The sequence below is a fragment of the Ixodes scapularis genome, unplaced genomic scaffold (assembly GCF_016920785.2).
Source record: "Ixodes scapularis isolate PalLabHiFi unplaced genomic scaffold, ASM1692078v2 PGA_scaffold22__2_contigs__length_789307, whole genome shotgun sequence".
In the NCBI taxonomy this organism is placed as follows: domain Eukaryota; kingdom Metazoa; phylum Arthropoda; class Arachnida; order Ixodida; family Ixodidae; genus Ixodes; species Ixodes scapularis.
This window is the reverse complement of record NW_024609849.1, coordinates 1-62,291: the sequence shown is the minus strand read 5'-3', so window position 1 is coordinate 62,291 and position 62,291 is coordinate 1. Positions and strand designations below refer to the sequence as shown.

The 62,291-nt window shown below is 50.1% G+C and overlaps 24 protein-coding genes and 5 non-coding genes across 29 annotated transcripts; 10 read left to right on the top strand and 19 right to left on the bottom strand.

Moving 5' to 3' along the window:
* The first annotated feature begins 6,379 nt into the window (after nucleotides 1-6,379).
* On the top strand, nucleotides 6,380-7,482 carry LOC121836259 (histone H2A-like). The gene has a single exon (XM_042291108.1). The coding sequence runs from the start codon at nucleotides 6,713-6,715 to the stop codon at nucleotides 7,085-7,087; it is 375 nt and encodes a 124-aa protein (XP_042147042.1). The 5' UTR covers nucleotides 6,380-6,712; the 3' UTR covers nucleotides 7,088-7,482.
* Nucleotides 7,483-7,770: 288 nt separating this feature from the next.
* On the bottom strand, nucleotides 7,771-8,666 carry LOC120837199 (histone H3). The gene has a single exon (XM_042291103.1). The coding sequence runs from the start codon at nucleotides 8,462-8,464 to the stop codon at nucleotides 7,916-7,918; it is 549 nt and encodes a 182-aa protein (XP_042147037.1). The 5' UTR covers nucleotides 8,465-8,666; the 3' UTR covers nucleotides 7,771-7,915.
* A 79-nt stretch (nucleotides 8,667-8,745) lies between these two features.
* Nucleotides 8,746-9,681, top strand: LOC120837250 (histone H1-III-like). Its single transcript, XM_040206495.3, has one exon. The coding sequence runs from the start codon at nucleotides 9,004-9,006 to the stop codon at nucleotides 9,622-9,624; it is 621 nt and encodes a 206-aa protein (XP_040062429.2). The 5' UTR covers nucleotides 8,746-9,003; the 3' UTR covers nucleotides 9,625-9,681.
* Nucleotides 9,682-11,409: 1,728 nt separating this feature from the next.
* Nucleotides 11,410-11,528, bottom strand: LOC121836291. The gene has a single exon (XR_006077859.1). It is a non-coding gene; the product is annotated as a 5S ribosomal RNA (ribosomal RNA).
* Nucleotides 11,529-11,697: 169 nt separating this feature from the next.
* LOC121836263 (histone H4) lies at nucleotides 11,698-12,145 on the bottom strand. Its single transcript, XM_042291113.1, has one exon. It carries the CDS (start codon nucleotides 12,100-12,102, stop codon nucleotides 11,791-11,793), a length of 312 nt encoding a protein of 103 aa, XP_042147047.1. The 5' UTR covers nucleotides 12,103-12,145; the 3' UTR covers nucleotides 11,698-11,790.
* A 2,216-nt stretch (nucleotides 12,146-14,361) lies between these two features.
* Nucleotides 14,362-14,877, bottom strand: LOC121836257 (histone H2B). The gene has a single exon (XM_042291106.1). It carries the CDS (start codon nucleotides 14,792-14,794, stop codon nucleotides 14,420-14,422), a length of 375 nt encoding a protein of 124 aa, XP_042147040.1. The 5' UTR covers nucleotides 14,795-14,877; the 3' UTR covers nucleotides 14,362-14,419.
* Nucleotides 14,878-15,243: 366 nt separating this feature from the next.
* Nucleotides 15,244-15,729, top strand: LOC120839037 (histone H2A-like). Its single transcript, XM_042291109.1, has one exon. The coding sequence runs from the start codon at nucleotides 15,244-15,246 to the stop codon at nucleotides 15,616-15,618; it is 375 nt and encodes a 124-aa protein (XP_042147043.1). The 3' UTR covers nucleotides 15,619-15,729.
* A 717-nt stretch (nucleotides 15,730-16,446) lies between these two features.
* LOC120839039 (histone H3) lies at nucleotides 16,447-17,299 on the bottom strand. The gene has a single exon (XM_042291101.1). The coding sequence runs from the start codon at nucleotides 16,993-16,995 to the stop codon at nucleotides 16,447-16,449; it is 549 nt and encodes a 182-aa protein (XP_042147035.1). The 5' UTR covers nucleotides 16,996-17,299.
* A 22-nt stretch (nucleotides 17,300-17,321) lies between these two features.
* On the top strand, nucleotides 17,322-18,212 carry LOC121836252 (histone H1-III-like). Its single transcript, XM_042291099.1, has one exon. It carries the CDS (start codon nucleotides 17,535-17,537, stop codon nucleotides 18,153-18,155), a length of 621 nt encoding a protein of 206 aa, XP_042147033.1. The 5' UTR covers nucleotides 17,322-17,534; the 3' UTR covers nucleotides 18,156-18,212.
* Nucleotides 18,213-22,642: 4,430 nt separating this feature from the next.
* Nucleotides 22,643-22,761, bottom strand: LOC120839061. The gene has a single exon (XR_005715237.1). It is a non-coding gene; the product is annotated as a 5S ribosomal RNA (ribosomal RNA).
* A 169-nt stretch (nucleotides 22,762-22,930) lies between these two features.
* On the bottom strand, nucleotides 22,931-23,378 carry LOC120839043 (histone H4). The gene has a single exon (XM_040209248.3). It carries the CDS (start codon nucleotides 23,333-23,335, stop codon nucleotides 23,024-23,026), a length of 312 nt encoding a protein of 103 aa, XP_040065182.2. The 5' UTR covers nucleotides 23,336-23,378; the 3' UTR covers nucleotides 22,931-23,023.
* Nucleotides 23,379-25,594: 2,216 nt separating this feature from the next.
* On the bottom strand, nucleotides 25,595-26,100 carry LOC121836249 (histone H2B). The gene has a single exon (XM_042291095.1). The coding sequence runs from the start codon at nucleotides 26,025-26,027 to the stop codon at nucleotides 25,653-25,655; it is 375 nt and encodes a 124-aa protein (XP_042147029.1). The 5' UTR covers nucleotides 26,028-26,100; the 3' UTR covers nucleotides 25,595-25,652.
* A 376-nt stretch (nucleotides 26,101-26,476) lies between these two features.
* LOC120847541 (histone H2A-like) lies at nucleotides 26,477-26,962 on the top strand. Its single transcript, XM_042291096.1, has one exon. The coding sequence runs from the start codon at nucleotides 26,477-26,479 to the stop codon at nucleotides 26,849-26,851; it is 375 nt and encodes a 124-aa protein (XP_042147030.1). The 3' UTR covers nucleotides 26,852-26,962.
* Nucleotides 26,963-27,679: 717 nt separating this feature from the next.
* On the bottom strand, nucleotides 27,680-28,430 carry LOC121836248 (histone H3-like). Its single transcript, XM_042291094.1, has one exon. The coding sequence runs from the start codon at nucleotides 28,226-28,228 to the stop codon at nucleotides 27,680-27,682; it is 549 nt and encodes a 182-aa protein (XP_042147028.1). The 5' UTR covers nucleotides 28,229-28,430.
* A 79-nt stretch (nucleotides 28,431-28,509) lies between these two features.
* LOC120847797 (histone H1-III-like) lies at nucleotides 28,510-29,445 on the top strand. Its single transcript, XM_040219678.2, has one exon. It carries the CDS (start codon nucleotides 28,768-28,770, stop codon nucleotides 29,386-29,388), a length of 621 nt encoding a protein of 206 aa, XP_040075612.2. The 5' UTR covers nucleotides 28,510-28,767; the 3' UTR covers nucleotides 29,389-29,445.
* A 1,342-nt stretch (nucleotides 29,446-30,787) lies between these two features.
* LOC120848546 lies at nucleotides 30,788-30,906 on the bottom strand. The gene has a single exon (XR_006077857.1). It is a non-coding gene; the product is annotated as a 5S ribosomal RNA (ribosomal RNA).
* A 169-nt stretch (nucleotides 30,907-31,075) lies between these two features.
* Nucleotides 31,076-31,523, bottom strand: LOC121836250 (histone H4). The gene has a single exon (XM_042291097.1). It carries the CDS (start codon nucleotides 31,478-31,480, stop codon nucleotides 31,169-31,171), a length of 312 nt encoding a protein of 103 aa, XP_042147031.1. The 5' UTR covers nucleotides 31,481-31,523; the 3' UTR covers nucleotides 31,076-31,168.
* Nucleotides 31,524-33,739: 2,216 nt separating this feature from the next.
* LOC121836245 (histone H2B) lies at nucleotides 33,740-34,249 on the bottom strand. Its single transcript, XM_042291091.1, has one exon. The coding sequence runs from the start codon at nucleotides 34,170-34,172 to the stop codon at nucleotides 33,798-33,800; it is 375 nt and encodes a 124-aa protein (XP_042147025.1). The 5' UTR covers nucleotides 34,173-34,249; the 3' UTR covers nucleotides 33,740-33,797.
* An 8,510-nt stretch (nucleotides 34,250-42,759) lies between these two features.
* Nucleotides 42,760-43,245, top strand: LOC120839050 (histone H2A-like). The gene has a single exon (XM_040209256.3). The coding sequence runs from the start codon at nucleotides 42,760-42,762 to the stop codon at nucleotides 43,132-43,134; it is 375 nt and encodes a 124-aa protein (XP_040065190.2). The 3' UTR covers nucleotides 43,135-43,245.
* A 717-nt stretch (nucleotides 43,246-43,962) lies between these two features.
* LOC120839044 (histone H3-like) lies at nucleotides 43,963-44,713 on the bottom strand. Its single transcript, XM_042291089.1, has one exon. The coding sequence runs from the start codon at nucleotides 44,509-44,511 to the stop codon at nucleotides 43,963-43,965; it is 549 nt and encodes a 182-aa protein (XP_042147023.1). The 5' UTR covers nucleotides 44,512-44,713.
* A 79-nt stretch (nucleotides 44,714-44,792) lies between these two features.
* LOC121836244 (histone H1-III-like) lies at nucleotides 44,793-45,728 on the top strand. The gene has a single exon (XM_042291088.1). The coding sequence runs from the start codon at nucleotides 45,051-45,053 to the stop codon at nucleotides 45,669-45,671; it is 621 nt and encodes a 206-aa protein (XP_042147022.1). The 5' UTR covers nucleotides 44,793-45,050; the 3' UTR covers nucleotides 45,672-45,728.
* Nucleotides 45,729-47,456: 1,728 nt separating this feature from the next.
* On the bottom strand, nucleotides 47,457-47,575 carry LOC121836288. Its single transcript, XR_006077854.1, has one exon. It is a non-coding gene; the product is annotated as a 5S ribosomal RNA (ribosomal RNA).
* Nucleotides 47,576-47,744: 169 nt separating this feature from the next.
* On the bottom strand, nucleotides 47,745-48,192 carry LOC121836247 (histone H4). Its single transcript, XM_042291093.1, has one exon. It carries the CDS (start codon nucleotides 48,147-48,149, stop codon nucleotides 47,838-47,840), a length of 312 nt encoding a protein of 103 aa, XP_042147027.1. The 5' UTR covers nucleotides 48,150-48,192; the 3' UTR covers nucleotides 47,745-47,837.
* A 2,216-nt stretch (nucleotides 48,193-50,408) lies between these two features.
* On the bottom strand, nucleotides 50,409-50,914 carry LOC121836246 (histone H2B). The gene has a single exon (XM_042291092.1). It carries the CDS (start codon nucleotides 50,839-50,841, stop codon nucleotides 50,467-50,469), a length of 375 nt encoding a protein of 124 aa, XP_042147026.1. The 5' UTR covers nucleotides 50,842-50,914; the 3' UTR covers nucleotides 50,409-50,466.
* A 41-nt stretch (nucleotides 50,915-50,955) lies between these two features.
* On the top strand, nucleotides 50,956-52,287 carry LOC120847766 (histone H2A-like). Its single transcript, XM_040219639.3, has one exon. The coding sequence runs from the start codon at nucleotides 51,291-51,293 to the stop codon at nucleotides 51,663-51,665; it is 375 nt and encodes a 124-aa protein (XP_040075573.2). The 5' UTR covers nucleotides 50,956-51,290; the 3' UTR covers nucleotides 51,666-52,287.
* Nucleotides 52,288-52,331: 44 nt separating this feature from the next.
* LOC120847691 (histone H3) lies at nucleotides 52,332-53,336 on the bottom strand. The gene has a single exon (XM_042291090.1). The coding sequence runs from the start codon at nucleotides 53,043-53,045 to the stop codon at nucleotides 52,497-52,499; it is 549 nt and encodes a 182-aa protein (XP_042147024.1). The 5' UTR covers nucleotides 53,046-53,336; the 3' UTR covers nucleotides 52,332-52,496.
* A 27-nt stretch (nucleotides 53,337-53,363) lies between these two features.
* Nucleotides 53,364-54,262, top strand: LOC120847751 (histone H1-III-like). The gene has a single exon (XM_040219616.2). It carries the CDS (start codon nucleotides 53,585-53,587, stop codon nucleotides 54,203-54,205), a length of 621 nt encoding a protein of 206 aa, XP_040075550.2. The 5' UTR covers nucleotides 53,364-53,584; the 3' UTR covers nucleotides 54,206-54,262.
* A 2,885-nt stretch (nucleotides 54,263-57,147) lies between these two features.
* On the bottom strand, nucleotides 57,148-57,266 carry LOC120848519. The gene has a single exon (XR_005717710.2). It is a non-coding gene; the product is annotated as a 5S ribosomal RNA (ribosomal RNA).
* Nucleotides 57,267-60,100: 2,834 nt separating this feature from the next.
* LOC120846768 (histone H2B) lies at nucleotides 60,101-60,580 on the bottom strand. The gene has a single exon (XM_040218640.2). It carries the CDS (start codon nucleotides 60,531-60,533, stop codon nucleotides 60,159-60,161), a length of 375 nt encoding a protein of 124 aa, XP_040074574.2. The 5' UTR covers nucleotides 60,534-60,580; the 3' UTR covers nucleotides 60,101-60,158.
* Between the last annotated feature and the right edge of the window lie 1,711 nt (nucleotides 60,581-62,291).

Sequence of the window (62,291 nt, the reverse complement as noted above, 5' to 3'; positions counted from 1 at the left end):
GGGAGAACCAAGGCGAATAAAGTAAAGAGAAGAAAAACGCGAGAGAGGAGCTGTCAATCAGCTCGGCAGCAAGGAGGAGAGATTACGGGAGAGGAGGACGCGACGCCCTGCAGGCCCTGCCTGGATAGCGATCGCGTCCCCCTCCACCACGCGACCGGCGGAGAAACCGAGTTTCCCCGAAGGAGGGAAAGGAGGAGCGTTTTCGGCGGGCGGGCAGCAGCGCCAGGCCAGGCCTTCCTAGTGGGGTGAGCTTTCCCCGAAGCTCTGCGGCTGTCGTCTGCTACAGATCCTTTGTCTCTTGCGCGACCGTTGCAGCCTAGATCTCGCCGGCCAGCCCCGTCTCGACGAGGAATCCTGCGAGCGCTGTTAGGGCACTTTGCGCCGCCTTACCTTGCGGTCTGATTAGAGTTTCAAAGCTGTTCGTGCTACATCCAAGAGTGATGTAGCGACGAAACAATCGCTCACGTTCCTCGCCGAAGTCCGGGCACTCGCGGAGGAGATGATCGGCGTCCGCGACGGCAGCCGCGCATCTCGGGCAGCCTCGGTCGCCGTCGGCTCGCCACCTCGCTCTGTAGTCGGGGGTGAAGGCGCTGCTCGTGCGCAGCCTGTGGATCACCGCCGCTTCGCCTCGCCGCATGTTCCTCGGGGGCCTCGGGGGCAGGGGCCCGTGCTCGAGCTCGGGGTGGCGGGCTGCCACCACTCTTCTGACCAACAGGCGTGCATCGGAGAAGGCCGGGACCTCGGAGATCGGGTATGCAGGATCCTCCTGCGCTTCGGCGGCAAGGCGATCTGCTCTTTCATTACCTGCTATTCCACAGTGTGCAGGAACCCATTGGAAGGCCAGCGTCCATCCCCGGCGCTGCAGCTCGATGGCTTTTTGGGCCACCACCTTGGCCAGTGCTGGGGCCCTGTCCAGGTTCTTCAGGAGTCCGAGAGCAGCCTTGGAGTCACAGAGTATCACCAGGCGGTCTGGCTGCCCCTCGGTGTCCACGATGGACAGTGCCAGGATCAGCGCCGCCAGCTCAGCTGTCGTGGAGGTCGCCTGGAAAGAGAGCCTCTCGGCGGCCGTGCGGCCGGTGTCCTCCGACACGGCCGCGGCGCTGGCCGAGTGGCTCGCCGGATTTACAGACCCGTCCGTGAATGTCTTCGCCCAGCCCAGGAAGTGCTCGTGGATATGATGCTCCGCGTGCTGCCTCGCCGTCGTCTCAGCCATGTGCCTCTTTGGTGCATCGAGACCTGCGTTCAGTTCGACTCGCAGCGGGGGCTCCTCGCTCGGTGGTGGTGGTGTAGGGTTGTTCCCCGGGCCGCCCGCGATCCGAAAAAGTTCCCTCGCGTGCGCGGCGAGTTGGGACCGTGTGCGTTGTAAAATACGCTGGGGCAGCCCGGTTGTGCCCCTCGACTCACCGATCCGGATGAGGTGCCGCATCGCTCGTTCGGCCGCTGCAAGTCTTACCTTGGTGACGCCTGCATCGTTCAGTGTGTGGCGCGAGGAGGCCGTGCGGGGGACTCCGAGGCAGACGCGAAGTGCAGTGCGTTGCATCCGTTCGAGCAGTTCCCACTGGTTCTCTGTGAGTGTTAGTAGCGGCAGTGCGTACAGTGCGCGAGAAAGAATCAATCCCTTGTAGAGGGTCAACAGCATACCCTGTGAGGTTCCGCGGCGAGTACCTGCAAGCATTTGGATTATACGCGCGTGGCGTCGGCACTTACGGATTACCTCTGCAACCGCAGGAGCCCATGTGGCTTTCCTGTCCAGTTGCACCCCCAGGTAAGCTGCTTGCTTCTTGATTGGAATTTCTGTGCCGCCTGCTTTGATTGACATTGAGAAGCGATATGTGTAGTGGGGGGCATTGCACAGAACGACGGACTTGCTCGGGGAGAGGGACAGGCCGAGCAGGGAAAGATAGTGCTCAATGTTGGTGACCCCTCTCTGCAAAGCTTTCCGCACGGCCCCTCGGTGCCATCCCCGAGCAGTTGCCCAAAGTGCAATGTCGTCTGCGTAAACCGCTATTTGCAAGCGTTTGACTCCCTTTTGGCCAATGTTTATGATTTGCGGGAGGGCCGACATAGCCACATTAAATAGCAAGGGGGAAAGCACGCCCCCCTGGGGGACGCCACACCTGATCTTCCTGGGAGTGCTGAGTCCCTTGGCTGCTCGTACCTGCGCCTCTCTGCCGCTGAGATATGCCCTCACGTAACGGAGCGGTCGGCCCTCGATTCCTGACAGCCTGAGCATGTCCAGAATTGCTGAGTGTTTGACGGCGTCGAATGCTTTAGACACATCGAGAAGGACGACTCCCGTCGTCCATCTCTTTGCCTTGCTTTCCTCGAGCGTGGTCACCAGATCCGCGATGGCGTCTGCGGTGCAGTGATGCCGTCGGAATCCACACGTGCTTTCCGGGTATCCGCCCACCGACTCGAGATGGTATTCGAGTCGGCTTTTCACCATTCGTTCGAGTAGTTTCCCCATGCACGACGTGAGCGCGATGGGTCGGAACGAGCTGGGATCTTTTCTGGGCTTACCCGGCTTGGGGATCGGGACGACGACTGCCGAACGCCATTCGGAAGGGATGTTGGCGTCTCGCCACGCTCGATTGAACAATTCTAGCAGCGCTGGGTAGCTCGCTTTGTCGAGGTTTCTCAGCGCTGCAGCGGTGACGCCGTCTGCTCCGGGGGCCGACTTTTTACGTGGGAGCGATGCCAGGGCGCGTTCCAACTCGTGTAGCTGGAAGTCTCCGAGCCCCTCTGTCATCTGGGGCTTCGCGTGCCACTTCCAGTCTCGCCATCCGGGCGGTGCATCTCGGGCGGCAGGCGCGGGTGGGGGAGAGAGCAGTGCGTCCGCTAGAAGTTCTCGGACGTCTGCATCGGAAATGTTAAGCGCGAGTGCCATACCTGCAATAGGATCTCGCGGTCCCGGTCGGTTGCAGAGGGTCTTGGCCATTTTCCACGCCTTGGTGGCCCCGCGGGGGCCGTCGAAGGACTCACACTTCTGCTTCCACTGCTCCCTGGCGAGCCTCTTACCGTGTCGCTTGAAGAGTGCATCCTGGCGTCGGTAGCGGAGTGTGTCCTCGTGACGGCCCGTCCGCAGGGCCACCCTCTGTGCCTGGCGTCTTTGTGCTCGGAGTTGGAGCCAGCGAAAGTCAGGATTAGGACGCTCAACGGGGATACTCACTGACGTGGTGGCCTCTTTGAGTGCGGCGCCGATGGCCTGGCTGTCAAGGGGCCAGCCCATCGCCTCGTACTGGCGGAGGAAGGCACGATACCTGTCCCAGTGGACCACCTTGCACGTTCGATTGGGTGGCCGTGGGGCAGGTCCCGATGTTATGGGAACGTGGTCGCTCCCCCAGCTGTCTTGCTCGAGCACCGTGGTCAGTGGGAATCGCGCCGAGCAGAACGTTAAATCGAGTACGCTCCGCTCGACGCCTCGTCCGATGAATGTGGGCTGCCCTGTTCCGCTGTACTCCAAGTCGGTTTGGGCGAGGGCCTCCTGCAAACGCTTGCCGCGCGCGGTCGTTTTCCTGTCCCCCCACAGCTCGTTATGCGAGTTAAAGTCTCCGCCGAGAATGATTATGCCCTGCTCTCGCGCGTGAATTTGTTTTACAACCTCTCCACCCCACGCCGCGTTGGGGTGAACGTAGCAAGAAAAGATAGAAAATGTCTGGTTATTTTTCTTTACCCGAATACCTACAAGTTCCGAAGTGTCCGAGCAGTAATCGGCGCTCTCGATCCGGCAGTGGGTCGCGTCTTTGTGGACGAGCACGGCCGCCCAGGGTTGTTTTTCCCGGCCGGGGCAGCAGTAGGTGGTGTAGCTGGGAATGGTTAGTTTGCTCACGTCCATTTTTGGCTCCTGCAGCAGCACCACCTCGTACGGCCTTGCCAAGAGTTCTGCCCTCAGGTGGGTGAGGCGGTTGCCGAGCCCGTTCGCGTTCCACTGGAGGATCGAGGGACAACCTTTTACAGCATTAGGCTTACTTGTTTTCCTAGTGCTTGTAGGCATTCTCAGTTCCTTGCCGCGAACGTTGCATCCCCGCGGTGATGCTGTGTATTAGGGTCCCCTCCGGGATCATGGCTGTAGCCTGCCGATTCTTGAGGAAAAGCGGGATTAGTGTTTGGAGCAGATCCTCCAGGGTGTGGATCATGTCGCGCATTTCCTGCGCGGTGGGGGGCGTGGCCGTCTCGTCCCGCCGAGGGGAATCCCCGGCGCTGTCTCCTGGGGAGGCTGCGGGGAAGGGGGGTGAGGGGGGCACCTGTTCTTGCTGGGGGAGAGGCCTTTCCCTCTCGCCACCGGGTCGGTCGTCCGCGCGGGGAGAGGAGGATCCTCGCAGGTGCCGTGCGTCAGCTGGGCGCCGGTCATTGACCCCTCGCCGCTGCTGTTGGCTGTCTGGACGGTAGGACCTGCGATAGACCTCCTCCCGCCGCTGCGGCTTACCGACTTCGGGGATTTTGGCGCTGGGTTCCGTGTTAGTGGAGGCCTCTCTTGTCTTTACCTGTGGGGGCTGTGGGACGACTGGGGGGATTAGTTCGCGAGTCCGACTCACCGCGTTTGGCCGACTGCGCGCTTCCAGCGTTGGGAAAGTGTCTCCCCAGACTGAGCTCGCTGGGAGCACGCTGGTCTGCCACGCGGGAGTCTGGCTGGCTCCGCTGTGCATCCAGGGGGGCGGGGCGGCGGTCTGCTCCTGCGCGCGCTGCGTGCTGCGCTCGCTTGCCTTTTTCTTGTGGAGTTCGGCGGCGACACGTTTGGCCTCCTTCCAGCTGCAGCCGGTGTCGCGGACCGCCTCGGCCTCGCGCTTGTGTTGTTGGTACACGCTGCATCCCTTGTCGAATGCAGCGTGTCTGCACTTGCAGTTGGGGCAAATGGGGGTGAGTTTTGTCGCGCACTTACCCCGAGGGTGCCTGCCCCTGCATGTAGGGCAGGCAGTGGGCAGCGTGCACGCGGACTGCACGTGGCCGAAGCGTCCGCATCCCCAGCACTGCGTTGGTCGGACGTGTCGTGCCTCCACGACAAACTCGATGTCATAGATCAGGACCGTGGCTGGTAGGGGTCCGCCGAAGAAGAGCTCCGCGTACCGCCCTCCGCTGAACCGTCTGATGTGGTCCACGGGCACCTCGCTTTCGAGGCCTCGGGTCAGCTGTTCTGTTGCGTCATTGGGGCAAAGTCCGCGGATTACGCCGATACTCACCGCTCTGGCCGGCGCGAGGGTGGCATGGAGAGGGAGGCTCGCCAGCTTGTCGGTGCCTAGGAGGCGGTGGGTCATTGCCGCGCTCGTTGTTTCGACCGCCATCACGTTTCGCCTGAGATTGAAACGTGTGGCGGCCGCCTTGCCGCCCGTGACCTGTCGAAGGCCCTGTGCCAAGGAGACTCTGTTCTCGAGGGTTAGCTTACCTGTTCCCGTTGGGCGGAGCAGGACTGTGGACCCCTTTGCGGGGAGTTCGTCTAAGGAGGGAATTGGTTGGTTACCCTTGCCTTTGTTTGTCTTACGTGAGGCCCCGGATGTTGGGGGGCTTGTCACTGTGGGGGGGGTTGTCGCTCGGGGAGGGGTTGCTGCACCGTCCTTTCTTTTTTGTTGCAGTTCCTCGATGAGGGTGTTGCAGTCCTTGCTGCCTGCTTCCAGAAGTGCTGCGAACTGGTTGGAGGTGTTTACAGTCACCTGGAGTTGGTCGTCATCCTCCTCGGAGGTGTTGTCAGGTGTGGAGTCACTGGGGCTCGATGTTGTGTCCCCGCTTGCTTCGGAGGGGCTGTCGCTGTTCTCGCAGTCGTGGAACAGGTCCACGACTTCGTCCGGGAGCCGATCTGCATTTGGGTGTACTAAACCGGCACTTTTTAGTACACCTAGGATGGCGTCCGGTCGGGGGACGCCATCCTTCGGGGGCTCGTCGCGCTCCACGTGGGCGCCGTCCTCGTGGCTCTCGGGTGCCACGCGGAGGCTAGCCTCCGCGCGGGATCCGGTCCCCACGAGGTTTTCCGCGTTGTCCACGTGGCTCGCGCCGGCTGGCGGTAAGGAATGGTTACCGTCTGTGTTTGGTTTGGGCTTCATGGCCCTGCTCCGCAGCAGGTACCCCGAGGGGTCCTCTGTGTCCTTTGAGTGGTCCGTGGTCAGTTGGTCCGGGGGCATGCCTGCGTCGGTGCCCTCCCAAGGGAGGGCGGGGGGGAAACTACAAACTGTTTAAATAAAGGTCCCTCCGCCTCTTTAAGGCAGAAGGATCTTTAACACTAACTAGCTCTACTCTATCTTAATTCTTCTTCACATTACGAAGTTAGGGTTAAAGCTAAGACTAAATTCAAAATGGCGCTTAAATTGGAGCTAACAAATCACACGTCTACTTTATTTGCCAACTCTTCTAAAAGTACCTCCAGTTTTCTTTGCTCTTTTTATAGGTTTTCACAGCATTCTGAAAAATGTGCTCCGATTGGCCAGCATTCTAGAGCGCGGGAAACAGTGCGCTGTGATTGGAGTACGCCCAAAATAAAGCTTCGCGATTGGTTGCTGCGCGAACCAATGAGCAAGCAGTTGAAACTACAATTTTTTGGGAGAGGGTTTTGGGAGAGGAGTGCTATGAAGCAGAGGCAGTGCAAGGCGAAAACGCGCTCCTGCAGCGCCCCCCAAGCGGAGAGGACTGGCACTTGCTTTGATTTTCTGCTTCTCGATGCGCTGACTCCCTCACTCACTCAGTGTTCGTTGGTTTGTTCGGTTGTCCACTTCTCACCTCCACCAAGATGTCTGGGCGCGGAAAAGGAGGCAAGGCAAAGGGCAAGAGCAAGACCCGTTCCAGCCGCGCGGGGCTCCAGTTTCCCGTGGGAAGGATCCACCGACTACTGCGAAAGGGCAACTACGCGGAGCGAGTAGGTGCCGGTGCCCCCGTCTACTTGGCGGCCGTACTCGAGTACCTGGCTGCCGAAGTGCTCGAGCTGGCAGGAAACGCGGCCAGAGACAACAAGAAAACTAGGATCATCCCTCGACACCTGCAGCTGGCCATTCGCAACGACGAAGAGCTCAACAAGCTGCTGTCCGGCGTTACCATCGCGCAAGGAGGTGTCCTGCCCAACATCCAGGCCGTCCTCCTTCCCAAGAAGACCGAGAAGAAGGCGTAAACCATCCCGCGGCATCCGCTACAGAAAAACGGTCCTTTTCAGGACCACTCATGACTTGAGTACAGGATACTCATTTCCGTGCGCTAGTCTTCCGTGTCTCTAAACGCTCGGGTATGTGCATTTCAATTTCCTTTTTGTGCAATGCCGACAGTGTTTCTCTTTCATCACCTACAGGCCTTGAATGCCACTCTTAGGCATTCTCCCATGCATAATATTTACGCTGCGTTTAATGCCAAATTCTTTCACGTGTGCGAATTGCCCGAACAAGACTTGCTGTCGGGCGCAAAGGCCAGCATTGCTTGTTATTTGAACTCGTAAAACCACCGCTGCACTGCCTCGCTTTGAGAGGATTTGAAGCTGTTTCTACGAGAGTCAACAATCGGAGCAGCATTTCCCCGAAACCGGCAGAGGGCAATAAATGTTGTGGACATCCCTCAAAAACAGATAATTACTCCACGGGTTTTTGTTGGTCGAATCTATAATCGTGATATTCGCTGATTGCTAGAAAATGAACCCTGTAATGTCTCGGGAAAGGTTTTTTTCTTCTTTATTTATTTCATTCAACAACACTTTAGAAAACAAGGAACACATGAAGGAATCGTTGGAAGCAACTGCGAACGGAGCACTTGGCACAATGCAAACTAGTTCAAAATGGGAGAATAAATAGAAAGTACTCACAGCTTTTGAACTCCTGCACTTGGAACAAGTCAGCATCGGAGATTGAGACACGGGAGGACGTCGCTTTACACATGTCCGAAAAGCATGTCTGATGTGGCCCTGAAGAGGGCCGTTTTTGTGGCGTTGCCTGCCGCTTCCAAAGAAGCGACATTAAGCGCGTTCACCGCGGATGCGACGAGCCAGCTGGATGTCCTTAGGCATGATGGTTACCCGCTTGGCGTGGATGGCACAGAGGTTGGTGTCTTCGAAGAGACCGACCAAGTAGGCCTCGCTGGCCTCCTGCAGGGCCATTACAGCCGAGCTCTGGAAGCGGAGGTCCGTCTTGAAATCTTGCGCGATCTCCCGCACTAGCCTCTGGAAGGGCAGCTTGCGGATGAGCAGCTCAGTCGACTTCTGGTAACGACGAATCTCACGCAGCGCGACCGTGCCCGGCCTGTAGCGATGCGGCTTCTTGACTCCACCGGTTGCAGGAGCACTCTTCCGGGCGGCCTTCGTAGCCAGCTGCTTGCGCGGTGCTTTTCCTCCCGTGCTCTTGCGGGCGGTCTGCTTCGTACGGGCCATTCCGAAACGTTGGGACAATAAAACGAGAGAGCTAGCAAACAGCAACACACCTCGACTCCTGACGACCAACTGCCTCAGCGCGAGTGGCGAAACTTCCTTCCCGACAAGGCCTCTCGGCCAATCAGAGAGCTTGTTCATTCTGGATGCTGTTTTGGGCAAGTTTCTTGCGAGGGACAGCGCACGTGGCTCGCTAGGACAATATTTCACGATTGAAGTGATCTAAACTTGTGGGGATAATGTGGAACCAACGTTAGAGCACAGAATCGAGCAAAAATTAGACTCCCAACCTTGTTATTTTAGAAACGGCACGGTTATAAACATTCGTTACCTTCTCCAGTGGGCCGCGCTTGCCTCTCGTCCAATCAGCGCGCTTGTTCATTCTTGGATGCTGTTTTGGGCGACTTTCTTGCGAGGGCCTATGCGCTTGGCTCCGTAAAATAATTTTTCTCGATCGAAGTAACTCAGACTTGTGAGGATAATGTGGAACCTATATTAGAGCACAGAATCGAGCAAAAATTAGACTCCAAACTTTGTTATTTTAGAAACGGCATGGTTACAAACATTCGTCACCTTCGAAGGGCTTCTCCCGGAGGTTCGCGCTCGCCTCTCTCGGCCAATGAGCGCTTGTTCTAGACGGTTTTTTTTCAGTCTCTCTCTGCTTACGATTAGAGTGGGTCATGTCCGAAGAAGTGTCCGCTCCTGCTGGGGTCGCGGCCCCCGCTGCCCTTAAGAGCCCCAAAAAGGCTTCCACGAAAGTGTCCAAGGGAAAGGCAAAGGCCGTGCCAACGCATCCCAAGGTGTCCGCAATGGTGACAGCATCCATCAGTGCGCTTAAGGAACGTGGTGGTTCATCTCTACAAGCCATCAAGAAATACATGTCTGCCAACTACAAGGTGGACGTCGAGAAGCTGTCTCCTTTCATCCGCAAGTATCTCAAGTCTGCCGTGGCTGCGGGAGCATTGGTGCAGACCAAGGGCAAGGGAGCTACCGGATCGTTCAAGCTGTCAGCCAAGTCCGACAAGCCCTCACCTGCTGCTAGGAAGCCCAAAAAGGAGGCTGGTGCTGCAAAGAAGCGCCCAGCCTCGGCAACTGCCGGTGCGGCCAGGAAGAAGAAGCCCGGGACTGCCAAGAAGTCGCCCGCAAAGAGGGCCAAGTCGGCCGAGCCCAAGTCGGCCAAGCCGAAAAAGCCAAAGGCAGAGAAGAAGGCTGCAGCACCCAAGAGCCCCAAGAAACCCAAGGCAGCAAAAAAGACCCCTGCCAAGAAGCCGGCTGCAAAGAAGGCTTCCTCCAAGAAATAGGTCTTCTCCTGGATATCCAGAGCGAAAAACAAAACGGCCCTCATCAGGGCCATAATTCGTTTGCATATCGGGGGATATGCACTTGCGTGGCATGCAGCTCCCGTGTCTCTCGCCACCTCTCTGTTCCAGCCTCGGTAAGCTGATTCCTGCTCTTTTTCAATGTGCACGAGGCATACTTGGTGTTATATTATTGTTTGTTCCCCTGTTAGCAGCATTTTATCTTTGTGTGTGGTACTCGTGAAGTCGTGGAGGCCCGCTTCACGCTCGAGCCGCGATTCGATCGCCTAAGATCAGGCGAAAATAAAAAAAAAACTACTCGCTTTAGAACAGTCTTTTTTTCTGTCCTCTTAGCGCACACCTTTTTTTTGCGGCACACGAAATTAAGAATCTGTATCTACGTTTATTATTACCTCTTTTAAACTTAAATCGACCAGCCGCCCTGACCGCTTGAAAACTAGTTTTGCCTTCCAAGTAAGAGGTTAGATCGAAATATGAAGAAAAATAACTCCGTTTAAATTCAAATAATTTTTACACCTATTAGAGAAGTTCATTAGCTTTCGGAAAATATATACTTCGCTATGCGTAAAAATATTTTTCGTTGCGTTAGAGAGTGAAACAGGTCAAGCTGTAGAGTCCGGCGCGCGCTCGAGCCGCGATTCGATCGTCCAAGATCAGGCAAAAATTAAATATAAAAAGAACTACTCGCTTCAGAAGAGTCTCTTTTTCTGTGCTCTTAGCGCACACGTTTTTTGAGCGGCACACAAAATTAAGAATCTGCATCTGCGTTTATTATTACCTTTGTTAAACTTAGATCGACCATCCACCCAGAGCGCCCGAAAACTTGTTTTGCCTTCCAAGTAAGTGGTCAGATCGAAATATGAAGAAGAATAACTCCGTTTAAATTCAAATAATTTTTACACCTATTAGAGAAGTTCATTAGCTTTCGGAAAATATATACTTCGCTATGTGTAAAAATATTTTTCGTTGCGTTAGAGAGTGAAACAGGTCAAGCTGTAGAGTCCGGCGCGCGCTCGAGCCGCGATTCGATCGTCCAAGATCAGGCAAAAATTAAATATAAAAAGAACTACTCGCTTCAGAAGAGTCTCTTTTTCTGTGCTCTTAGCGCACACGTTTTTTGAGCGGCACACAAAATTAAGAATCTGCATCTGCGTTTATTATTACCTTTGTTAAACTTAAATCGACCATCCACCCAGAGCGCCCGAAAACTTGTTTTGCCTTCCAAGTAAGTGGTCAGATCGAAATATGAAGAAGAATAACTCCGTTTAAATTCAAATAATTTTTACACCTATTAGAGAAGTTCATTAGCTTTCGGAAAATATATACTTCGCTATGCGTAAAAATATTTTTCGTTGCGTTAGAGAGTGAAACAGGTCAAGCTGTAGAGTCCGGCGCGCGCTCGAGCCGCGATTCGATCGTCCAAGATCAGGCAAAAATTAAATATAAAAAGAACTACTCGCTTCAGAAGAGTCTCTTTTTCTGTGCTCTTAGCGCACACGTTTTTTTAGCGGCACACAAAATTAAGAATCTGCATCTGCGTTTATTATTACCTTTGTTAAACTTAAATCGACCATCCACCCAGAGCGCCCGAAAACTTGTTTTGCCTTCCAAGTAAGTGGTTAGATCGAAATATGAAGAAGAATAACTCCGTTTAAATTCAAATAATTTTTACACCTATTAGAGAAGTTCATTAGCTTTCAGAAAATATAAGAACTGGTACAAAAGGACACAACCCTCCAAGAGAGCAGAAAAAAAAAAAAAGAAAAATGCCATCAGCACTCCGTGTTCCCAGGTGGTCACCCTCCCAAGTACTGACGGAGCCCGATGCTGCTTAGCTTCGGTGATCGGACGAGAACCGGCGTATTCAGCATGGTATGGCCGATGGCAGGTACTAGGGCAACGAATGTTCGACTGCTGCCTGAGAAGATTGGTACACTCGGCTGTGGCGCACAAAATGGTAGAGACCCGCGGCAAAACAACACTCATGACAAAAGAGGAATCACTCACCCAAAGCAGTGCTTGTTTTCAGGATTACAGAGAGACACGGGAGGGAGGCGTTGGAATGAAAACCCGTTTCCAAGATAGACCGGTACTGGTTTGGCCCTGAAAAGGGCCGTTTTCGATGTGTGTCCGACGGCGAGACGGCTGTTAACCACCGAAACCATAGAGGGTACGGCCTTGCCTCTTGAGCGCGTACACCACATCCATGGCCGTCACGGTCTTCCTCTTGGCGTGCTCGGTGTAGGTGACGGCATCGCGAATGACGTTCTCCAGGAAGACCTTGAGGACGCCGCGGGTCTCTTCATAGATGAGGCCGGAAATGCGCTTGACACCACCGCGGCGGGCTAGGCGACGGATTGCAGGCTTGGTGATCCCCTGGATGTTATCGCGAAGAACCTTGCGATGGCGCTTGGCACCACCCTTGCCCAGGCCCTTGCCGCCCTTGCCTCTTCCAGACATGTTTGCTGCAAAAACAGGGACGGAAAACACGACCGCACCGTTCGCCTACTTCAACAAAGACTGGCGGCAATGCTCTACGGGTCCGACCAAGTGAACCCACGACGGCCTCCTCCTCTCCCGCCGACGAATGGGAGCAGTCCTGCAGCTTCGTATTGTGGCCGACAGGTGGCTGCGCACTGGAAGCAAGCGTGTGTTGATGAAATGCATGGCTTTAGCAAAGGCATTCATACACCTCGCCCATTTTGAGTCTTCATAGTTGTATGTGCAAAACATTGTTTTTTCTAGGTTCCAGGAGATATATATTTTAGCGGGATTAAGATTCGCTTTCGCTAAGTCAATGGGAGAAACATGTCAACTCAGGAGTGCCGAGCTTCGCACCGATGCAGCTAGTCAAGGGCCCGTTTTCACATGCGAATAAAAAAGAGTTTTATAAACGTTCGAGCAATCTATTCATCGGAACTTGTACAAGACACACTCTTCTCACGGCACACAAAAATTAAAGTTTCTTATCACTGGCGTTTTTAAGCGCGCAGTGCAATTCACCGCCATGGTGAGCCGGGTCGACAGCAAGTTGGGTCACCCAAGAACACAGTTTGATCAAAATATTGACTTATATAAAAGGGTCCGGTTTTAAGTGCTTATTACACGGGACGAAAAGTCTTTTTGGCTGGCAGAAAATTTGATACTGAAAAACGTTTTACCAAGCCTTCGGTCTGTTAAGAAGCCAAACCTGCCACCCGAAAGCGGCCAGTTCGTGCCGCTGCCGCGAATCGCGCAAATGAAGTAAAGTAATAAAACAATTTCGTCTAAATTCAAATGCTTTTTACACCTACCGAAGAATTTCATTAGCTTTCAGAAAATAGACACTTCGGTAAGCGTAAAGATATTTTTCGTTGCGTTAGAGAGCGAAACAGGCGAAGCCGTAGGGCCGGCTTCGCGCTCGGGCCGGAATTCGATTGTCCAAGATCAGGCAAAAATTAAAAATAAAAAAAAAACTACTCGCTTTAGAAGAGTCTCTTTTTCTGTGCTCTTAGCGCACACCTTTTTTTAGCGGCACACGAAATTAAGAATCTGTAGCTACGTTTTTTATTACCTTTTTTAAGCTTAAATCGACCAGCCGCCCTTAGCGCCCGAAAACTAGTTTCGGCTTCCAAGTAAGCGGTTAGATCGAAATATGAAGAAGAATAACTCCGTTTCAATTCAAATGCTTTTTACACCTATTGAAGAAGTTTATTAGCTTTCAAAAAATATATACTTCGATATGCGTAAAAATATTTTTCGTTGCGTTAGAGAGTGAAACAGGTGAAGCTGTAGAGTCCGGCGCGCGCTCGAGCCGCGATTCGATCGTCTAAGATCAGGCAAAAATTAGAAATAAAAAGAACTACTCGCTTTAGAAAAGTCTCTTTTTCTGTGCTTTTAGCGCACACTTTTCTCTAGCGGCACACAAAATTAACAGTCTTTATCTACCTTGTTTTAAACTTAAATCGACCAGCCACCCAGAGCGCCCGAAAACTAGATTTGGCTTCCAAGTAAGTGGTTAGATCAATATATGAACAAAAATAACTCTGTTTAAAATCAAACGCTTTCTATACCTATTGGAGAAGTTCATTAGCTTTCGGAAAATATATATTTCGATATGCGTAAAGATATTTTTCGTTGCGTTAGAGAGGGAAACATGTGAAGCTGTAGAGTCCGGCGCGCGCTCGTGCCGCGATTCGATCGTCTAAGATCAGGCAAAAATAAAAATAAAAGTACTCGCCTTAAAAGAGTTTCTCTTTTTTGTGCTGTTAGTACACACTTTTCTTTCGCGGCACACGAGATTAAAAGCCTGTATCTACGTTTATCATTGCATTTTTTAAACTTAAAATAAGAACACTCGAATTTAAAAGCAAGTTATTTGATACAACCGTGGCTCTAAAAAGAAAAACGCTGCAACTCGAAAACAAAACACTTTGGAGTATGGGCTCCCAACGGCTAAAAACCACGCGAATATATCCTTTACATACGCGAGCGATGTGCAATATTTAGGAAGGTCACTCGTGCCCTCAAAAGCAATGAAATACAATGTTTTTTTTTTCACCGAAACAAAATAAACGACATCCGACTGTGGCTACAAGAAGCCAAGTTCGACTGCACAACAAGAAAAAAGACATACTCTTTGCAAACATGCGCGATGCAGAAGCACTGGGTACTCACATATTTCTTGAAAAGAGAGACACGGGAGTTGGAAGTCATCGAGAGACGGCCGTTTTGCAGGGATGAGTATGGCCCTCAAAAGGGCCGTTTGTACATACAGCAGGGAGATAGCTCCTGGGTGTTACTTGGAACTGGTGTACTTGGTGACAGCCTTGGTGCCCTCGGACACCGCATGCTTTGCCAGTTCACCCGGCAGCAGGAGCCTCACAGCTGTCTGGATCTCCCGACTCGTGATGGTCGAGCGCTTGTTGTAGTGAGCCAGCCGAGACGACTCTGCTGCGATGCGCTCGAAGATGTCGTTCACGAAGCTGTTCATGATCGACATGGCCTTGCTGGACACTCCGGTGTCGGGATGGACCTGTTTGAGCACCTTGTAGATGTAGATGCTGAAGCTCTCCTTCCTCTTGCGCCTCTTCTTCTTCTTGTCGGTGGCACGCACATTTTTCTGTGCCTTGCCCGCCTTCTTCACTGCTTTTCCGCTCGGTTGGGGGGGCATCCTCGCGCGACTTGTCTTCGGGAGAAGATCGACGTTGTTACTCGCAAAAAGATGGCGAAACAACAACTGGGGCAACCTGAAATTTTCAGTTTTCTTTGCTCTTTTTATAGGTTTTCACAGCATTCTGAAAAATGTGCTCCGATTGGCCAGCATTCTAGAGCGCGGGAAACAGTGCGCTGTGATTGGAGTACGCCCAAAATAAAGCTTCGCGATTGGTTGCTGCGCGAACCAATGAGCAAGCAGTTGAAACTACAATTTTTTGGGAGAGGGTTTTGGGAGAGGAGTGCTATGAAGCAGAGGCAGTGCAAGGCGAAAACGCGCTCCTGCAGCGCCCCCCAAGCGGAGAGGACTGGCACTTGCTTTGATTTTCTGCTTCTCGATGCGCTGACTCCCTCACTCACTCAGTGTTCGTTGGTTTGTTCGGTTGTCCACTTCTCACCTCCACCAAGATGTCTGGGCGCGGAAAAGGAGGCAAGGCAAAGGGCAAGAGCAAGACCCGTTCCAGCCGCGCGGGGCTCCAGTTTCCCGTGGGAAGGATCCACCGACTACTGCGAAAGGGCAACTACGCGGAGCGAGTAGGTGCCGGTGCCCCCGTCTACTTGGCGGCCGTACTCGAGTACCTGGCTGCCGAAGTGCTCGAGCTGGCAGGAAACGCGGCCAGAGACAACAAGAAAACTAGGATCATCCCTCGACACCTGCAGCTGGCCATTCGCAACGACGAAGAGCTCAACAAGCTGCTGTCCGGCGTTACCATCGCGCAAGGAGGTGTCCTGCCCAACATCCAGGCCGTCCTCCTTCCCAAGAAGACCGAGAAGAAGGCGTAAACCATCCCGCGGCATCCGCTACAGAAAAACGGTCCTTTTCAGGACCACTCATGACTTGAGTACAGGATACTCATTTCCGTGCGCTAGTCTTCCGTGTCTCTAAACGCTCGGGTATGTGCATTTCAATTTCCTTTTTGTGCAATGCCGACAGTGTTTCTCTTTCATCACCTACAGGCCTTGAATGCCACTCTTAGGCATTCTCCCATGCATAATATTTACGCTGCGTTTAATGCCAAATTCTTTCACGTGTGCGAATTGCCCGAACAAGACTTGCTGTCGGGCGCAAAGGCCAGCATTGCTTGTTATTTGAACTCGTAAAACCACCGCTGCACTGCCTCGCTTTGAGAGGATTTGAAGCTGTTTCTACGAGAGTCAACAATCGGAGCAGCATTTCCCCGAAACCGGCAGAGGGCAATAAATGTTGTGGACATCCCTCAAAAACAGATAATTACTCCACGGGTTTTTGTTGGTCGAATCTATAATCGTGATATTCGCTGATTGCTAGAAAATGAACCCTGTAATGTCTCGGGAAAGGTTTTTTTCTTCTTTATTTATTTCATTCAACAACACTTTAGAAAACAAGGAACACATGAAGGAATCGTTGGAAGCAACTGCGAACGGAGCACTTGGCACAATGCAAACTAGTTCAAAATGGGAGAATAAATAGAAAGTACTCACAGCTTTTGAACTCCTGCACTTGGAACAAGTCAGCATCGGAGATTGAGACACGGGAGGACGTCGCTTTACACATGTCCGAAAAGCATGTCTGATGTGGCCCTGAAGAGGGCCGTTTTTGTGGCGTTGCCTGCCGCTTCCAAAGAAGCGACATTAAGCGCGTTCACCGCGGATGCGACGAGCCAGCTGGATGTCCTTAGGCATGATGGTTACCCGCTTGGCGTGGATGGCACAGAGGTTGGTGTCTTCGAAGAGACCGACCAAGTAGGCCTCGCTGGCCTCCTGCAGGGCCATTACAGCCGAGCTCTGGAAGCGGAGGTCCGTCTTGAAATCTTGCGCGATCTCCCGCACTAGCCTCTGGAAGGGCAGCTTGCGGATGAGCAGCTCAGTCGACTTCTGGTAACGACGAATCTCACGCAGCGCGACCGTGCCCGGCCTGTAGCGATGCGGCTTCTTGACTCCACCGGTTGCAGGAGCACTCTTCCGGGCGGCCTTCGTAGCCAGCTGCTTGCGCGGTGCTTTTCCTCCCGTGCTCTTGCGGGCGGTCTGCTTCGTACGGGCCATTCCGAAACGTTGGGACAATAAAACGAGAGAGCTAGCAAACAGCAACACACCTCGACTCCTGACGACCAACTGCCTCAGCGCGAGTGGCGAAACTTCCTTCCCGACAAGGCCTCTCGGCCAATCAGAGAGCTTGTTCATTCTGGATGCTGTTTTGGGCAAGTTTCTTGCGAGGGACAGCGCACGTGGCTCGCTAGGACAATATTTCACGATTGAAGTGATCTAAACTTGTGGGGATAATGTGGAACCAACGTTAGAGCACAGAATCGAGCAAAAATTAGACTCCCAACCTTGTTATTTTAGAAACGGCACGGTTATAAACATTCGTTACCTTCTCCAGTGGGCCGCGCTCGCCTCTCGTCCAATCAGCGCGCTTGTTCATTCTTGGATGCTGTTTTGGGCGACTTTCTTGCGAGGGCCTATGCGCTTGGCTCCGTAAAATAATTTTTCTCGATCGAAGTAACTCAGACTTGTGAGGATAATGTGGAACCTATATTAGAGCACAGAATCGAGCAAAAATTAGACTCCAAACTTTGTTATTTTAGAAACGGCATGGTTACAAACATTCGTCACCTTCGAAGGGCTTCTCCCGGAGGTTCGCGCTCGCCTCTCTCGGCCAATGAGCGCTTGTTCTAGACGGTTTTTTTTCAGTCTCTCTCTGCTTACGATTAGAGTGGGTCATGTCCGAAGAAGTGTCCGCTCCTGCTGGGGTCGCGGCCCCCGCTGCCCTTAAGAGCCCCAAAAAGGCTTCCACGAAAGTGTCCAAGGGAAAGGCAAAGGCCGTGCCAACGCATCCCAAGGTGTCCGCAATGGTGACAGCATCCATCAGTGCGCTTAAGGAACGTGGTGGTTCATCTCTACAAGCCATCAAGAAATACATGTCTGCCAACTACAAGGTGGACGTCGAGAAGCTGTCTCCTTTCATCCGCAAGTATCTCAAGTCTGCCGTGGCTGCGGGAGCATTGGTGCAGACCAAGGGCAAGGGAGCTACCGGATCGTTCAAGCTGTCAGCCAAGTCCGACAAGCCCTCACCTGCTGCTAGGAAGCCCAAAAAGGAGGCTGGTGCTGCAAAGAAGCGCCCAGCCTCGGCAACTGCCGGTGCGGCCAGGAAGAAGAAGCCCGGGACTGCCAAGAAGTCGCCCGCAAAGAGGGCCAAGTCGGCCAAGCCCAAGTCGGCCAAGCCGAAAAAGCCAAAGGCAGAGAAGAAGGCTGCAGCACCCAAGAGCCCCAAGAAACCCAAGGCAGCAAAAAAGACCCCTGCCAAGAAGCCGGCTGCAAAGAAGGCTTCCTCCAAGAAATAGGTCTTCTCCTGGATATCCAGAGCGAAAAACAAAACGGCCCTCATCAGGGCCATAATTCGTTTGCATATCGGGGGATATGCACTTGCGTGGCATGCAGCTCCCGTGTCTCTCGCCACCTCTCTGTTCCAGCCTCGGTAACCTGATTCCTGCTCTTTTTCAATGTGCACGAGGCATACTTGGTGTTATATTATTGTTTGTTCCCCTGTTAGCAGCATTTTATCTTTGTGTGTGGTACTCGTGAAGTCGTGGAGGCCCGCTTCACGCTCGAGCCGCGATTCGATCGCCTAAGATCAGGCGAAAATAAAAAAAAAACTACTCGCTTTAGAACAGTCTTTTTTTCTGTCCTCTTAGCGCACACCTTTTTTTTGCGGCACACGAAATTAAGAATCTGTATCTACGTTTATTATTACCTCTTTTAAACTTAAATCGACCAGCCGCCCTGACCGCTTGAAAACTAGTTTTGCCTTCCAAGTAAGAGGTTAGATCGAAATATGAAGAAAAATAACTCCGTTTAAATTCAAATAATTTTTACACCTATTAGAGAAGTTCATTAGCTTTCGGAAAATATATACTTCGCTATGCGTAAAAATATTTTTCGTTGCGTTAGAGAGTGAAACAGGTCAAGCTGTAGAGTCCGGCGCGCGCTCGAGCCGCGATTCGATCGTCCAAGATCAGGCAAAAATTAAATATAAAAAGAACTACTCGCTTCAGAAGAGTCTCTTTTTCTGTGCTCTTAGCGCACACGTTTTTTGAGCGGCACACAAAATTAAGAATCTGCATCTGCGTTTATTATTACCTTTGTTAAACTTAAATCGACCATCCACCCAGAGCGCCCGAAAACTTGTTTTGCCTTCCAAGTAAGTGGTCAGATCGAAATATGAAGAAGAATAACTCCGTTTAAATTCAAATAATTTTTACACCTATTAGAGAAGTTCATTAGCTTTCGGAAAATATATACTTCGCTATGCGTAAAAATATTTTTCGTTGCGTTAGAGAGTGAAACAGGTCAAGCTGTAGAGTCCGGCGCGCGCTCGAGCCGCGATTCGATCGTCCAAGATCAGGCAAAAATTAAATATAAAAAGAACTACTCGCTTCAGAAGAGTCTCTTTTTCTGTGCTCTTAGCGCACACGTTTTTTGAGCGGCACACAAAATTAAGAATCTGCATCTGCGTTTATTATTACCTTTGTTAAACTTAAATCGACCATCCACCCAGAGCGCCCGAAAACTTGTTTTGCCTTCCAAGTAAGTGGTTAGATCGAAATATGAAGAAGAATAACTCCGTTTAAATTCAAATAATTTTTACACCTATTAGAGAAGTTCATTAGCTTTCGGAAAATATATACTTCGCTATGCGTAAAAATATTTTTCGTTGCGTTAGAGAGTGAAACAGGTCAAGCTGTAGAGTCCGGCGCGCGCTCGAGCCGCGATTCGATCGTCCAAGATCAGGCAAAAATTAAATATAAAAAGAACTACTCGCTTCAGAAGAGTCTCTTTTTCTGTGCTCTTAGCGCACACGTTTTTTGAGCGGCACACAAAATTAAGAATCTGCATCTGCGTTTATTATTACCTTTGTTAAACTTAAATCGACCATCCACCCAGAGCGCCCGAAAACTTGTTTTGCCTTCCAAGTAAGTGGTCAGATCGAAATATGAAGAAGAATAACTCCGTTTAAATTCAAATAATTTTTACACCTATTAGAGAAGTTCATTAGCTTTCGGAAAATATATACTTCGCTATGCGTAAAAATATTTTTCGTTGCGTTAGAGAGTGAAACAGGTGAAGCTGTAGAGTCCGGCGCGCGCTCGAGCCGCGATTCGATCGTCCAAGATCAGGCAAAAATTAAATATAAAAAGAACTACTCGCTTCAGAAGAGTCTCTTTTTCTGTGCTCTTAGCGCACACGTTTTTTGAGCGGCACACAAAATTAAGAATCTGCATCTGCGTTTATTATTACCTTTGTTAAACTTAAATCGACCATCCACCCAGAGCGCCCGAAAACTTGTTTTGCCTTCCAAGTAAGTGGTCAGATCGAAATATGAAGAAGAATAACTCCGTTTAAATTCAAATAATTTTTACACCTATTAGAGAAGTTCATTAGCTTTCGGAAAATATATACTTCGCTATGCGTAAAAATATTTTTCGTTGCGTTAGAGAGTGAAACAGGTCAAGCTGTAGAGTCCGGCGCGCGCTCGAGCCGCGATTCGATCGTCCAAGATCAGGCAAAAATTAAATATAAAAAGAACTACTCGCTTCAGAAGAGTCTCTTTTTCTGTGCTCTTAGCGCACACGTTTTTTGAGCGGCACACAAAATTAAGAATCTGCATCTGCGTTTATTATTACCTTTGTTAAACTTAAATCGACCATCCACCCAGAGCGCCCGAAAACTTGTTTTGCCTTCCAAGTAAGTGGTCAGATCGAAATATGAAGAAGAATAACTCCGTTTAAATTCAAATAATTTTTACACCTATTAGAGAAGTTCATTAGCTTTCGGAAAATATATACTTCGCTATGCGTAAAAATATTTTTCGTTGCGTTAGAGAGTGAAACAGGTGAAGCTGTAGAGTCCGGCGCGCGCTCGAGCCGCGATTCGATCGTCCAAGATCAGGCAAAAATTAAATATAAAAAGAACTACTCGCTTCAGAAGAGTCTCTTTTTCTGTGCTCTTAGCGCACACGTTTTTTGAGCGGCACACAAAATTAAGAATCTGCATCTGCGTTTATTATTACCTTTGTTAAACTTAAATCGACCATCCACCCAGAGCGCCCGAAAACTTGTTTTGCCTTCCAAGTAAGTGGTCAGATCGAAATATGAAGAAGAATAACTCCGTTTAAATTCAAATAATTTTTACACCTATTAGAGAAGTTCATTAGCTTTCGGAAAATATATACTTCGCTATGCGTAAAAATATTTTTCGTTGCGTTAGAGAGTGAAACAGGTCAAGCTGTAGAGTCCGGCGCGCGCTCGAGCCGCGATTCGATCGTCCAAGATCAGGCAAAAATTAAATATAAAAAGAACTACTCGCTTCAGAAGAGTCTCTTTTTCTGTGCTCTTAGCGCACACGTTTTTTGAGCGGCACACAAAATTAAGAATCTGCATCTGCGTTTATTATTACCTTTGTTAAACTTAGATCGACCATCCACCCAGAGCGCCCGAAAACTTGTTTTGCCTTCCAAGTAAGTGGTTAGATCGAAATATGAAGAAGAATAACTCCGTTTAAATTCAAATAATTTTTACACCTATTAGAGAAGTTCATTAGCTTTCGGAAAATATATACTTCGCTATGCGTAAAAATATTTTTCGTTGCGTTAGAGAGTGAAACAGGTCAAGCTGTAGAGTCCGGCGCGCGCTCGAGCCGCGATTCGATCGTCCAAGATCAGGCAAAAATTAAATATAAAAAGAACTACTCGCTTCAGAAGAGTCTCTTTTTCTGTGCTCTTAGCGCACACGTTTTTTGAGCGGCACACAAAATTAAGAATCTGCATCTGCGTTTATTATTACCTTTGTTAAACTTAAATCGACCATCCACCCAGAGCGCCCGAAAACTTGTTTTGCCTTCCAAGTAAGTGGTTAGATCGAAATATGAAGAAGAATAACTCCGTTTAAATTCAAATAATTTTTACACCTATTAGAGAAGTTCATTAGCTTTCGGAAAATATATACTTCGCTATGCGTAAAAATATTTTTCGTTGCGTTAGAGAGTGAAACAGGTCAAGCTGTAGAGTCCGGCGCGCGCTCGAGCCGCGATTCGATCGTCCAAGATCAGGCAAAAATTAAATATAAAAAGAACTACTCGCTTCAGAAGAGTCTCTTTTTCTGTGCTCTTAGCGCACACGTTTTTTGAGCGGCACACAAAATTAAGAATCTGCATCTGCGTTTATTATTACCTTTGTTAAACTTAAATCGACCATCCACCCAGAGCGCCCGAAAACTTGTTTTGCCTTCCAAGTAAGTGGTCAGATCGAAATATGAAGAAGAATAACTCCGTTTAAATTCAAATAATTTTTACACCTATTAGAGAAGTTCATTAGCTTTCGGAAAATATATACTTCGCTATGCGTAAAAATACTTTTCGTTGCGTTAGAGAGTGAAACAGGTCAAGCTGTAGAGTCCGGCGCGCGCTCGAGCCGCGATTCGATCGTCCAAGATCAGGCAAAAATTAAATATAAAAAGAACTACTCGCTTCAGAAGAGTCTCTTTTTCTGTGCTCTTAGCGCACACGTTTTTTTAGCGGCACACAAAATTAAGAATCTGCATCTGCGTTTATTATTACCTTTGTTAAACTTAAATCGACCATCCACCCAGAGCGCCCGAAAACTTGTTTTGCCTTCCAAGTAAGTGGTTAGATCGAAATATGAAGAAGAATAACTCCGTTTAAATTCAAATAATTTTTACACCTATTAGAGAAGTTCATTAGCTTTCAGAAAATATAAGAACTGGTACAAAAGGACACAACCCTCCAAGAGAGCAGAAAAAAAAAAAAAGAAAAATGCCATCAGCACTCCGTGTTCCCAGGTGGTCACCCTCCCAAGTACTGACGGAGCCCGATGCTGCTTAGCTTCGGTGATCGGACGAGAACCGGCGTATTCAGCATGGTATGGCCGATGGCAGGTACTAGGGCAACGAATGTTCGACTGCTGCCTGAGAAGATTGGTACACTCGGCTGTGGCGCACAAAATGGTAGAGACCCGCGGCAAAACAACACTCATGACAAAAGAGGAATCACTCACCCAAAGCAGTGCTTGTTTTCAGGATTACAGAGAGACACGGGAGGGAGGCGTTGGAATGAAAACCCGTTTCCAAGATAGACCGGTACTGGTTTGGCCCTGAAAAGGGCCGTTTTCGATGTGTGTCCGACGGCGAGACGGCTGTTAACCACCGAAACCATAGAGGGTACGGCCTTGCCTCTTGAGCGCGTACACCACATCCATGGCCGTCACGGTCTTCCTCTTGGCGTGCTCGGTGTAGGTGACGGCATCGCGAATGACGTTCTCCAGGAAGACCTTGAGGACGCCGCGGGTCTCTTCATAGATGAGGCCGGAAATGCGCTTGACACCACCGCGGCGGGCTAGGCGACGGATTGCAGGCTTGGTGATCCCCTGGATGTTATCGCGAAGAACCTTGCGATGGCGCTTGGCACCACCCTTGCCCAGGCCCTTGCCGCCCTTGCCTCTTCCAGACATGTTTGCTGCAAAAACAGGGACGGAAAACACGACCGCACCGTTCGCCTACTTCAACAAAGACTGGCGGCAATGCTCTACGGGTCCGACCAAGTGAACCCACGACGGCCTCCTCCTCTCCCGCCGACGAATGGGAGCAGTCCTGCAGCTTCGTATTGTGGCCGACAGGTGGCTGCGCACTGGAAGCAAGCGTGTGTTGATGAAATGCATGGCTTTAGCAAAGGCATTCATACACCTCGCCCATTTTGAGTCTTCATAGTTGTATGTGCAAAACATTGTTTTTTCTAGGTTCCAGGAGATATATATTTTAGCGGGATTAAGATTCGCTTTCGCTAAGTCAATGGGAGAAACATGTCAACTCAGGAGTGCCGAGCTTCGCACCGATGCAGCTAGTCAAGGGCCCGTTTTCACATGCGAATAAAAAAGAGTTTTATAAACGTTCGAGCAATCTATTCATCGGAACTTGTACAAGACACACTCTTCTCACGGCACACAAAAATTAAAGTTTCTTATCACTGGCGTTTTTAAGCGCGCAGTGCAATTCACCGCCATGGTGAGCCGGGTCGACAGCAAGTTGGGTCACCCAAGAACACAGTTTGATCAAAATATTGACTTATATAAAAGGGTCCGGTTTTAAGTGCTTATTACACGGGACGAAAAGTCTTTTTGGCTGGCAGAAAATTTGATACTGAAAAACGTTTTACCAAGCCTTCGGTCTGTTAAGAAGCCAAACCTGCCACCCGAAAGCGGCCAGTTCGTGCCGCTGCCGCGAATCGCGCAAATGAAGTAAAGTAATAAAACAATTTCGTCTAAATTCAAATGCTTTTTACACCTACCGAAGAATTTCATTAGCTTTCAGAAAATAGACACTTCGGTAAGCGTAAAGATATTTTTCGTTGCGTTAGAGAGCGAAACAGGCGAAGCCGTAGGGCCGGCTTCGCGCTCGGGCCGGAATTCGATCGTCCAAGATCAGGCAAAAATTAAAAATAAAAAAAAAACTACTCGCTTTAGAAGAGTCTCTTTTTCTGTGCTCTTAGCGCACACCTTTTTTTAGCGGCACACGAAATTAAGAATCTGTAGCTACGTTTTTTATTACCTTTTTTAAGCTTAAATCGACCAGCCGCCCTTAGCGCCCGAAAACTAGTTTCGGCTTCCAAGTAAGCAGTTAGATCGAAATATGAAGAAGAATAACTCCGTTTCAATTCAAATGCTTTTTACACCTATTGAAGAAGTTTATTAGCTTTCAAAAAATATATACTTCGATATGCGTAAAAATATTTTTCGTTGCGTTAGAGAGTGAAACAGGTGAAGCTGTAGAGTCCGGCGCGCGCTCGAGCCGCGATTCGATCGTCTAAGATCAGGCAAAAATTAGAAATAAAAAGAACTACTCGCTTTAGAAAAGTCTCTTTTTCTGTGCTTTTAGCGCACACTTTTCTCTAGCGGCACACAAAATTAACAGTCTTTATCTACCTTGTTTTAAACTTAAATCGACCAGCCACCCAGAGCGCCCGAAAACTAGATTTGGCTTCCAAGTAAGTGGTTAGATCAATATATGAACAAAAATAACTCTGTTTAAAATCAAACGCTTTCTATACCTATTGGAGAAGTTCATTAGCTTTCGGAAAATATATATTTCGATATGCGTAAAGATATTTTTCGTTGCGTTAGAGAGGGAAACATGTGAAGCTGTAGAGTCCGGCGCGCGCTCGTGCCGCGATTCGATCGTCTAAGATCAGGCAAAAATAAAAATAAAAGTACTCGCCTTAAAAGAGTTTCTCTTTTTTGTGCTGTTAGTACACACTTTTCTTTCGCGGCACACGAGATTAAAAGCCTGTATCTACGTTTATCATTGCATTTTTTAAACTTAAAATAAGAACACTCGAATTTAAAAGCAAGTTATTTGATACAACCGTGGCTCTAAAAAGAAAAACGCTGCAACTCGAAAACAAAACACTTTGGAGTATGGGCTCCCAACGGCTAAAAACCACGCGAATATATCCTTTACATACGCGAGCGATGTGCAATATTTAGGAAGGTCACTCGTGCCCTCAAAAGCAATGAAATACAATGTTTTTTTTTTCACCGAAACAAAATAAACGACATCCGACTGTGGCTACAAGAAGCCAAGTTCGACTGCACAACAAGAAAAAAGACATACTCTTTGCAAACATGCGCGATGCAGAAGCACTGGGTACTCACATATTTCTTGAAAAGAGAGACACGGGAGTTGGAAGTCATCGAGAGACGGCCGTTTTGCAGGGATGAGTATGGCCCTCAAAAGGGCCGTTTGTACATACAGCAGGGAGATAGCTCCTGGGTGTTACTTGGAACTGGTGTACTTGGTGACAGCCTTGGTGCCCTCGGACACCGCATGCTTTGCCAGTTCACCCGGCAGCAGGAGCCTCACAGCTGTCTGGATCTCCCGACTCGTGATGGTCGAGCGCTTGTTGTAGTGAGCCAGCCGAGACGACTCTGCTGCGATGCGCTCGAAGATGTCGTTCACGAAGCTGTTCATGATCGACATGGCCTTGCTGGACACTCCGGTGTCGGGATGGACCTGTTTGAGCACCTTGTAGATGTAGATGCTGAAGCTCTCCTTCCTCTTGCGCCTCTTCTTCTTCTTGTCGGTGGCACGCACATTTTTCTGTGCCTTGCCCGCCTTCTTCACTGCTTTTCCGCTCGGTTGGGGGGGCATCCTCGCGCGACTTGTCTTCGGGAGAAGATCGACGTTGTTACTCGCAAAAAGATGGCGAAACAACAACTGGGGCAACCTGAAATTTTCAGTTTTCTTTGCTCTTTTTATAGGTTTTCACAGCATTCTGAAAAATGTGCTCCGATTGGCCAGCATTCTAGAGCGCGGGAAACAGTGCGCTGTGATTGGAGTACGCCCAAAATAAAGCTTCGCGATTGGTTGCTGCGCGAACCAATGAGCAAGCAGTTGAAACTACAATTTTTTGGGAGAGGGTTTTGGGAGAGGAGTGCTATGAAGCAGAGGCAGTGCAAGGCGAAAACGCGCTCCTGCAGCGCCCCCCAAGCGGAGAGGACTGGCACTTGCTTTGATTTTCTGCTTCTCGATGCGCTGACTCCCTCACTCACTCAGTGTTCGTTGGTTTGTTCGGTTGTCCACTTCTCACCTCCACCAAGATGTCTGGGCGCGGAAAAGGAGGCAAGGCAAAGGGCAAGAGCAAGACCCGTTCCAGCCGCGCGGGGCTCCAGTTTCCCGTGGGAAGGATCCACCGACTACTGCGAAAGGGCAACTACGCGGAGCGAGTAGGTGCCGGTGCCCCCGTCTACTTGGCGGCCGTACTCGAGTACCTGGCTGCCGAAGTGCTCGAGCTGGCAGGAAACGCGGCCAGAGACAACAAGAAAACTAGGATCATCCCTCGACACCTGCAGCTGGCCATTCGCAACGACGAAGAGCTCAACAAGCTGCTGTCCGGCGTTACCATCGCGCAAGGAGGTGTCCTGCCCAACATCCAGGCCGTCCTCCTTCCCAAGAAGACCGAGAAGAAGGCGTAAACCATCCCGCGGCATCCGCTACAGAAAAACGGTCCTTTTCAGGACCACTCATGACTTGAGTACAGGATACTCATTTCCGTGCGCTAGTCTTCCGTGTCTCTAAACGCTCGGGTATGTGCATTTCAATTTCCTTTTTGTGCAATGCCGACAGTGTTTCTCTTTCATCACCTACAGGCCTTGAATGCCACTCTTAGGCATTCTCCCATGCATAATATTTACGCTGCGTTTAATGCCAAATTCTTTCACGTGTGCGAATTGCCCGAACAAGACTTGCTGTCGGGCGCAAAGGCCAGCATTGCTTGTTATTTGAACTCGTAAAACCACCGCTGCACTGCCTCGCTTTGAGAGGATTTGAAGCTGTTTCTACGAGAGTCAACAATCGGAGCAGCATTTCCCCGAAACCGGCAGAGGGCAATAAATGTTGTGGACATCCCTCAAAAACAGATAATTACTCCACGGGTTTTTGTTGGTCGAATCTATAATCGTGATATTCGCTGATTGCTAGAAAATGAACCCTGTAATGTCTCGGGAAAGGTTTTTTTCTTCTTTATTTATTTCATTCAACAACACTTTAGAAAACAAGGAACACATGAAGGAATCGTTGGAAGCAACTGCGAACGGAGCACTTGGCACAATGCAAACTAGTTCAAAATGGGAGAATAAATAGAAAGTACTCACAGCTTTTGAACTCCTGCACTTGGAACAAGTCAGCATCGGAGATTGAGACACGGGAGGACGTCGCTTTACACATGTCCGAAAAGCATGTCTGATGTGGCCCTGAAGAGGGCCGTTTTTGTGGCGTTGCCTGCCGCTTCCAAAGAAGCGACATTAAGCGCGTTCACCGCGGATGCGACGAGCCAGCTGGATGTCCTTAGGCATGATGGTTACCCGCTTGGCGTGGATGGCACAGAGGTTGGTGTCTTCGAAGAGACCGACCAAGTAGGCCTCGCTGGCCTCCTGCAGGGCCATTACAGCCGAGCTCTGGAAGCGGAGGTCCGTCTTGAAATCTTGCGCGATCTCCCGCACTAGCCTCTGGAAGGGCAGCTTGCGGATGAGCAGCTCAGTCGACTTCTGGTAACGACGAATCTCACGCAGCGCGACCGTGCCCGGCCTGTAGCGATGCGGCTTCTTGACTCCACCGGTTGCAGGAGCACTCTTCCGGGCGGCCTTCGTAGCCAGCTGCTTGCGCGGTGCTTTTCCTCCCGTGCTCTTGCGGGCGGTCTGCTTCGTACGGGCCATTCCGAAACGTTGGGACAATAAAACGAGAGAGCTAGCAAACAGCAACACACCTCGACTCCTGACGACCAACTGCCTCAGCGCGAGTGGCGAAACTTCCTTCCCGACAAGGCCTCTCGGCCAATCAGAGAGCTTGTTCATTCTGGATGCTGTTTTGGGCAAGTTTCTTGCGAGGGACAGCGCACGTGGCTCGCTAGGACAATATTTCACGATTGAAGTGATCTAAACTTGTGGGGATAATGTGGAACCAACGTTAGAGCACAGAATCGAGCAAAAATTAGACTCCCAACCTTGTTATTTTAGAAACGGCACGGTTATAAACATTCGTTACCTTCTCCAGTGGGCCGCGCTTGCCTCTCGTCCAATCAGCGCGCTTGTTCATTCTTGGATGCTGTTTTGGGCGACTTTCTTGCGAGGGCCTATGCGCTTGGCTCCGTAAAATAATTTTTCTCGATCGAAGTAACTCAGACTTGTGAGGATAATGTGGAACCTATATTAGAGCACAGAATCGAGCAAAAATTAGACTCCAAACTTTGTTATTTTAGAAACGGCATGGTTACAAACATTCGTCACCTTCGAAGGGCTTCTCCCGGAGGTTCGCGCTCGCCTCTCTCGGCCAATGAGCGCTTGTTCTAGACGGTTTTTTTTCAGTCTCTCTCTGCTTACGATTAGAGTGGGTCATGTCCGAAGAAGTGTCCGCTCCTGCTGGGGTCGCGGCCCCCGCTGCCCTTAAGAGCCCCAAAAAGGCTTCCACGAAAGTGTCCAAGGGAAAGGCAAAGGCCGTGCCAACGCATCCCAAGGTGTCCGCAATGGTGACAGCATCCATCAGTGCGCTTAAGGAACGTGGTGGTTCATCTCTACAAGCCATCAAGAAATACATGTCTGCCAACTACAAGGTGGACGTCGAGAAGCTGTCTCCTTTCATCCGCAAGTATCTCAAGTCTGCCGTGGCTGCGGGAGCATTGGTGCAGACCAAGGGCAAGGGAGCTACCGGATCGTTCAAGCTGTCAGCCAAGTCCGACAAGCCCTCACCTGCTGCTAGGAAGCCCAAAAAGGAGGCTGGTGCTGCAAAGAAGCGCCCAGCCTCGGCAACTGCCGGTGCGGCCAGGAAGAAGAAGCCCGGGACTGCCAAGAAGTCGCCCGCAAAGAGGGCCAAGTCGGCCGAGCCCAAGTCGGCCAAGCCGAAAAAGCCAAAGGCAGAGAAGAAGGCTGCAGCACCCAAGAGCCCCAAGAAACCCAAGGCAGCAAAAAAGACCCCTGCCAAGAAGCCGGCTGCAAAGAAGGCTTCCTCCAAGAAATAGGTCTTCTCCTGGATATCCAGAGCGAAAAACAAAACGGCCCTCATCAGGGCCATAATTCGTTTGCATATCGGGGGATATGCACTTGCGTGGCATGCAGCTCCCGTGTCTCTCGCCACCTCTCTGTTCCAGCCTCGGTAAGCTGATTCCTGCTCTTTTTCAATGTGCACGAGGCATACTTGGTGTTATATTATTGTTTGTTCCCCTGTTAGCAGCATTTTATCTTTGTGTGTGGTACTCGTGAAGTCGTGGAGGCCCGCTTCACGCTCGAGCCGCGATTCGATCGCCTAAGATCAGGCGAAAATAAAAAAAAAACTACTCGCTTTAGAACAGTCTTTTTTTCTGTCCTCTTAGCGCACACCTTTTTTTTGCGGCACACGAAATTAAGAATCTGTATCTACGTTTATTATTACCTCTTTTAAACTTAAATCGACCAGCCGCCCTGACCGCTTGAAAACTAGTTTTGCCTTCCAAGTAAGAGGTTAGATCGAAATATGAAGAAAAATAACTCCGTTTAAATTCAAATAATTTTTACACCTATTAGAGAAGTTCATTAGCTTTCGGAAAATATATACTTCGCTATGCGTAAAAATATTTTTCGTTGCGTTAGAGAGTGAAACAGGTCAAGCTGTAGAGTCCGGCGCGCGCTCGAGCCGCGATTCGATCGTCCAAGATCAGGCAAAAATTAAATATAAAAAGAACTACTCGCTTCAGAAGAGTCTCTTTTTCTGTGCTCTTAGCGCACACGTTTTTTGAGCGGCACACAAAATTAAGAATCTGCATCTGCGTTTATTATTACCTTTGTTAAACTTAAATCGACCATCCACCCAGAGCGCCCGAAAACTTGTTTTGCCTTCCAAGTAAGTGGTCAGATCGAAATATGAAGAAGAATAACTCCGTTTAAATTCAAATAATTTTTACACCTATTAGAGAAGTTCATTAGCTTTCGGAAAATATATACTTCGCTATGCGTAAAAATATTTTTCGTTGCGTTAGAGAGTGAAACAGGTCAAGCTGTAGAGTCCGGCGCGCGCTCGAGCCGCGATTCGATCGTCCAAGATCAGGCAAAAATTAAATATAAAAAGAACTACTCGCTTCAGAAGAGTCTCTTTTTCTGTGCTCTTAGCGCACACGTTTTTTTAGCGGCACACAAAATTAAGAATCTGCATCTGCGTTTATTATTACCTTTGTTAAACTTAAATCGACCATCCACCCAGAGCGCCCGAAAACTTGTTTTGCCTTCCAAGTAAGTGGTTAGATCGAAATATGAAGAAGAATAACTCCGTTTAAATTCAAATAATTTTTACACCTATTAGAGAAGTTCATTAGCTTTCAGAAAATATAAGAACTGGTACAAAAGGACACAACCCTCCAAGAGAGCAGAAAAAAAAAAAAAGAAAAATGCCATCAGCACTCCGTGTTCCCAGGTGGTCACCCTCCCAAGTACTGACGGAGCCCGATGCTGCTTAGCTTCGGTGATCGGACGAGAACCGGCGTATTCAGCATGGTATGGCCGATGGCAGGTACTAGGGCAACGAATGTTCGACTGCTGCCTGAGAAGATTGGTACACTCGGCTGTGGCGCACAAAATGGTAGAGACCCGCGGCAAAACAACACTCATGACAAAAGAGGAATCACTCACCCAAAGCAGTGCTTGTTTTCAGGATTACAGAGAGACACGGGAGGGAGGCGTTGGAATGAAAACCCGTTTCCAAGATAGACCGGTACTGGTTTGGCCCTGAAAAGGGCCGTTTTCGATGTGTGTCCGACGGCGAGACGGCTGTTAACCACCGAAACCATAGAGGGTACGGCCTTGCCTCTTGAGCGCGTACACCACATCCATGGCCGTCACGGTCTTCCTCTTGGCGTGCTCGGTGTAGGTGACGGCATCGCGAATGACGTTCTCCAGGAAGACCTTGAGGACGCCGCGGGTCTCTTCATAGATGAGGCCGGAAATGCGCTTGACACCACCGCGGCGGGCTAGGCGACGGATTGCAGGCTTGGTGATCCCCTGGATGTTATCGCGAAGAACCTTGCGATGGCGCTTGGCACCACCCTTGCCCAGGCCCTTGCCGCCCTTGCCTCTTCCAGACATGTTTGCTGCAAAAACAGGGACGGAAAACACGACCGCACCGTTCGCCTACTTCAACAAAGACTGGCGGCAATGCTCTACGGGTCCGACCAAGTGAACCCACGACGGCCTCCTCCTCTCCCGCCGACGAATGGGAGCAGTCCTGCAGCTTCGTATTGTGGCCGACAGGTGGCTGCGCACTGGAAGCAAGCGTGTGTTGATGAAATGCATGGCTTTAGCAAAGGCATTCATACACCTCGCCCATTTTGAGTCTTCATAGTTGTATGTGCAAAACATTGTTTTTTCTAGGTTCCAGGAGATATATATTTTAGCGGGATTAAGATTCGCTTTCGCTAAGTCAATGGGAGAAACATGTCAACTCAGGAGTGCCGAGCTTCGCACCGATGCAGCTAGTCAAGGGCCCGTTTTCACATGCGAATAAAAAAGAGTTTTATAAACGTTCGAGCAATCTATTCATCGGAACTTGTACAAGACACACTCTTCTCACGGCACACAAAAATTAAAGTTTCTTATCACTGGCGTTTTTAAGCGCGCAGTGCAATTCACCGCCATGGTGAGCCGGGTCGACAGCAAGTTGGGTCACCCAAGAACACAGTTTGATCAAAATATTGACTTATATAAAAGGGTCCGGTTTTAAGTGCTTATTACACGGGACGAAAAGTCTTTTTGGCTGGCAGAAAATTTGATACTGAAAAACGTTTTACCAAGCCTTCGGTCTGTTAAGAAGCCAAACCTGCCACCCGAAAGCGGCCAGTTCGTGCCGCTGCCGCGAATCGCGCAAATGAAGTAAAGTAATAAAACAATTTCGTCTAAATTCAAATGCTTTTTACACCTACCGAAGAATTTCATTAGCTTTCAGAAAATAGACACTTCGGTAAGCGTAAAGATATTTTTCGTTGCGTTAGAGAGCGAAACAGGCGAAGCCGTAGGGCCGGCTTCGCGCTCGGGCCGGAATTCGATTGTCCAAGATCAGGCAAAAATTAAAAATAAAAAAAAAACTACTCGCTTTAGAAGAGTCTCTTTTTCTGTGCTCTTAGCGCACACCTTTTTTTAGCGGCACACGAAATTAAGAATCTGTAGCTACGTTTTTTATTACCTTTTTTAAGCTTAAATCGACCAGCCGCCCTTAGCGCCCGAAAACTAGTTTCGGCTTCCAAGTAAGCGGTTAGATCGAAATATGAAGAAGAATAACTCCGTTTCAATTCAAATGCTTTTTACACCTATTGAAGAAGTTTATTAGCTTTCAAAAAATATATACTTCGATATGCGTAAAAATATTTTTCGTTGCGTTAGAGAGTGAAACAGGTGAAGCTGTAGAGTCCGGCGCGCGCTCGAGCCGCGATTCGATCGTCTAAGATCAGGCAAAAATTAGAAATAAAAAGAACTACTCGCTTTAGAAAAGTCTCTTTTTCTGTGCTTTTAGCGCACACTTTTCTCTAGCGGCACACAAAATTAACAGTCTTTATCTACCTTGTTTTAAACTTAAATCGACCAGCCACCCAGAGCGCCCGAAAACTAGATTTGGCTTCCAAGTAAGTGGTTAGATCAATATATGAACAAAAATAACTCTGTTTAAAATCAAACGCTTTCTATACCTATTGGAGAAGTTCATTAGCTTTCGGAAAATATATATTTCGATATGCGTAAAGATATTTTTCGTTGCGTTAGAGAGGGAAACATGTGAAGCTGTAGAGTCCGGCGCGCGCTCGTGCCGCGATTCGATCGTCTAAGATCAGGCAAAAATAAAAATAAAAGTACTCGCCTTAAAAGAGTTTCTCTTTTTTGTGCTGTTAGTACACACTTTTCTTTCGCGGCACACGAGATTAAAAGCCTGTATCTACGTTTATCATTGCATTTTTTAAACTTAAAATAAGAACACTCGAATTTAAAAGCAAGTTATTTGATACAACCGTGGCTCTAAAAAGAAAAACGCTGCAACTCGAAAACAAAACACTTTGGAGTATGGGCTCCCAACGGCTAAAAACCACGCGAATATATCCTTTACATACGCGAGCGATGTGCAATATTTAGGAAGGTCACTCGTGCCCTCAAAAGCAATGAAATACAATGTTTTTTTTTTCACCGAAACAAAATAAACGACATCCGACTGTGGCTACAAGAAGCCAAGTTCGACTGCACAACAAGAAAAAAGACATACTCTTTGCAAACATGCGCGATGCAGAAGCACTGGGTACTCACATATTTCTTGAAAAGAGAGACACGGGAGTTGGAAGTCATCGAGAGACGGCCGTTTTGCAGGGATGAGTATGGCCCTCAAAAGGGCCGTTTGTACATACAGCAGGGAGATAGCTCCTGGGTGTTACTTGGAACTGGTGTACTTGGTGACAGCCTTGGTGCCCTCGGACACCGCATGCTTTGCCAGTTCACCCGGCAGCAGGAGCCTCACAGCTGTCTGGATCTCCCGACTCGTGATGGTCGAGCGCTTGTTGTAGTGAGCCAGCCGAGACGACTCTGCTGCGATGCGCTCGAAGATGTCGTTCACGAAGCTGTTCATGATCGACATGGCCTTGCTGGACACTCCGGTGTCGGGATGGACCTGTTTGAGCACCTTGTAGATGTAGATGCTGAAGCTCTCCTTCCTCTTGCGCCTCTTCTTCTTCTTGTCGGTGGCACGCACATTTTTCTGTGCCTTGCCCGCCTTCTTCACTGCTTTTCCGCTCGGTTGGGGGGGCATCCTCGCGCGACTTGTCTTCGGGAGAAGATCGACGTTGTTACTCGCAAAAAGATGGCGAAACAACAACTGGGGCAACCTGAAATTTTAGAGAGAGAGAGAGAGAAGTCTTGCAAAAGAGGAAAAACCATCGTTGGAGTTACAGCCTTGGGCCGAACGGTCATCGTTGGATTGGGGGAAGGGAAGGGGATAAAAGCTGATAGAAGAAAAAATTGTGAAAAAAGAGAGAGGGAGGTTGTTTCGCCAAAACCGACAAGCGGGGCGCGAGGAGCCACAGAAAGTGGCTGGCAGAAAAGGGGGCGGAGCCGAGGAAGGAAGGAGATCCTTTAAATGTCCGAGTGTCTTGTCCAGAAGCCTGTAGAACATCTTCACAGAGTCCAGGGTGAACGAATCGGGTTCGGCACGCGGTGTCCGAATTTCCAAGCACCGTCACCAGTCACACCAACACCAAGTTTCCCAGTATTCCGAGCCAAAGTGCAATGGGTCGGCGAGCATCTCTCTGCTGCATGTATACACAACACGGCGTTGCGAAAGGATTGGGGGGAACATTAATAGATTCCGTTCCCTCAACAGGGGCGGTCGAGCCTATTGTATGCATAAGGGACATTCCGCAGAGTGCTACGGAATGACATTCTTTGCCTGTGTTTGGCTGAGTGACCCACGCGATTTAACGCGTGGTTCACCAAACGCAAAGGTAGAAATTACTTGTATGGCATTTTCTGAAAATGCCTGACCCTTGGCATGCCTAGGGTTTACTAGCTTCCGAATCTATCATTCGAAAAATTTTCACGGCTGGGCGAGGTTAGTTCCTGCCCATTAAAAGGAAAAAAAAAAGAATTCCGAATTTGTTATTCGAAACCCGGACTCAGTAAGGTTATTCCTTGCCCGCGAGAGAAGAATCAACATAAATAAGAAAAATGGCACGGCGCCAGAGCGGGACAGCGCGCGGGGAGACTGTTTTGCCAAAGCAAAAGGGGCCCCGCGCGAGGGGCAGACCTGGCGAGAATAAAGAATAGAAAAGCAAAACGCCGGAGGGAAGCTATCAGTTAGGATTTGCACAAAGAGCAGTCCCTGCTGCCAGGCAGGAAAGAAGAGTTCAAAAAATAAAAGCTAAAAGCAGACAAAGAACGCGAGAGAGAGGCTGTCAATCAAGTCGTGCGCGAAGGACGCACCCGACAAGAAGCGAAGCCAGAGAAAGAAAAGTTAACCAATACAGTCTAAAAGTGTTAAGTGGGTCAGGGGGCCCACGCAAGGGGTGGCCCAGCGCGCGCGTTCCAAGAGGAGTTATCAGTTAGAACTTGTACAAAGAGTCCTCCCCGCCGAAGGCAGGAAAGAAAAATAAAACTAAAAGCCAAAAAGCAGACGGAAAACGCGAGAGAGAGGCTGTCAAACAAGTCCGGCGCCAAGAACGTACCGGTCGAGAAGCAAAGCCAAAGAAGAAAAGAAAACCAATACAGTCTAAGAGTGTTAAGTGGGTCAGGGGGCCCACGCAAGGGGTGGCCCAGCGCGCGCGTTCCAAGAGGAGCTATCAGTTAGAACTTGTACAAAGAGTCCTCCCCGCCGAAGGCAGGAAAGAAAAATAAAACTAAAAGCCAAGAAGCAGACGGAAAACGCGAGAGAGAGGCTGTCAAAACAAGTCCGGCGCCAAGAACGTACCGGGCAAGAAGCGAAGCCAAAGAAAGAAAGATAAACAATACAGTCTAAAAGAGTTAAGTGGTTCAGGGGGCCCTCACAAAGGGTGGGCCTGCGCGCGCGCGTTCTAAGTGGAAGGCAGTTAAGTAAACAGAAAGAAAAGAGAGGCTGAGTCTAAAGAGGAGGCTACAAGAAAGGAGAGAGAAAAAATAACAGCCGGGGGTGCAGCGCGAGGGAGAACCAAGGCGAATAAAGTAAAGAGAAGAAAAACGCGAGAGAGGAGCTGTCAATCAGCTCGGCAGCAAGGAGGAGAGATTACGGGAGAGGAGGACGCGACGCCCTGCAGGCCCTGCCTGGATAGCGATCGCGTCCCCCTCCACCACGCGACCGGCGGAGAAACCGAGTTTCCCCGAAGGAGGGAAAGGAGGAGCGTTTTCGGCGGGCGGGCAGCAGCGCCAGGCCAGGCCTTCCTAGTGGGGTGAGCTTTCCCCGAAGCTCTGCGGCTGTCGTCTGCTACAGATCCTTTGTCTCTTGCGCGACCGTTGCAGCCTAGATCTCGCCGGCCAGCCCCGTCTCGACGAGGAATCCTGCGAGCGCTGTTAGGGCACTTTGCGCCGCCTTACCTTGCGGTCTGATTAGAGTTTCAAAGCTGTTCGTGCTACATCCAAGAGTGATGTAGCGACGAAACAATCGCTCACGTTCCTCGCCGAAGTCCGGGCACTCGCGGAGGAGATGATCGGCGTCCGCGACGGCCGCCGCGCATCTCGGGCAGCTTCGGTCGCCGTCGGCTCGCCACCTCGCTCTGTAGTCGGGGGTGAAGGCGCTGCTCGTGCGCAGCCTGTGGATCACCGCCGCTTCGCCTCGCCGCATGTTCCTCGGGGGCCTCGGGGGCAGGGGCCCGTGCTCGAGCTCGGGGTGGCGGGCTGCCACCACTCTTCTGACCAACAGGCGTGCATCGGAGAAGGCCGGGACCTCGGAGATCGGGTATGCGGGATCCTCCTGCGCTTCGGCGGCAAGGCGATCTGCTCTTTCATTACCTGCTATTCCACAGTGTGCAGGAACCCATTGGAAGGCCAGCGTCCATCCCCGGCGCTGCAGCTCGATGGCTTTTTGGGCCACCACCTTGGCCAGTGCTGGGGCCCTGTCCAGGTTCTTCAGGAGTCCGAGAGCAGCCTTGGAGTCACAGAGTATCACCAGGCGGTCTGGCTGCCCCTCGGTGTCCACGATGGACAGTGCCAGGATCAGCGCCGCCAGCTCAGCTGTCGTGGAGGTCGCCTGGAAAGAGAGCCTCTCGGCGGCCGTGCGGCCGGTGTCCTCCGACACGGCCGCGGCGCTGGCCAAGTGGCTCGCCGGATTTACAGACCCGTCTGTGAACGTCTTCGCCCAGCCCAGGAAGTGCTCGTGGATATGATGCTCCGCGTGCTGCCTCGCCGTCGTCTCAGCCATGTGCCTCTTTGGTGCATCGAGACCTGCGTTCAGTTCGACTCGCAGCGGGGGCTCCTCGCTCGGTGGTGGTGGTGTAGGGTTGTTCCCCGGGCCGCCCGCGATCCGAAAAAGTTCCCTCGCGTGCGCGGCGAGTTGGGACCGTGTGCGTTGTAAAATACGCTGGGGCAGCCCGGTTGTGCCCCTCGACTCACCGATCCGGATGAGGTGCCGCATCGCTCGTTCGGCCGCTGCGAGTCTTACCGTGGTGACGCCTGCATCGTTCAGTGTGTGGCGCGAGGAGGCCGTGCGGGGGACTCCGAGGCAGACGCGAAGTGCAGTGCGTTGCATCCGTTCGAGCAGTTCCCACTGGTTCTCTGTGAGTGTTAGTAGCGGCAGTGCGTACAGTGCGCGAGAAAGAATCAATCCCTTGTAGAGGGTCAACAGCATACCCTGTGAGGTTCCGCGGCGAGTACCTGCAAGCATTTGGATTATACGCGCGTGGCGTCGGCACTTACGGATTACCTCTGCAACCGCAGGAGCCCATGTGGCTTTCCTGTCCAGTTGCACCCCCAGGTAAGCTGCTTGCTTCTTGATTGGAATTTCTGTGCCGCCTGCTTTGATTGACATTGAGAAGCGATATGTGTAGTGGGGGGCATTGCACAGAACGACGGACTTGCTCGGGGAGAGGGACAGGCCGAGCAGGGAAAGATAGTGCTCAATGTTGGTGACCCCTCTCTGCAAAGCTTTCCGCACGGCCCCTCGGTGCCATCCCCGAGCAGTTGCCCAAAGTGCAATGTCGTCTGCGTAAACCGCTATTTGCAAGCGTTTGACTCCCTTTTGGCCAATGTTTATGATTTGCGGGAGGGCCGACATAGCCACATTAAATAGCAAGGGGGAAAGCACGCCCCCCTGGGGGACGCCACACCTGATTTTCCTGGGAGTGCTGAGTCCCTTGGCTGCTCGTACCTGCGCCTCTCTGCCGCTGAGATATGCCCTCACGTAACGGAGCGGTCGGCCCTCGATTCCTGACAGCCTGAGCATGTCCAGAATTGCTGAGTGTTTGACGGCGTCGAATGCTTTAGACACATCGAGAAGGACGACTCCCGTCGTCCATCTCTTTGCCTTGCTTTCCTCGAGCGTGGTCACCAGATCCGCGATGGCGTCTGCGGTGCAGTGATGCCGTCGGAATCCACACGTGCTTTCCGGGTAGCCGCCCACCGACTCGAGATGGTATTCGAGTCGGCTTTTCACCATTCGTTCGAGTAGTTTCCCCATGCACGACGTGAGCGCGATGGGTCGGAACGAGCTGGGATCTTTTCTGGGCTTACCCGGCTTGGGGATCGGGACGACGACTGCCGAACGCCATTCGGAAGGGATGTTGGCGTCTCGCCACGCTCGATTGAACAATTCTAGCAGCGCTGGGTAGCTCGCTTTGTCGAGGTTTCTCAGCGCTGCAGCGGTGACGCCGTCTGCTCCGGGGGCCGACTTTTTACGTGGGAGCGATGCCAGGGCGCGTTCCAACTCGTGTAGCTGGAAGTCTCCGAGCCCCTCTGTCATCTGGGGCTTCGCGTGCCACTTCCAGTCTCGCCATCCGGGCGGTGCATCTCGGGCGGCAGGCGCGGGTGGGGGGGAGAGCAGTGCGTCCGCTAGAAGTTCTCGGACGTCTGCATCGGAAATGTTAAGCGCGAGTGCCATACCTGCAATAGGATCTCGCGGTCCCGGTCGGTTGCAGAGGGTCTTGGCCATTTTCCACGCCTTGGTGGCCCCGCGGGGGCCGTCGAAGGACTCACACTTCTGCTTCCACTGCTCCCTGGCGAGCCTCTTACCGTGTCGCTTGAAGAGTGCATCCTGGCGTCGGTAGCGGAGTGTGTCCTCGTGACGGCCCGTCCGCAGGGCCACCCTCTGTGCCTGGCGTCTTTGTGCTCGGAGTTGGAGCCAGCGAAAGTCAGGATTAGGACGCTCAACGGGGATACTCACTGACGTGGTGGCCTCTTTGAGTGCGGCGCCGATGGCCTGGCTGTCAAGGGGCCAGCCCATCGCCTCGTACTGGCGGAGGAAGGCACGATACCTGTCCCAGTGGACCACCTTGCACGTTCGATTGGGTGGCCGTGGGGCAGGTCCCGATGTTATGGGAACGTGGTCGCTCCCCCAGCTGTCTTGCTCGAGCACCGTGGTCAGTGGGAATCGCGCCGAGCAGAACGTTAAATCGAGTACGCTCCGCTCGACGCCTCGTCCGATGAATGTGGGCTGCCCTGTTCCGCTGTACTCCAAGTCGGTTTGGGCGAGGGCCTCCTGCAAACGCTTGCCGCGCGCGGTCGTTTTCCTGTCCCCCCACAGCTCGTTGTGCGAGTTAAAGTCTCCGCCGAGAATGATTATGCCCTGCTCTCGCGCGTGAATTTGTTTTACAACCTCTCCACCCCACGCCGCGTTGGGGTGAACGTAGCAAGAAAAGATAGAAAATGTCTGGTTATTTTTCTTTACCCGAATACCTACAAGTTCCGAAGTGTCCGAGCAGTAATCGGCGCTCTCGATCCGGCAGTGGGTCGCGTCTTTGTGGACGAGCACGGCCGCCCAGGGTTGTTTTTCCCGGCCGGGGCAGCAGTAGGTGGTGTAGCTGGGAATGGTTAGTTTGCTCACGTCCATTTTTGGCTCCTGCAGCAGCACCACCTCGTACGGCCTTGCCAAGAGTTCTGCCCTCAGGTGGGTGAGGCGGTTGCCGAGCCCGTTCGCGTTCCACTGGAGGATCGAGGGACAACCTTTTACAGCATTAGGCTTACTTGTTTTCCTAGTGCTTGTAGGCATTCTCAGTTCCTTGCCGCGAACGTTGCATCCCCGCGGTGATGCTGTGTAGTAAGGTCCCCTCCGGGATCATGGCTGTAGCCTGCCGATTCTTGAGGAAAAGCGGGATTAGTGTTTGGAGCAGATCCTCCAGGTTGTGGATCATGTCGCGCATTTCCTGCGCGGTGGGGGGCGTGTCCGTCTCGTCCCGCCGAGGGGAATCCCCGGCGCTGTCTCCTGGGGAGGCTGCGGGGAAGGGGGGTGAGGGGGGCACCTGTTCTTGCTGGGGGAGAGGCCTTTCCCTCTCGCCACCGGGTCGGTCGTCCGCGCGGGGAGAGGAGGATCCTCGCAGGTGCCGTGCGTCAGCTGGGCGCCGGTCATTGACCCCTCGCCGCTGCTGTTGGCTGTCTGGACGGTAGGACCTGCGATAGACCTCCTCCCGCCGCTGCGGCTTACCGACTTCGGGGATTTTGGCGCTGGGTTCCGTGTTAGTGGAGGCCTCTCTTGTCTTTACCTGTGGGGGCTGTGGGACGACTGGGGGGATTAGTTCGCGAGTCCTACTCACCGCGTTTGGCCGACTGCGCGCTTCCAGCGTTGGGAAAGTGTCTCCCCAGACTGAGCTCGCTGGGAGCACGCTGGTCTGCCACGCGGGAGTCTGGCTGGCTCCGCTGTGCATCCAGGGGGGCGGGGCGGCGGTCTGCTCCTGCGCGCGCTGCGTGCTGCGCTCGCTTGCCTTTTTCTTGTGGAGTTCGGCGGCGACACGTTTGGCCTCCTTCCAGCTGCAGCCGGTGTCGCGGACCGCCTCGGCCTCGCGCTTGTGTTGTTGGTACACGCTGCATCCCTTGTCGAATGCAGCGTGTCTGCACTTGCAGTTGGGGCAAATGGGGGTGAGTTTTGTCGCGCACTTACCCCGAGGGTGCCTGCCCCTGCATGTAGGGCAGGCAGTGGGCAGCGTGCACGCGGACTGCACGTGGCCGAAGCGTCCGCATCCCCAGCACTGCGTTGGTCGGACGTGTCGTGCCTCCACGACAAACTCGATGTCATAGATCAGGACCGTGGCTGGTAGGGGTCCGCCGAAGAAGAGCTCCGCGTACCGCCCTCCGCTGAACCGTCTGATGTGGTCCACGGGCACCTCGCTTTCGAGGCCTCGGGTCAGCTGTTCTGTTGCGTCATTGGGGCAAAGTCCGCGGATTACGCCGATACTCACCGCTCTGGCCGGCGCGAGGGTGGCATGGAGAGGGAGGCTCGCCAGCTTGTCGGTGCCTAGGAGGCGGTGGGTCATTGCCGCGCTCGTTGTTTCGACCGCCATCACGTTTCGCCTGAGATTGAAACGTGTGGCGGCCGCCTTGCCGCCCGTGACCTGTCGAAGGCCCTGTGCCAAGGAGACTCTGTTCTCGAGGGTTAGCTTACCTGTTCCCGTTGGGCGGAGCAGGACTGTGGACCCCTTTGCGGGGAGTTCGTCTAAGGAGGGAATTGGTTGGTTACCCTTGCCTTTGTTTGTCTTACATGAGGCCCCGGATGTTGGGGGGCTTGTCACTGTGGGGGGGGTTGTCGCTCGGGGAGGGGTTGCTGCACCGTCCTTTCTTTTTTGTTGCAGTTCCTCGATGAGGGTGTTGCAGTCCTTGCTGCCTGCTTCCAGAAGTGCTGCAAACTGGTTGGAGGTGTTTACAGTCACCTGGAGTTGGTCGTCATCCTCCTCGGAGGTGTTGTCAGGTGTGGAGTCACTGGGGCTCGATGTTGTGTCCCCGCTTGCTTCGGAGGGGCTGTCGCTGTTCTCGCAGTCGTGGAACAGGTCCACGACTTCGTCCGGGAGCCGATCTGCATTTGGGTGTACTAAACCGGCACTTTTTAGTACACCTAGGATGGCGTCCGGTCGGGGGACGCCATCCTTCGGGGGCTCGTCGCGCTCCACGTGGGCGCCGTCCTCGTGGCTCTCGGGTGCCACGCGGAGGCTAGCCTCCGCGCGGGATCCGGTCCCCACGAGGTTTTCCGCGTTGTCCACGTGGCTCGCGCCGGCTGGCGGTAACGAATGGTTACCGTCTGTGTTTGGTTTGGGCTTCATGGCCCTGCTCCGCAGAAGGTACCCCGAGGGGTCCTCTGTCTCCTTTGAGTGGTCCGTGGTCAGTTGGTCCGGGGGCATGCCTGCGTCGGTGCCCTCCCGAGGGAGGGCGGGGGGGAAACTACAAACTGTTTAAATAAAGGTCCCTCTGCCTCTTTAAGGCAGAAGGATCTTTAACACTAACTACCTCTACTCTATCTTAATTCTTCTTCACATTACGAAGTTAGGGTTAAAGCTAAGACTAAATTCAAAATGGCGCTTAAATTGGAGCTAACAAATCACACGTCTACTTTATTTGCCAACTCTTCTAAAAGTCACCTCTCCTGAAATTTTCAGTTTTCTTTGCTCTTTTTATAGGTTTTCACAGCATTCTGAAAAATGTGCTCCGATTGGCCAGCATTCTAGAGCGCGGGAAACAGTGCGCTGTGATTGGAGTACGCCCAAAATAAAGCTTCGCGATTGGTTGCTGCGCGAACCAATGAGCAAGCAGTTGAAACTACAATTTTTTGGGAGAGGGTTTTGGGAGAGGAGTGCTATGAAGCAGAGGCAGTGCAAGGCGAAAACGCGCTCCTGCAGCGCCCCCCAAGCGGAGAGGACTGGCACTTGCTTTGATTTTCTGCTTCTCGATGCGCTGACTCCCTCACTCACTCAGTGTTCGTTGGTTTGTTCGGTTGTCCACTTCTCACCTCCACCAAGATGTCTGGGCGCGGAAAAGGAGGCAAGGCAAAGGGCAAGAGCAAGACCCGTTCCAGCCGCGCGGGGCTCCAGTTTCCCGTGGGAAGGATCCACCGACTACTGCGAAAGGGCAACTACGCGGAGCGAGTAGGTGCCGGTGCCCCCGTCTACTTGGCGGCCGTACTCGAGTACCTGGCTGCCGAAGTGCTCGAGCTGGCAGGAAACGCGGCCAGAGACAACAAGAAAACTAGGATCATCCCTCGACACCTGCAGCTGGCCATTCGCAACGACGAAGAGCTCAACAAGCTGCTGTCCGGCGTTACCATCGCGCAAGGAGGTGTCCTGCCCAACATCCAGGCCGTCCTCCTTCCCAAGAAGACCGAGAAGAAGGCGTAAACCATCCCGCGGCATCCGCTACAGAAAAACGGTCCTTTTCAGGACCACTCATGACTTGAGTACAGGATACTCATTTCCGTGCGCTAGTCTTCCGTGTCTCTAAACGCTCGGGTATGTGCATTTCAATTTCCTTTTTGTGCAATGCCGACAGTGTTTCTCTTTCATCACCTACAGGCCTTGAATGCCACTCTTAGGCATTCTCCCATGCATAATATTTACGCTGCGTTTAATGCCAAATTCTTTCACGTGTGCGAATTGCCCGAACAAGACTTGCTGTCGGGCGCAAAGGCCAGCATTGCTTGTTATTTGAACTCGTAAAACCACCGCTGCACTGCCTCGCTTTGAGAGGATTTGAAGCTGTTTCTACGAGAGTCAACAATCGGAGCAGCATTTCCCCGAAACCGGCAGAGGGCAATAAATGTTGTGGACATCCCTCAAAAACAGATAATTACTCCACGGGTTTTTGTTGGTCGAATCTATAATCGTGATATTCGCTGATTGCTAGAAAATGAACCCTGTAATGTCTCGGGAAAGGTTTTTTTCTTCTTTATTTATTTCATTCAACAACACTTTAGAAAACAAGGAACACATGAAGGAATCGTTGGAAGCAACTGCGAACGGAGCACTTGGCACAATGCAAACTAGTTCAAAATGGGAGAATAAATAGAAAGTACTCACAGCTTTTGAACTCCTGCACTTGGAACAAGTCAGCATCGGAGATTGAGACACGGGAGGACGTCGCTTTACACATGTCCGAAAAGCATGTCTGATGTGGCCCTGAAGAGGGCCGTTTTTGTGGCGTTGCCTGCCGCTTCCAAAGAAGCGACATTAAGCGCGTTCACCGCGGATGCGACGAGCCAGCTGGATGTCCTTAGGCATGATGGTTACCCGCTTGGCGTGGATGGCACAGAGGTTGGTGTCTTCGAAGAGACCGACCAAGTAGGCCTCGCTGGCCTCCTGCAGGGCCATTACAGCCGAGCTCTGGAAGCGGAGGTCCGTCTTGAAATCTTGCGCGATCTCCCGCACTAGCCTCTGGAAGGGCAGCTTGCGGATGAGCAGCTCAGTCGACTTCTGGTAACGACGAATCTCACGCAGCGCGACCGTGCCCGGCCTGTAGCGATGCGGCTTCTTGACTCCACCGGTTGCAGGAGCACTCTTCCGGGCGGCCTTCGTAGCCAGCTGCTTGCGCGGTGCTTTTCCTCCCGTGCTCTTGCGGGCGGTCTGCTTCGTACGGGCCATTCCGAAACGTTGGGACAATAAAACGAGAGAGCTAGCAAACAGCAACACACCTCGACTCCTGACGACCAACTGCCTCAGCGCGAGTGGCGAAACTTCCTTCCCGACAAGGCCTCTCGGCCAATCAGAGAGCTTGTTCATTCTGGATGCTGTTTTGGGCAAGTTTCTTGCGAGGGACAGCGCACGTGGCTCGCTAGGACAATATTTCACGATTGAAGTGATCTAAACTTGTGGGGATAATGTGGAACCAACGTTAGAGCACAGAATCGAGCAAAAATTAGACTCCCAACCTTGTTATTTTAGAAACGGCACGGTTATAAACATTCGTTACCTTCTCCAGTGGGCCGCGCTTGCCTCTCGTCCAATCAGCGCGCTTGTTCATTCTTGGATGCTGTTTTGGGCGACTTTCTTGCGAGGGCCTATGCGCTTGGCTCCGTAAAATAATTTTTCTCGATCGAAGTAACTCAGACTTGTGAGGATAATGTGGAACCTATATTAGAGCACAGAATCGAGCAAAAATTAGACTCCAAACTTTGTTATTTTAGAAACGGCATGGTTACAAACATTCGTCACCTTCGAAGGGCTTCTCCCGGAGGTTCGCGCTCGCCTCTCTCGGCCAATGAGCGCTTGTTCTAGACGGTTTTTTTTCAGTCTCTCTCTGCTTACGATTAGAGTGGGTCATGTCCGAAGAAGTGTCCGCTCCTGCTGGGGTCGCGGCCCCCGCTGCCCTTAAGAGCCCCAAAAAGGCTTCCACGAAAGTGTCCAAGGGAAAGGCAAAGGCCGTGCCAACGCATCCCAAGGTGTCCGCAATGGTGACAGCATCCATCAGTGCGCTTAAGGAACGTGGTGGTTCATCTCTACAAGCCATCAAGAAATACATGTCTGCCAACTACAAGGTGGACGTCGAGAAGCTGTCTCCTTTCATCCGCAAGTATCTCAAGTCTGCCGTGGCTGCGGGAGCATTGGTGCAGACCAAGGGCAAGGGAGCTACCGGATCGTTCAAGCTGTCAGCCAAGTCCGACAAGCCCTCACCTGCTGCTAGGAAGCCCAAAAAGGAGGCTGGTGCTGCAAAGAAGCGCCCAGCCTCGGCAACTGCCGGTGCGGCCAGGAAGAAGAAGCCCGGGACTGCCAAGAAGTCGCCCGCAAAGAGGGCCAAGTCGGCCGAGCCCAAGTCGGCCAAGCCGAAAAAGCCAAAGGCAGAGAAGAAGGCTGCAGCACCCAAGAGCCCCAAGAAACCCAAGGCAGCAAAAAAGACCCCTGCCAAGAAGCCGGCTGCAAAGAAGGCTTCCTCCAAGAAATAGGTCTTCTCCTGGATATCCAGAGCGAAAAACAAAACGGCCCTCATCAGGGCCATAATTCGTTTGCATATCGGGGGATATGCACTTGCGTGGCATGCAGCTCCCGTGTCTCTCGCCACCTCTCTGTTCCAGCCTCGGTAAGCTGATTCCTGCTCTTTTTCAATGTGCACGAGGCATACTTGGTGTTATATTATTGTTTGTTCCCCTGTTAGCAGCATTTTATCTTTGTGTGTGGTACTCGTGAAGTCGTGGAGGCCCGCTTCACGCTCGAGCCGCGATTCGATCGCCTAAGATCAGGCGAAAATAAAAAAAAAACTACTCGCTTTAGAACAGTCTTTTTTTCTGTCCTCTTAGCGCACACCTTTTTTTTGCGGCACACGAAATTAAGAATCTGTATCTACGTTTATTATTACCTCTTTTAAACTTAAATCGACCAGCCGCCCTGACCGCTTGAAAACTAGTTTTGCCTTCCAAGTAAGAGGTTAGATCGAAATATGAAGAAAAATAACTCCGTTTAAATTCAAATAATTTTTACACCTATTAGAGAAGTTCATTAGCTTTCGGAAAATATATACTTCGCTATGCGTAAAAATATTTTTCGTTGCGTTAGAGAGTGAAACAGGTCAAGCTGTAGAGTCCGGCGCGCGCTCGAGCCGCGATTCGATCGTCCAAGATCAGGCAAAAATTAAATATAAAAAGAACTACTCGCTTCAGAAGAGTCTCTTTTTCTGTGCTCTTAGCGCACACGTTTTTTGAGCGGCACACAAAATTAAGAATCTGCATCTGCGTTTATTATTACCTTTGTTAAACTTAGATCGACCATCCACCCAGAGCGCCCGAAAACTTGTTTTGCCTTCCAAGTAAGTGGTCAGATCGAAATATGAAGAAGAATAACTCCGTTTAAATTCAAATAATTTTTACACCTATTAGAGAAGTTCATTAGCTTTCGGAAAATATATACTTCGCTATGTGTAAAAATATTTTTCGTTGCGTTAGAGAGTGAAACAGGTCAAGCTGTAGAGTCCGGCGCGCGCTCGAGCCGCGATTCGATCGTCCAAGATCAGGCAAAAATTAAATATAAAAAGAACTACTCGCTTCAGAAGAGTCTCTTTTTCTGTGCTCTTAGCGCACACGTTTTTTGAGCGGCACACAAAATTAAGAATCTGCATCTGCGTTTATTATTACCTTTGTTAAACTTAAATCGACCATCCACCCAGAGCGCCCGAAAACTTGTTTTGCCTTCCAAGTAAGTGGTCAGATCGAAATATGAAGAAGAATAACTCCGTTTAAATTCAAATAATTTTTACACCTATTAGAGAAGTTCATTAGCTTTCGGAAAATATATACTTCGCTATGCGTAAAAATATTTTTCGTTGCGTTAGAGAGTGAAACAGGTCAAGCTGTAGAGTCCGGCGCGCGCTCGAGCCGCGATTCGATCGTCCAAGATCAGGCAAAAATTAAATATAAAAAGAACTACTCGCTTCAGAAGAGTCTCTTTTTCTGTGCTCTTAGCGCACACGTTTTTTTAGCGGCACACAAAATTAAGAATCTGCATCTGCGTTTATTATTACCTTTGTTAAACTTAAATCGACCATCCACCCAGAGCGCCCGAAAACTTGTTTTGCCTTCCAAGTAAGTGGTTAGATCGAAATATGAAGAAGAATAACTCCGTTTAAATTCAAATAATTTTTACACCTATTAGAGAAGTTCATTAGCTTTCAGAAAATATAAGAACTGGTACAAAAGGACACAACCCTCCAAGAGAGCAGAAAAAAAAAAAAAGAAAAATGCCATCAGCACTCCGTGTTCCCAGGTGGTCACCCTCCCAAGTACTGACGGAGCCCGATGCTGCTTAGCTTCGGTGATCGGACGAGAACCGGCGTATTCAGCATGGTATGGCCGATGGCAGGTACTAGGGCAACGAATGTTCGACTGCTGCCTGAGAAGATTGGTACACTCGGCTGTGGCGCACAAAATGGTAGAGACCCGCGGCAAAACAACACTCATGACAAAAGAGGAATCACTCACCCAAAGCAGTGCTTGTTTTCAGGATTACAGAGAGACACGGGAGGGAGGCGTTGGAATGAAAACCCGTTTCCAAGATAGACCGGTACTGGTTTGGCCCTGAAAAGGGCCGTTTTCGATGTGTGTCCGACGGCGAGACGGCTGTTAACCACCGAAACCATAGAGGGTACGGCCTTGCCTCTTGAGCGCGTACACCACATCCATGGCCGTCACGGTCTTCCTCTTGGCGTGCTCGGTGTAGGTGACGGCATCGCGAATGACGTTCTCCAGGAAGACCTTGAGGACGCCGCGGGTCTCTTCATAGATGAGGCCGGAAATGCGCTTGACACCACCGCGGCGGGCTAGGCGACGGATTGCAGGCTTGGTGATCCCCTGGATGTTATCGCGAAGAACCTTGCGATGGCGCTTGGCACCACCCTTGCCCAGGCCCTTGCCGCCCTTGCCTCTTCCAGACATGTTTGCTGCAAAAACAGGGACGGAAAACACGACCGCACCGTTCGCCTACTTCAACAAAGACTGGCGGCAATGCTCTACGGGTCCGACCAAGTGAACCCACGACGGCCTCCTCCTCTCCCGCCGACGAATGGGAGCAGTCCTGCAGCTTCGTATTGTGGCCGACAGGTGGCTGCGCACTGGAAGCAAGCGTGTGTTGATGAAATGCATGGCTTTAGCAAAGGCATTCATACACCTCGCCCATTTTGAGTCTTCATAGTTGTATGTGCAAAACATTGTTTTTTCTAGGTTCCAGGAGATATATATTTTAGCGGGATTAAGATTCGCTTTCGCTAAGTCAATGGGAGAAACATGTCAACTCAGGAGTGCCGAGCTTCGCACCGATGCAGCTAGTCAAGGGCCCGTTTTCACATGCGAATAAAAAAGAGTTTTATAAACGTTCGAGCAATCTATTCATCGGAACTTGTACAAGACACACTCTTCTCACGGCACACAAAAATTAAAGTTTCTTATCACTGGCGTTTTTAAGCGCGCAGTGCAATTCACCGCCATGGTGAGCCGGGTCGACAGCAAGTTGGGTCACCCAAGAACACAGTTTGATCAAAATATTGACTTATATAAAAGGGTCCGGTTTTAAGTGCTTATTACACGGGACGAAAAGTCTTTTTGGCTGGCAGAAAATTTGATACTGAAAAACGTTTTACCAAGCCTTCGGTCTGTTAAGAAGCCAAACCTGCCACCCGAAAGCGGCCAGTTCGTGCCGCTGCCGCGAATCGCGCAAATGAAGTAAAGTAATAAAACAATTTCGTCTAAATTCAAATGCTTTTTACACCTACCGAAGAATTTCATTAGCTTTCAGAAAATAGACACTTCGGTAAGCGTAAAGATATTTTTCGTTGCGTTAGAGAGCGAAACAGGCGAAGCCGTAGGGCCGGCTTCGCGCTCGGGCCGGAATTCGATTGTCCAAGATCAGGCAAAAATTAAAAATAAAAAAAAAACTACTCGCTTTAGAAGAGTCTCTTTTTCTGTGCTCTTAGCGCACACCTTTTTTTAGCGGCACACGAAATTAAGAATCTGTAGCTACGTTTTTTATTACCTTTTTTAAGCTTAAATCGACCAGCCGCCCTTAGCGCCCGAAAACTAGTTTCGGCTTCCAAGTAAGCGGTTAGATCGAAATATGAAGAAGAATAACTCCGTTTCAATTCAAATGCTTTTTACACCTATTGAAGAAGTTTATTAGCTTTCAAAAAATATATACTTCGATATGCGTAAAAATATTTTTCGTTGCGTTAGAGAGTGAAACAGGTGAAGCTGTAGAGTCCGGCGCGCGCTCGAGCCGCGATTCGATCGTCTAAGATCAGGCAAAAATTAGAAATAAAAAGAACTACTCGCTTTAGAAAAGTCTCTTTTTCTGTGCTTTTAGCGCACACTTTTCTCTAGCGGCACACAAAATTAACAGTCTTTATCTACCTTGTTTTAAACTTAAATCGACCAGCCACCCAGAGCGCCCGAAAACTAGATTTGGCTTCCAAGTAAGTGGTTAGATCAATATATGAACAAAAATAACTCTGTTTAAAATCAAACGCTTTCTATACCTATTGGAGAAGTTCATTAGCTTTCGGAAAATATATATTTCGATATGCGTAAAGATATTTTTCGTTGCGTTAGAGAGGGAAACATGTGAAGCTGTAGAGTCCGGCGCGCGCTCGTGCCGCGATTCGATCGTCTAAGATCAGGCAAAAATAAAAATAAAAGTACTCGCCTTAAAAGAGTTTCTCTTTTTTGTGCTGTTAGTACACACTTTTCTTTCGCGGCACACGAGATTAAAAGCCTGTATCTACGTTTATCATTGCATTTTTTAAACTTAAAATAAGAACACTCGAATTTAAAAGCAAGTTATTTGATACAACCGTGGCTCTAAAAAGAAAAACGCTGCAACTCGAAAACAAAACACTTTGGAGTATGGGCTCCCAACGGCTAAAAACCACGCGAATATATCCTTTACATACGCGAGCGATGTGCAATATTTAGGAAGGTCACTCGTGCCCTCAAAAGCAATGAAATACAATGTTTTTTTTTTCACCGAAACAAAATAAACGACATCCGACTGTGGCTACAAGAAGCCAAGTTCGACTGCACAACAAGAAAAAAGACATACTCTTTGCAAACATGCGCGATGCAGAAGCACTGGGTACTCACATATTTCTTGAAAAGAGAGACACGGGAGTTGGAAGTCATCGAGAGACGGCCGTTTTGCAGGGATGAGTATGGCCCTCAAAAGGGCCGTTTGTACATACAGCAGGGAGATAGCTCCTGGGTGTTACTTGGAACTGGTGTACTTGGTGACAGCCTTGGTGCCCTCGGACACCGCATGCTTTGCCAGTTCACCCGGCAGCAGGAGCCTCACAGCTGTCTGGATCTCCCGACTCGTGATGGTCGAGCGCTTGTTGTAGTGAGCCAGCCGAGACGACTCTGCTGCGATGCGCTCGAAGATGTCGTTCACGAAGCTGTTCATGATCGACATGGCCTTGCTGGACACTCCGGTGTCGGGATGGACCTGTTTGAGCACCTTGTAGATGTAGATGCTGAAGCTCTCCTTCCTCTTGCGCCTCTTCTTCTTCTTGTCGGTGGCACGCACATTTTTCTGTGCCTTGCCCGCCTTCTTCACTGCTTTTCCGCTCGGTTGGGGGGGCATCCTCGCGCGACTTGTCTTCGGGAGAAGATCGACGTTGTTACTCGCAAAAAGATGGCGAAACAACAACTGGGGCAACCTGAAATTTTCAGTTTTCTTTGCTCTTTTTATAGGTTTTCACAGCATTCTGAAAAATGTGCTCCGATTGGCCAGCATTCTAGAGCGCGGGAAACAGTGCGCTGTGATTGGAGTACGCCCAAAATAAAGCTTCGCGATTGGTTGCTGCGCGAACCAATGAGCAAGCAGTTGAAACTACAATTTTTTGGGAGAGGGTTTTGGGAGAGGAGTGCTATGAAGCAGAGGCAGTGCAAGGCGAAAACGCGCTCCTGCAGCGCCCCCCAAGCGGAGAGGACTGGCACTTGCTTTGATTTTCTGCTTCTCGATGCGCTGACTCCCTCACTCACTCAGTGTTCGTTGGTTTGTTCGGTTGTCCACTTCTCACCTCCACCAAGATGTCTGGGCGCGGAAAAGGAGGCAAGGCAAAGGGCAAGAGCAAGACCCGTTCCAGCCGCGCGGGGCTCCAGTTTCCCGTGGGAAGGATCCACCGACTACTGCGAAAGGGCAACTACGCGGAGCGAGTAGGTGCCGGTGCCCCCGTCTACTTGGCGGCCGTACTCGAGTACCTGGCTGCCGAAGTGCTCGAGCTGGCAGGAAACGCGGCCAGAGACAACAAGAAAACTAGGATCATCCCTCGACACCTGCAGCTGGCCATTCGCAACGACGAAGAGCTCAACAAGCTGCTGTCCGGCGTTACCATCGCGCAAGGAGGTGTCCTGCCCAACATCCAGGCCGTCCTCCTTCCCAAGAAGACCGAGAAGAAGGCGTAAACCATCCCGCGGCATCCGCTACAGAAAAACGGTCCTTTTCAGGACCACTCATGACTTGAGTACAGGATACTCATTTCCGTGCGCTAGTCTTCCGTGTCTCTAAACGCTCGGGTATGTGCATTTCAATTTCCTTTTTGTGCAATGCCGACAGTGTTTCTCTTTCATCACCTACAGGCCTTGAATGCCACTCTTAGGCATTCTCCCATGCATAATATTTACGCTGCGTTTAATGCCAAATTCTTTCACGTGTGCGAATTGCCCGAACAAGACTTGCTGTCGGGCGCAAAGGCCAGCATTGCTTGTTATTTGAACTCGTAAAACCACCGCTGCACTGCCTCGCTTTGAGAGGATTTGAAGCTGTTTCTACGAGAGTCAACAATCGGAGCAGCATTTCCCCGAAACCGGCAGAGGGCAATAAATGTTGTGGACATCCCTCAAAAACAGATAATTACTCCACGGGTTTTTGTTGGTCGAATCTATAATCGTGATATTCGCTGATTGCTAGAAAATGAACCCTGTAATGTCTCGGGAAAGGTTTTTTTCTTCTTTATTTATTTCATTCAACAACACTTTAGAAAACAAGGAACACATGAAGGAATCGTTGGAAGCAACTGCGAACGGAGCACTTGGCACAATGCAAACTAGTTCAAAATAATGGGAGAATAAATAGAAAGTACTCACAGCTTTTGAACTCCTGCACTTGGAACAAGTCAGCATCGGAGATTGAGACACGGGAGGACGTCGCTTTACACATGTCCGAAAAGCATGTCTGATGTGGCCCTGAAGAGGGCCGTTTTTGTGGCGTTGCCTGCCGCTTCCAAAGAAGCGACATTAAGCGCGTTCACCGCGGATGCGACGAGCCAGCTGGATGTCCTTAGGCATGATGGTTACCCGCTTGGCGTGGATGGCACAGAGGTTGGTGTCTTCGAAGAGACCGACCAAGTAGGCCTCGCTGGCCTCCTGCAGGGCCATTACAGCCGAGCTCTGGAAGCGGAGGTCCGTCTTGAAATCTTGCGCGATCTCCCGCACTAGCCTCTGGAAGGGCAGCTTGCGGATGAGCAGCTCAGTCGACTTCTGGTAACGACGAATCTCACGCAGCGCGACCGTGCCCGGCCTGTAGCGATGCGGCTTCTTGACTCCACCGGTTGCAGGAGCACTCTTCCGGGCGGCCTTCGTAGCCAGCTGCTTGCGCGGTGCTTTTCCTCCCGTGCTCTTGCGGGCGGTCTGCTTCGTACGGGCCATTCCGAAACGTTGGGACAATAAAACGAGAGAGCTAGCAAACAGCAACACACCTCGACTCCTGACGACCAACTGCCTCAGCGCGAGTGGCGAAACTTCCTTCCCGACAAGGCCTCTCGGCCAATCAGAGAGCTTGTTCATTCTGGATGCTGTTTTGGGCAAGTTTCTTGCGAGGGACAGCGCACGTGGCTCGCTAGGACAATATTTCACGATTGAAGTGATCTAAACTTGTGGGGATAATGTGGAACCAACGTTAGAGCACAGAATCGAGCAAAAATTAGACTCCCAACCTTGTTATTTTAGAAACGGCACGGTTATAAACATTCGTTACCTTCTCCAGTGGGCCGCGCTCGCCTCTCGTCCAATCAGCGCGCTTGTTCATTCTTGGATGCTGTTTTGGGCGACTTTCTTGCGAGGGCCTATGCGCTTGGCTCCGTAAAATAATTTTTCTCGATCGAAGTAACTCAGACTTGTGAGGATAATGTGGAACCTATATTAGAGCACAGAATCGAGCAAAAATTAGACTCCAAACTTTGTTATTTTAGAAACGGCATGGTTACAAACATTCGTCACCTTCGAAGGGCTTCTCCCGGAGGTTCGCGCTCGCCTCTCTCGGCCAATGAGCGCTTGTTCTAGACGGTTTTTTTTCAGTCTCTCTCTGCTTACGATTAGAGTGGGTCATGTCCGAAGAAGTGTCCGCTCCTGCTGGGGTCGCGGCCCCCGCTGCCCTTAAGAGCCCCAAAAAGGCTTCCACGAAAGTGTCCAAGGGAAAGGCAAAGGCCGTGCCAACGCATCCCAAGGTGTCCGCAATGGTGACAGCAACCATCAGTGCGCTTAAGGAACGTGGTGGTTCATCTCTACAAGCCATCAAGAAATACATGTCTGCCAACTACAAGGTGGACGTCGAGAAGCTGTCTCCTTTCATCCGCAAGTATCTCAAGTCTGCCGTGGCTGCGGGAGCATTGGTGCAGACCAAGGGCAAGGGAGCTACCGGATCGTTCAAGCTGTCAGCCAAGTCCGACAAGCCCTCACCTGCTGCTAGGAAGCCCAAAAAGGAGGCTGGTGCTGCAAAGAAGCGCCCAGCCTCGGCAACTGCCGGTGCGGCCAGGAAGAAGAAGCCCGGGACTGCCAAGAAGTCGCCCGCAAAGAGGGCCAAGTCGGCCAAGCCCAAGTCGGCCAAGCCGAAAAAGCCAAAGGCAGAGAAGAAGGCTGCAGCACCCAAGAGCCCCAAGAAACCCAAGGCAGCAAAAAAGACCCCTGCCAAGAAGCCGGCTGCAAAGAAGGCTTCCTCCAAGAAATAGGTCTTCTCCTGGATATCCAGAGCGAAAAACAAAACGGCCCTCATCAGGGCCATAATTCGTTTGCATATCGGGGGATATGCACTTGCGTGGCATGCAGCTCCCGTGTCTCTCGCCACCTCTCTGTTCCAGCCTCGGTAAGCTGATTCCTGCTCTTTTTCAATGTGCACGAGGCATACTTGGTGTTATATTATTGTTTGTTCCCCTGTTAGCAGCATTTTATCTTTGTGTGTGGTACTCGTGAAGTCGTGGAGGCCCGCTTCACGCTCGAGCCGCGATTCGATCGCCTAAGATCAGGCGAAAATAAAAAAAAAACTACTCGCTTTAGAACAGTCTTTTTTTCTGTCCTCTTAGCGCACACCTTTTTTTTGCGGCACACGAAATTAAGAATCTGTATCTACGTTTATTATTACCTCTTTTAAACTTAAATCGACCAGCCGCCCTGACCGCTTGAAAACTAGTTTTGCCTTCCAAGTAAGAGGTTAGATCGAAATATGAAGAAAAATAACTCCGTTTAAATTCAAATAATTTTTACACCTATTAGAGAAGTTCATTAGCTTTCGGAAAATATATACTTCGCTATGCGTAAAAATATTTTTCGTTGCGTTAGAGAGTGAAACAGGTCAAGCTGTAGAGTCCGGCGCGCGCTCGAGCCGCGATTCGATCGTCCAAGATCAGGCAAAAATTAAATATAAAAAGAACTACTCGCTTCAGAAGAGTCTCTTTTTCTGTGCTCTTAGCGCACACGTTTTTTTAGCGGCACACAAAATTAAGAATCTGCATCTGCGTTTATTATTACCTTTGTTAAACTTAAATCGACCATCCACCCAGAGCGCCCGAAAACTTGTTTTGCCTTCCAAGTAAGTGGTCAGATCGAAATATGAAGAAGAATAACTCCGTTTAAATTCAAATAATTTTTACACCTATTAGAGAAGTTCATTAGCTTTCGGAAAATATATACTTCGCTATGCGTAAAAATATTTTTCGTTGCGTTAGAGAGTGAAACAGGTCAAGCTGTAGAGTCCGGCGCGCGCTCGAGCCGCGATTCGATCGTCCAAGATCAGGCAAAAATTAAATATAAAAAGAACTACTCGCTTCAGAAGAGTCTCTTTTTCTGTGCTCTTAGCGCACACGTTTTTTTAGCGGCACACAAAATTAAGAATCTGCATCTGCGTTTATTATTACCTTTGTTAAACTTAAATCGACCATCCACCCAGAGCGCCCGAAAACTTGTTTTGCCTTCCAAGTAAGTGGTCAGATCGAAATATGAAGAAAAATAACTCCGTTTAAAATTCAAATAATTTTTTACACCTATTAGAGAAGTTCATTAGCTTTCGGAAAATATATACTTCGCTATGCGTAAAATATTTTTCGTTGCGTTAGAGAGTGAAACAGGTCAAGCTGTAGAGTCCGGCGCGCGCTCGAGCCGCGATTCGATCGTCCAAGATCAGGCAAAAATTAAATATAAAAAGAACTACTCGCTTCAGAAGAGTCTCTTTTTCTGTGCTCTTAGCGCACACGTTTTTTGAGCGGCACACAAAATTAAGAATCTGCATCTGCGTTTATTATTACCTTTGTTAAACTTAAATCGACCATCCACCCAGAGCGCCCGAAAAACTTGTTTTGCCTCCAAGTAAGTGGTCAGATCGAAATATGAAGAAGAATAACTCCGTTTAAATTCAAATAATTTTTACACCTATTAGAGAAGTTCATTAGCTTTCGGAAATATATACTTCGCTATGCGTAAAAATATTTTTCGTTGCGTTAGAGAGTGAAACAGGTCAAGCTGTAGAGTCCGGCGCGCGCTCGAGCCGCGATTCGATCGTCCAAGATCAGGCAAAAATTAAATATAAAAAGAACTACTCGCTTCAGAAGAGTCTCTTTTTCTGTGCTCTTAGCGCACACGTTTTTTGAGCGGCACACAAAATTAAGAATCTGCATCTGCGTTTATTATTACTTTGTTAAACTTAAATCGACCATCCACCCAGAGCGCCCGAAAACTTGTTTTGCCTTCCAAGTAAGTGGTCAGATCGAAATATGAAGAAGAATAACTCCGTTTAAATTCAAATAATTTTTACACCTATTAGAGAAGTTCATTAGCTTTCGGAAAATATATACTTCGCTATGCGTAAAAATATTTTTCGTTGCGTTAGAGAGTGAAACAGGTGAAGCTGTAGAGTCCGGCGCGCGCTCGAGCCGCGATTCGATCGTCCAAGATCAGGCAAAAATTAAATATAAAAAGAACTACTCGCTTCAGAAGAGTCTCTTTTTCTGTGCTCTTAGCGCACACGTTTTTTGAGCGGCACACAAAATTAAGAATCTGCATCTGCGTTTATTATTACCTTGTTAAACTTAAATCGACCATCCACCCAGAGCGCCCGAAAACTTGTTTTGCCTTCCAAGTAAGTGGTCAGATCGAAATATGAAGAAGAATAACTCCGTTTAAATTCAAATAATTTTTACACCTATTAGAGAAGTTCATTAGCTTTCGGAAAATATATACTTCGCTATGCGTAAAAATATTTTTCGTTGCGTTAGAGAGTGAAACAGGTCAAGCTGTAGAGTCCGGCGCGCGCTCGAGCCGCGATTCGATCGTCCAAGATCAGGCAAAAATTAAATATAAAAAGAACTACTCGCTTCAGAAGAGTCTCTTTTTCTGTGCTCTTAGCGCACACGTTTTTTTAGCGGCACACAAAATTAAGAATCTGCATCTGCGTTTATTATTACCTTTGTTAAACTTAAATCGACCATCCACCCAGAGCGCCCGAAAACTTGTTTTGCCTTCCAAGTAAGTGGTTAGATCGAAATATGAAGGAAGAATAACTCCGTTTAAATTCAAATAATTTTTACACCTATTAGAGAAGTTCATTAGCTTTCAGAAAATATAAGAACTGGTACAAAAGGACACAACCCCTCCAAGAGAGCAGAAAAAAAAAAAAGAAAAATGCCATCAGCACTCCGTGTTCTCAGGTGGTCACCCTCCCAAGTACTGACGGAGCCCGATGCTGCTTAGCTTCGGTGATCGGACGAGAACCGGCGTATTCAGCATGGTATGGCCGATGGCAGGTACTAGGGCAACGAATGTTCGACTGCTGCCTGAGAAGATTGGTACACTCGGCTGTGGCGCACAAAATGGTAGAGACCCGCGGCAAAACAACACTCATGACAAAAGAGGAATCACTCACCCAAAGCAGTGCTTGTTTTCAGGATTACAGAGAGACACGGGAGGGAGGCGTTGGAATGAAAACCCGTTTCCAAGATAGACCGGTACTGGTTTGGCCCTGAAAAGGGCCGTTTTCGATGTGTGTCCGACGGCGAGACGGCTGTTAACCACCGAAACCATAGAGGGTACGGCCTTGCCTCTGAGCGCGTACACCACATCCATGGCCGTCACGGTCTTCCTCTTGGCGTGCTCGGTGTAGGTGACGGCATCGCGAATGACGTTCTCCAGGAAGACCTTGAGGACGCCGCGGGTCTCTCATAGATGAGGCCGGAAATGCGCTTGACACCACCGCGGCGGGCTAGGCGACGGATTGCAGGCTTGGTGATCCCCTGGATGTTATCGCGAAGAACCTTGCGATGGCGCGTTGGCACCACCCTTGCCCAGGCCCTTGCCGCCCTTGCCTCTTCCAGACATGTTTGCTGCAAAAACAGGGACGGAAAACACGACCGCACCGTTCGCCTACTTCAACAAAGACTGGCGGCAATGCTCTACGGGTCCGACCAAGGTGAACCCACGACGGCCTCCTCCTCCCGCCGACGAATGGGAGCAGTCCTGCAGCTTCGTATTGTGGCCGACAGGTGGCTGCGCACTGGAAGCAAGCGTGTGTTGATGAAATGCATGGCTTTAGCAAAGGCATTCATACACCTCGCCCATTTTGAGTCTTCATAGGTTGTATGTGCAAAACATTGTTTTTTCTAGGTTCCAGGAGATATATATTTTAGCGGGATTAAGATTCGCTTTCGCTAAGTCAATGGGAGAAACATGTCAACTCAGGAGTGCCGAGCTTCGCACCGATGCAGCTAGTCAAGGGCCCGTTTTCACATGCGAATTAAAAAAGAGTTTTATAAACGTTCGAGCAATCTATTCATCGGAACTTGTACAAGACACACTCTTCTCACGGCACACAAAAATTAAAGTTTCTTATCACTGGCGTTTTTAAGCGCGCAGTGCAATTCACCGCCATGGTGAGCCGGGTCGACAGCAAGTTGGGTCACCCAAGAACACAGTTTGATCAAAATATTGACTTATATAAAAGGGTCCGGTTTTAAGTGCTTATTACACGGGACGAAAAGTCTTTTTGGCTGGCAGAAAATTTGATACTGAAAAACGTTTTACCAAGCCTTCGGTCTGTTAAGAAGCCAAACCTGCCACCCGAAAGCGGCCAGTTCGTGCCGCTGCCGCGAATCGCGCAAATGAAGTAAAGTAATAAAACATTTCGTCTAAATTCAAATGCTTTTTACACCTACCGAAGAATTTCATTAGCTTTCAGAAAATAGACACTTCGGTAAGCGTAAAGATATTTTTCGTTGCGTTAGAGAGCGAAACAGGCGAAGCCGTAGGGCCGGCTTCGCGCTCGGGCCGGAATTCGATTGTCCAAGATCAGGCAAAAATTAAAAATAAAAAAAAAACTACTCGCTTTAGAAGAGTCTCTTTTTCTGTGCTCTTAGCGCACACCTTTTTTTAGCGGCACACGAAATTAAGAATCTGTAGCTACGTTTTTTATTACCTTTTTTAAGCTTAAATCGACCAGCCGCCCTTAGCGCCCGAAAACTAGTTTCGGCTTCCAAGGTAAGCGGTTAGATCGAAATATGAAGAAGAATAACTCCGTTTCAATTCAAATGCTTTTTACACCTATTGAAGAAGTTTATTAGCTTTCAAAAAATATATACTTCGATATGCGTAAAAATATTTTTCGTTGCGTTAGAGAGTGAAACAGGTGAAGCTGTAGAGTCCGGCGCGCGCTCGAGCCGCGATTCGATCGTCTAAGATCAGGCCAAAAATTAGAAATAAAAAGAACTACTCGCTTTAGAAAAGTCTCTTTTTCTGTGCTTTTAGCGCACACTTTTCTCTAGCGGCACACAAAATTAACAGTCTTTATCTACCTTGTTTTAAACTTAAATCGACCAGCCACCCAGAGCGCCCGAAAACTAGATTTGGCTTCCAAGTAAGTGGTTAGATCAATATATGAACAAAAATAACTCTGTTTAAAATCAAACGCTTTCTATACCTATTGGAGAAGTTCATTAGCTTTCGGAAAATATATATTTCGATATGCGTAAAGATATTTTTCGTTGCGTTAGAGAGGGAAACATGTGAAGCTGTAGAGTCCGGCGCGCGCTCGTGCCGCGATTCGATCGTCTAAGATCAGGCAAAAATAAAAATAAAAGTACTCGCCTTAAAAGAGTTTCTCTTTTTTGTGCTGTTAGTACACACTTTTCTTTCGCGGCACACGAGATTAAAAGCCTGTATCTACGTTTATCATTGCATTTTTTAAACTTAAAATAAGAACACTCGAATTTAAAAGCAAGTTATTTGATACAACCGTGGCTCTAAAAAGAAAAACGCTGCAACTCGAAAACAAAACACTTTGGAGTATGGGCTCCCAACGGCTAAAAACCACGCGAATATATCCTTTACATACGCGAGCGATGTGCAATATTTAGGAAGGTCACTCGTGCCCTCAAAAGCAATGAAATACAATGTTTTTTTTTTCACCGAAACAAAATAAACGACATCCGACTGTGGCTACAAGAAGCCAAGTTCGACTGCACAACAAGAAAAAAGACATACTCTTTGCAAACATGCGCGATGCAGAAGCACTGGTACTCACATATTTCTTGAAAAGAGAGACACGGGAGTTGGAAGTCATCGAGAGACGGCCGTTTTGCAGGGGATGAGTATGGCCCTCAAAAGGGCCGTTTGTACATACAGCAGGGAGATAGCTCCTGGGTGTTACTTGGAACTGGTGTACTTGGTGACAGCCTTGGTGCCCTCGGACACCGCATGCTTTGCCAGTTCACCCGGCAGCAGGAGCCTCACAGCTGTCTGGATCTCCCGACTCGTGATGGTCGAGCGCTTGTTGTAGTGAGCCAGCCGAGACGACTCTGCTGCGATGCGCTCGAAGATGTCGTTCACGAAGCTGTTCATGATCGACATGGCCTTGCTGGACACTCCGGTGTCGGGATGGACCTGTTTGAGCACCTTGTAGATGTAGATGCTGAAGCTCTCCTTCCTCTTGCGCCTCTTCTTCTTCTTGTCGGTGGCACGCACATTTTTCTGTGCCTTGCCCGCCTTCTTCACTGCTTTTCCGCTCGGTTGGGGGGGCATCCTCGCGCGACTTGTCTTCGGGAGAAGATCGACGTTGTTACTCGCAAAAAGATTGGCGAAACAACAACTGGGGCAACCTGAAATTTTCAGAGAGAGAGAGAGAAGTCTTGCAAAAGAGGAAAAACCATCGTTGGAGTTACAGCCATGGGCCGAACGGTCATCGTTGGATTGGGGGGAAGGGAAGGGGATAAAAGCTGATAGAAGAAAAAATTGTGAAAAAAAGAGAGAGGGGGGGTTGTTTCGCCAAAGCCGAACAAGCGGGGCGCGAGGAGCCACAGAAAGTGGACTGGCAGAAAGGGGGCGGAGCCGAGGAAGGAAGGAGATCCTTTAAATGTCCAAGTGTCTTGTCCAGAAGCCTGTAGCACATCTTCACAGAGTCCAGGGTGAACGAATCGGGTTCGGCACGCGGTGTCCGAATTTCCAAGGCACTGCCACCAGTCACACCAACACCAAGTTTCCCAGTTTTTCCGAGCCAAAGTGCAATGGGTCGGCGAGCATCTCTCTGCTGCATGTATACACAACACGGTGTTGCGAAAGGATTGGGGGGGAACATTAATAGATTCCGTTCCCTCAACAGGGGCGGTCGAGCCTATTGTATGCATAAGGGACATTCCGCAGAGTGCTACGGAATGACATTCTTTGCCTGTGTTTGGCTGAGTGACCCACGCGATTTAACGCGTGGTTCACCAAACGCAAAGGTAGAAATTACTTGTATGGCATTTTCTGAAAATGCCTGACCCTTGGCATGCCTAGGGTTTACTAGCTTGAAATTTTCAGTTTTCTTTGCTCTTTTTATAGGTTTTCACAGCATTCTGAAAAATGTGCTCCGATTGGCCAGCATTCTAGAGCGCGGGAAACAGTGCGCTGTGATTGGAGTACGCCCAAAATAAAGCTTCGCGATTGGTTGCTGCGCGAACCAATGAGCAAGCAGTTGAAACTACAATTTTTTGGGAGAGGGTTTTGGGAGAGGAGTGCTATGAAGCAGAGGCAGTGCAAGGCGAAAACGCGCTCCTGCAGCGCCCCCCAAGCGGAGAGGACTGGCACTTGCTTTGATTTTCTGCTTCTCGATGCGCTGACTCCCTCACTCACTCAGTGTTCGTTGGTTTGTTCGGTTGTCCACTTCTCACCTCCACCAAGATGTCTGGGCGCGGAAAAGGAGGCAAGGCAAAGGGCAAGAGCAAGACCCGTTCCAGCCGCGCGGGGCTCCAGTTTTCCCGTGGGAAGGATCCACCGACTACTGCGAAAGGGCAACTACGCGGAGCGAGTAGGTGCCGGTGCCCCCGTCTACTTGGCGGCCGTACCTCGAGTACCTGGCTGCCGAAGTGCTCGAGCTGGCAGGAAACGCGGCAGAGACAACAAGAAAACTAGGATCATCCCTCGACACCTGCAGCTGGCCATTCGCAACGACGAAGAGCTCACAAGCTGCTGTCCGGCGTTACCATCGCGCAAGGAGGTGTCCTGCCCAACATCCAGGCCGTCCTCCTTCCCAAGAAGACCGAGAAGAAGGCGTAACCATCCCGCGGCATCCGCTACAGAAAAACGGTCCTTTTCAGGACCACTCATGACTTGAGTACAGGATACTCATTTCCGTGCGCTAGTCTTCCGTGTCTCTAAACGCTCGGGTATGTGCATTTCAATTTCCTTTTTGTGCAATGCCGACAGTGTTTCTCTTTCATCACCTACAGGCCTTGAATGCCACTCTTAGGCATTCTCCCATGCATAATATTTACGCTGCGTTTAATGCCAAATTCTTTCACG

Excerpts from the sequence above, each read along its gene's own strand:
- LOC121836249 (XM_042291095.1), bottom strand. The coding sequence starts at position 26,027 with ATGCCCCCCCAACCGAGCGGAAAAGCAGTGAAGAAGGCGGGCAAGGCA.
- LOC121836244 (XM_042291088.1), top strand. The coding sequence starts at position 45,051 with ATGTCCGAAGAAGTGTCCGCTCCTGCTGGGGTCGCGGCCCCCGCTGCC.
- LOC120839044 (XM_042291089.1), bottom strand. The coding sequence starts at position 44,511 with ATGAACAAGCTCTCTGATTGGCCGAGAGGCCTTGTCGGGAAGGAAGTT.
- LOC120839043 (XM_040209248.3), bottom strand. The coding sequence starts at position 23,335 with ATGTCTGGAAGAGGCAAGGGCGGCAAGGGCCTGGGCAAGGGTGGTGCC.
- LOC121836257 (XM_042291106.1), bottom strand. The coding sequence starts at position 14,794 with ATGCCCCCCCAACCGAGCGGAAAAGCAGTGAAGAAGGCGGGCAAGGCA.
- LOC120839050 (XM_040209256.3), top strand. The coding sequence starts at position 42,760 with ATGTCTGGGCGCGGAAAAGGAGGCAAGGCAAAGGGCAAGAGCAAGACC.
- LOC121836263 (XM_042291113.1), bottom strand. The coding sequence starts at position 12,102 with ATGTCTGGAAGAGGCAAGGGCGGCAAGGGCCTGGGCAAGGGTGGTGCC.
- LOC120847751 (XM_040219616.2), top strand. The coding sequence starts at position 53,585 with ATGTCCGAAGAAGTGTCCGCTCCTGCTGGGGTCGCGGCCCCCGCTGCC.
- LOC120839037 (XM_042291109.1), top strand. The coding sequence starts at position 15,244 with ATGTCTGGGCGCGGAAAAGGAGGCAAGGCAAAGGGCAAGAGCAAGACC.
- LOC120847766 (XM_040219639.3), top strand. The coding sequence starts at position 51,291 with ATGTCTGGGCGCGGAAAAGGAGGCAAGGCAAAGGGCAAGAGCAAGACC.
- LOC121836259 (XM_042291108.1), top strand. The coding sequence starts at position 6,713 with ATGTCTGGGCGCGGAAAAGGAGGCAAGGCAAAGGGCAAGAGCAAGACC.
- LOC121836248 (XM_042291094.1), bottom strand. The coding sequence starts at position 28,228 with ATGAACAAGCTCTCTGATTGGCCGAGAGGCCTTGTCGGGAAGGAAGTT.
- LOC121836250 (XM_042291097.1), bottom strand. The coding sequence starts at position 31,480 with ATGTCTGGAAGAGGCAAGGGCGGCAAGGGCCTGGGCAAGGGTGGTGCC.
- LOC121836246 (XM_042291092.1), bottom strand. The coding sequence starts at position 50,841 with ATGCCCCCCCAACCGAGCGGAAAAGCAGTGAAGAAGGCGGGCAAGGCA.
- LOC121836245 (XM_042291091.1), bottom strand. The coding sequence starts at position 34,172 with ATGCCCCCCCAACCGAGCGGAAAAGCAGTGAAGAAGGCGGGCAAGGCA.
- LOC120846768 (XM_040218640.2), bottom strand. The coding sequence starts at position 60,533 with ATGCCCCCCCAACCGAGCGGAAAAGCAGTGAAGAAGGCGGGCAAGGCA.
- LOC120847541 (XM_042291096.1), top strand. The coding sequence starts at position 26,477 with ATGTCTGGGCGCGGAAAAGGAGGCAAGGCAAAGGGCAAGAGCAAGACC.
- LOC120839039 (XM_042291101.1), bottom strand. The coding sequence starts at position 16,995 with ATGAACAAGCTCTCTGATTGGCCGAGAGGCCTTGTCGGGAAGGAAGTT.
- LOC121836247 (XM_042291093.1), bottom strand. The coding sequence starts at position 48,149 with ATGTCTGGAAGAGGCAAGGGCGGCAAGGGCCTGGGCAAGGGTGGTGCC.
- LOC120847797 (XM_040219678.2), top strand. The coding sequence starts at position 28,768 with ATGTCCGAAGAAGTGTCCGCTCCTGCTGGGGTCGCGGCCCCCGCTGCC.
- LOC120847691 (XM_042291090.1), bottom strand. The coding sequence starts at position 53,045 with ATGAACAAGCTCTCTGATTGGCCGAGAGGCCTTGTCGGGAAGGAAGTT.
- LOC120837250 (XM_040206495.3), top strand. The coding sequence starts at position 9,004 with ATGTCCGAAGAAGTGTCCGCTCCTGCTGGGGTCGCGGCCCCCGCTGCC.
- LOC121836252 (XM_042291099.1), top strand. The coding sequence starts at position 17,535 with ATGTCCGAAGAAGTGTCCGCTCCTGCTGGGGTCGCGGCCCCCGCTGCC.
- LOC120837199 (XM_042291103.1), bottom strand. The coding sequence starts at position 8,464 with ATGAACAAGCTCTCTGATTGGCCGAGAGGCCTTGTCGGGAAGGAAGTT.